Genomic DNA, 72,089 nt, shown 5'->3' on the forward strand with positions numbered 1-72,089 from the left:
TTAGATAGAGCAAATCATTTTAGCAGCTCTCTGCTCAGTGGAGTTCAGGGATGATCTGAGTTGCATATGTAGAGAATAAAATCAGGTTATTCACTGCCATATTTGTGCACGAATAGTCTCACTGAGACCAATAATTGTCTACCTCCACAATTAACTTTAGAATATACAAATGTTTTATGCAGTGACATTAGCACTGTTTCTCCTATGAGATGTTATTCCTGTGAAACTCCTTTTCTCCTCTGTGCACCTCTCCCATGTTTTGTCAGAAGAGGTTTGCCCTCCAGGGAAGTAAATCAACTCAAAACAGATCGACTGAAAACAGATGCATTGAAATGCTGCTGCTTGCTTCGCTGAAGGTCAGTGACAATCATAATGCCTGGGAGAGTAAATTCCCAGGCCAGCCATTGGGAGATATTTCTTCTGTGCATTTCTTTCCCACAGTTTATGGAGCTGATTCAAAGCTCATGGAATCGCTGGGAATCTGCAGCTATCTCCTCTGTGTCTTAGGTCAAGTCCCCCAGGTCTCCAAAGAAAACTACTTCTGACTAGTGCACTTTATTTCATTAGAACACTTGTCTCCTGTGCACTGGCAGCATGGTGTTATTGACTCATGCAGCATGATCGGGCAAACATCTGACAGCGGCAGCATGCCAGGAGGACTTTCAGAAGCACCTGCTGCTCCTGCCACTTCCCCTGCCTGCTGGTGACCTCAGCCGTGACAAGGAGACAGCTGCCCGCCTCTTGCTCTGTGTGATTCTGCCATCATGCTAGGTTGTTCTTAGCTGAGAAACATAAAATCTACTGTCTTCATCGCTTAGCATCTGCATCCATTCTGATTTTCCTGCAATTTTCCTGACATTTTTGTAGTACTGCAGCAATATCACTGGAACAATAGCCATATGGGGCAGATATCCTTTTTTGTTTGTCTGTATCTACAGTGTAAAATATTGGCAGAGCTGATAGGAGCAGTATTGGTCATCTGTAGGCACTTCCCTCTGCCTCTTCTTAGCGTTGACAGAGGTACTTAGGCAGAAGCAGGAGAATCCCAAAAAAACCCCTGCCGGGGATTTTTTATGTTTCTTTACTGTTGTCACATAAACCAGAAGGAGAAAAATAAAGCATCAGAACAGAAATCAAGGCAGGAGAATGTTCTCTTCTCTTTAATACAAATGAGTTTAATGCAGGTGCATGTAAGTACTGTTAGATTGCACTTAGCTCTTATGCTCCTTTAGAAAGAGAAGATTGAACTCTTCCTTGAACACAAATGGAATGAGAGGTTTGAATGATATCTCTTCAGTAAAACAGCTGTAGTAACTGTGATGCTGTAGAAATAGTAGGCAGGGTAAAATGGTTGGGGAAAGGTAGTATCTTTTGTCAGACCAGCTGGTAACTGCTGTTAGAAAATGTAGGAAAATCTCTGAGGCACAGAAGTCTTTGTATTTGCAACTGAAATCTTACTTGAACTCCTTACTGTGTGCAATGTTGAAGAACTGCCCTTTTTGCCACAGGTGTAGTATCTGAATTCTAGATTGGTTGTATTTCCCCTACCTCTGATGTTTAATTTCCATGTAACGTCTCTCAGTTTCTGCTGGAACAGAGTTCTTTCCTTCAGAGCACCAGATATGCTATGCTTTGGTTCTAGGAGAAAAGCAACGCTGATAACCCACTGATGTTTATAGATGCTGCTGAGCGGAGTTATACAGAGCTAAGGTCATTTGTAGCAAAGGGCCCAAGGAGCTGGGAGTGAATAGAATTAGGATAGCTGACTTAAACTTGCCAAATGGATATTCTGTATACCACATGACATCAAGTGGATGGAGTTTTGAAGGTGGTGGGAGCTCATCTCACTCTCTTCCATTTGTTGGGGAGGCTAACTGGGTATCAGTGAGGAGATAGAGAGCTATTCCTTGTGCATTACTTGTTACATACATTCATATATACATATACATTCTTAAATACATATATACATATATTTATCATAAGTATTATACTTTTCTTTTTATTTATCTTAGTAAATAGTTTTATCTGAACCAGAAGTTCTACTTTGTTGTTTTTGGTTTTTTTTTTGTGATTCTCTCTGCCATCCCTCTGGGAAGGAGAGGAGCGAATGAACGGCTATGTGGTGCTGAGCCAGCTGCCAGGTTAAACCACAACAGAATTACTGGTCCTGAAGCATTACATAAGTGGTTGTCTTCTTCTACTTCTTTTTCCCCCTGAAGGAGAATTTTTATTCTATAGCACAGTTGAATCAATGCCCAGAAATAGCATCATATAAACTACAGGGTATTCAGTTCAATTTTTGTCTGCTGAATTTCTTTCTCTTGTTAGATACGATTTCTTCTTGGGCGCTAGGTTGCTTTCAGTGGATTCAGGGAGAAAACTCTCAGCTCATCATTTTTAATATATTATGTAGATATTAATCTGAACATAAAATGCAGACTCTTGGAAAGGATAGACTGCTCAGCTCAAAATTGTGGGGTATTTAGATTGACCAATAATACAGACAAAAGGAATGGTCCCCTCATCCCCAGAATTAGGGGTTGGGTAATGCTCTTATTTTTTCCCTAAGAGTTTTATTTTGCTTGAGGTAGTATTTTTTGTCTTACACTTCTTTTGAGGCAAACAGTACTTGCACTTGCTCAAAATCTCAAGACAAACAATTATGCTGTAACAGTGACTAGTGTCACTCATCTGCAGTTGATCTAGAGGAGAGAACAGCTCGGGATACATGATGCACAAAAAGATTCCTGAGCATGCTATTCCTTGGGTTTTCTTTGAGTAAAAGAAATACTATGGCTCTGTTTTTTTTTGTTTGTTTGTTTGTTTGTTTTTGTTTTGTTTTTTTTTTGTTTTTAATGTCTTGTTCTTGTTTTTCCAATGTTTGTAGGAAGTCTCTCAGAGGAAAAGCGTGGGTTGTATCAACTGGAAGGAGAATATCAAACTCCATCTGCCCCAGCTGTGATAACTGTCTTGCAGCCATTTGTGGCACAGAACAAGAGTTAGGGACTAAAACTCCAAGGAATGTATTTGAAATGCTGCCAATTTAGCCAGTTGCCTCCTACTCCTGAATTAAGCTGCAAACTTGTCATTGAAGGAACTGGTTAGTAAGGAAGCACAGAAAATGTGAGCTGGAAAACAAGTGTTACCATGGTAAGAAGCTGATGAATCTCCATTAGAGGATTTTGCACAGGACTGCAATTTTTTTTTTGCTTACTTGATGTTGATGCTTTTATTTAGAAGCAGAGGACTAATGACAGCTATTGAGTCATCTCATCTGGTCCTAGAAAAAAGTAATTCTCAAAATCTGAAGAAAAGTAAAGGCAAGAAAGGAAAGGACTGAGTAGTAGAGGAGAGTTTTCTCTTGCATTGGAAAGACAGTAATGACTGCTGAAAACAGATGACACATGGCTCCTCCTTTCCGAACTTTTATTTTTTGGGGGGAAAAAATTGTATTGTATTCATTGTATTTATTACTGCAATCAGAGCTCTAGGAAGTATCCAATGCCTATTAATCTTGGCTTTGCAGATGTCATGTGGAGCTTCCAAAAAAAAAAGTTCTTATAAAAGTTTGAAGAACTCCACAGTTATTATGAAAGTCTTCATTATATCTGTTTCATGATACAGTAAAGGAACTAGATATGTAGATAAAACACTGTTGTTAAAGTAGTGGCAGTTATTTAGTGAATTGGTACAGAGAATAATGCCAGTGATGAGAAACGTGCTTGCTTTGTCCCCACTCTGGGGATGCAAGAGATGTAGCAATGGTAATAGTGTGACATGTGCTTTTAAGTTGTGAATACCCACTATGAGTAAGGGACAAACTTAACAAACTTGTCAATAACTCATCACTGAAATAGGCATTGAAATCAACATGTGGATTGTATTGTTATGTTTTGTTTCAATACAGTTGTCATGTAAGTAAAGAAGGCTGAACATAGGTTTCTTCTTTGGTTGTGGTAGGCTAGAGCATTACTGCATTTCTGCATAAACAGTGTGAATTTTGAATTTATATTTGCAGATGGTATAATTAAACAATGTAAACTCTGAAATCTTATATTCTAAGACCTGCTCTCACTATGTATCTAGGGGTAACTTAAGGAAGTTGTGAAGTGCAAATGCTAAAGTTAGGGTGTTAAAACACTGGAAAAAGTTTCCCAGTTCTATGGTGAGTGTTCAAGAGGCATTTGGATAATGCCCTTGATGACTTGCTCTTGCTCTTAATTATTCCTGAAGTTTTGAGGCAGTTGGATGTGATGATCTCTGAAGATCCCTTCAAACTGAACTATTATTTTCCCTATTAATTTTGTTGTTAGTTCTCATTTTATATCTGAAATTTGATACTTTGAGTTAGCAAAAGCTGTCAGTGCTTAGTGGAAACAGTTAACAATTTTGAGGCATTGACCGTAGTGTCAAAACCTCACTCAACTCTAATATAAGTGAGGCATGAGAAAAGTAGGTAAAAAAGAGCAGGCCTGAGATGAGAGTTATAAGGGCATGCAGGTCAAGGAAAATGTTAACTGGCTTTTGAACTAAAAACAACTCTAGGAAAGAACATAATGTTGGTTGTAAGGTAGCCACTAGGGATGTGTCATGGCCCGTGAAGACAATTAACTAATCCCAGTGACTTCAGTGGCATTTAAGCAAGTTCTTTAATAGTGGCAATTTTCTGAAGCAGGGGGACTTTTGTTCCTGTGGGGAGCAGACGGGAAAGAAGATAACAAAGACGATTTTGATGGAAAACATAAGCTTAAAAGAAAACAAAAAGCAGATTTCCCCCTGGCCTAAATAGCTTTTTCATTACTATTTGTTTCAAGAGTTCTGGGGTGCATTTTTTTAATGTTATCTTTGCCTTGAGAAGCAAAAACATTTGCTGCAGTCATAACTCCAAATACAAGGCCTGAGCAGTTTGCCTGCAGTGAGTAGACACAATGGCATTCAATGGAAAAGCTGATACAGTAAGAGGTATTCTAAGATGAAGAGAGAGCACAAAGACACTGTGCTTGTATCAAAGAACACAAACCATTGAAAAAAGAAATCTTTGATCAGCCTTTTGCATTGTAAAAATGCTTTTCTCAGTCAAAAATATCTATCTGAATATCTGAAAAAATATCTGTCTGTAGAGTACTTCTTTTAGCCAATCAGTCAAAAACCTTAGGATGAGCCTGACTACAGCTGAATATGATAAAGAAGTCCTGGTTGCTGCTGTGAAAGTAAGGAGTTGATTAATAAACTCTTAGTACATTACTGTCTCACTAGTCTTCTGAGTGAAGTTGAAGGCCCTGCAGATACCTATACACAGTACCTGACAAATACAGCACAAAATTGGACATAGGAAAAACAACTGTCTTATCAGAAAAAATATTTGTTCTTAGGATAAGAGTTCTCAAGAAATGCAGAGATTTAACTAAGGTCTGCTTGTCTAAACAATCCTGGGAACTGCTTTTCATATACGAATGAAAACGTCAAGTGGCAATATTTAACAGTATACAATCACAATTGCTCTTAATAGATATCTGGAAATGGTACTTTTCCAGATTATAAGTGAAAGTATACAAATAGCACAGCTGCTGATGCTACAGTGGAACCCTTAATCAAGGTGACAATCTGTTTTGTTTTGTTTTTATTGTTGGTTTTAATCAAGCTTTGTGTTAGCAAATTATAATTTTAAAGCAGAATATTTTAATACAATTATTCAGTAAACAACAATAAAAAAGTTATACAGTTGTTGAGACAACTAAACTGGAAGGTGATATTGCAGGCAAACTTTCCTGTTTGGTTATGGACAAATTGTTCAGAAGGAGCTGAATTACAAAATAAGAAGGTAATTGTAGGTGTGTTTTTTTCAGGCTTATCAGAGATCGAAGGGTAGGTCATGTTGATCTATCATGAAGGTCACTTAAGAGTACTTGCTTTCTTTCAGATGGGAAAAGGAGGCTTAAAAAAACTCAAACTCAAGTAAAATTGAATTTTAAAAACCATGAGAGAAAGTTGTTTCTTATACACATCAAAAATATTCTGTAACAAAATAAGACATGACTTGGCCTTTTCTGTAATTTTGTTATATGAGAGAAAAAAAAATCTTATTTTGGGTAGTTGTCTGTAGAAGGCTTTACTTACTTTTCCCTTGAAACAGAATAAAATATGCATTGATGAGTAGGCATGCCAAGGCAGTAAAAAATGGGAGAAGAGAAAATTAAAATTTTGGGTAAAAATATATAGATTTTTGGCTGACCTGTTATAAAATAAAAAAAGCTTCACTCTTTTTGGGCATCCTGTAAAATTATGGCATATGATGAAGTACAATTACGCGAGACCGCTTATGTTTTTAAATAACAGACAAAAGACATTAATTTGTCTTTGTTTCACGTCAGTATCCTAATGTCCAAAATTAGTACAGGAGCCTAAGTGTGTGGAAGAACAATTGGCAATTTTTTAACAATATTTTTTCTTTGTTTAAGGAAGATTAGGATAGGAAGTTCCAACCTCAGTGACTTATAGATAACATAATAGAAAGAAATTATGAAAAAGCCTGTCTGTTTGGATCTGGATACTGATATGCTTAACGTGGAGATTTAAAAACAAACAAAAACAAATAAGCAATCTCTCCACCCATACTTAAGCAAAGTTGTGAAGTTCTGTTTCATCTGTTTACACTGACATATCTTGTTAGAATTAAACCTCCAACAACACATTCTCTGAATATATGAAATTCTATACTTATTCATGTTTGCCCACAATAGCTGCACATTGTGAAGCAGGTGCATGACACATGGTTAAGATACCACACTTAACATAAGTTTTGTATATTATTATATAATATTATATGTAAATTAGATGTTATATTATGAAAAGAAATCTGAGAAAGAAAAAGGTGATAAGATAACGTGCCCTTTGCTGATTTCTTGTATAGCAGGACTTGGTCCATACAGCCACAGGTTTTTAAACAGTAAGACTTTCCCTTTTTTTTTAATTACTGAAGGAAAAATCTAAAGACAAAAATTGAACAGTATTTATGTTTTTTATTCTATAGCAATTATGCAATGAATGCATCCGTTTCAGATCTCACAGTAGAGGTCTGAAGACATTGTCAGTAAAATGATCATGGATCGATTAATGACATAAGTAGATACTGACATGAGCTGTACCGCACAACACCTGTTCACTACACTGCAGTAGTGTGCAGGGTATGTTGGTGTAGGTTTTTAGTTCTCTCTAAATGTATTCTTCTAATTAGCTTTGACTTTAAAAGTAAAAATGTTTCAGGATTAAACAGTATTGGTAGTGCTCCAGTTGTTTTTCCAGGCACCTGAGATCTGTTGCAGCCACTTTGCCCTTGCCTTGGCGAAGAGCTATCTCTGGACAACGGGCCTCTAGCTTTACATCTTAAAAACAGTGGAAACTATGCCTACAATTTTACCTTACTTTAGGTATGTATTTTCATATAATTCAAACTGCTTAATTGCACACATCGCGTGACCGTGATCGCAAAGGACTATCTTAAAGGTTTATTTATATCTCTAACTTGCTATCTCTTTTATCATCAGGCATGGGGTTTATACAAAACAAATAAGTATGTATACACCTAAACATAGATGTTTAGGCTACATATAAAGAGTAGTCATACAAGTGCATATTTATTGTAGATAGTATTTATATATTCTATTGTGATATCTCATATGGATGTTTGAAATTTAGACATGAACACACATATGTACATGGTATTTCAAGTGGCTGGAATTAATGCAGTTTTTATTTAAATGAAAATTGTTTTATCCTGAGCAGGAAGGGATTTTTTTCCCTGAGTGAAGGCTGCAGAATTTTGGAGTAGTGTGATCAATAAGTGTGAATGTTACGTGCAAGATACAGTGTGCTAAAAGCATCCATACTCTACAGTTCAAGGCAATACTGAATCACCAAAGCAGCAAGCACAAGACATTAATTCTGTCTGAAGATCCGGAGTTTTGGGCAGTGTTTATTTCTGAAATTCTTACACAGTCCAAAGGTTTATGAAGGGAATGGAAAGAATTCCTCAAAGAGATTGTGCAGAATTCTGAAAAGTGAAGTTCGTCTGGCTTCAAAATAATCAGGCATTAGGAGATAGTTTACAGGAGATTATTAACACAGGTTAAGAACAATTTTGATTATGATAATCTCTGAAAGCAGCTAGTCTGTTTATCATGCAAGGTGTTCTTCCTCCCAAAGTATGTTGATTTCTTTCTTAATAATGTGCTGGAAACTAAAAACACGGTACTTACATGTGCCTCAGATACAAAAGAAATATTTGTCTTTCTTTATTATTGTCTTCTTCCTTCAGTCCTGCAGCTTTGTTTAAATGTGTATGAGATCTAAATACAATCTTCCACTGTGAACTTTGTAGCATGGATGCTCTGTATTGCTTCTTTATGTCACGTTAGTGCAAAGTGACAGTCATCCATGACTGAACACTCTTGATGTGAATATACCCTAGAGTTTAAGGTTTTGTTTGTTTGTTTTTTGAACAATAGGGGGAGGCTAAGCCAACTCCAATATTTTAAAATAATTATTGTATTCTGGAGGAAGGAGAAAACAACTGACCTCCAGGGCAAATACTTTCACTTTTTACTAAATGAAGGCATACATATATATGCAGAAGAATACTAGTGATCTATAAACTGTTCTAATCTAATGTTTTCATCTGAAGGAGGAGAGGTCCTTTGTAAACTAATATCAGTTAAAAAAGTGATGCTCCCACTCTGTTGAATGCTATATTATTTGATAACAGTCTGATAGTTTCCTATTAGTTGCATTCTGCAGTCATCAGTGGAAATGTTAGTTCCCCATCTTTGGGTGAACGTACTTGTCCCTGTTGTGCTAAATAGCCCAGCTGAGAGAGAAATATTTATCTGTCCTCTCAAGGTTTAAACTGGGTGAAATATGAGCAGGTAGATAAATGGAAATGGAGATACAACTAGCAAAGCTCTTGATTCATAAACCAAGTCTCTGTGAGATGGATTAAAGAGAAATACTACTGACAGAAAAAATAAATCTACCTTTTAGATGTATTTTTCAGAGCAGAAATCACTAGTGAACAAAGAACCTCCTATGCTGTGACTATTAGTTAATCATGACATGAAAGTTGTTGTAGATTTCTTTAACCTGTGTATATAGATGAATGTGATTGGAACACTCATGTATGACTTCTGCATTTCTCATACCCTACAAATGCATAGGAGGAGGCAGGAACTCTGCCTTGTGGTCCTTGCATTTTCTACATCTAGGGTTTCCACAGCACTCTTTTCAGCTCTATGGAAATGTTCCTTATTCCATGGACAAATAGATGAAGCTATGATACCATGCCTCCTTTTCTCTTACATAGCTCTCAGGCATCAGGCTGCATCATGTGGTGAGCTACGCAAATAAAAAAAAAATCAGCAGTTCTTGCCTATGAGATCTACTTGGTTAGTTTAGTTCCATTCTGTTCTGCTTTCACTATCATCTGGATTTGTAATTTCCATCAGCTGACTCTAGCAAACATTACAGTTATATTCCTTCTTATACACACACCTGGGAACTTGGAGTGAAAATTGCAGAGATAGTTCAGTTACTAGCACAGGTTTAGATTATATAAAGGCATTTGTGTTTAGAATATGATGGCTTTCTTCAGCATTTTAGGTTCATCACTGTTGCTTTCTAATGTACCTGATATAGTCAATCTCAAATGTAGAGAGCAGTGATTCTGCTGGGAAACATGACTGTATGACAATTACTCATAATGAGATCTGTATTTTTTACAGTTTCGTCCAACTGAGTATATTTGTCATTACGCTTTTATTTGTATTTTCAACTAGAAAGACTCATGAAATAGGAGACAAAAGTTGCTGGTAAAATACTACCTCTTGTTCTGTGTGCAGCAATTTTATCTGATCTTCTAACTTATGCTTCATGAGCAATAGAGAGTAAATTATCAGATTTCTCTGCAGCTCTGTCTAGACCACACTGATTATGATCTCTTCTTGTAATGATAACTCTTCCAAAGCAGCTGCAATCCTTCACTGCGAAACTTACCGTATACTTTCCAATTACTTGATACATCTGTCTGATTAATAATCCTTGGTGCCTGGCTATGAATATTACATGTTGGTCATAAACCCTTCTTACAACCTTTTTTTTGCTTTAACGTCACTTGGACAGCGCTATCTAAAACCTTCGTTCCTTTTTTTACAGTCTCTGCTGTTATTTGCCTCATTACCTACTTAAAATCTTCCACTTCCTTTTCATTAATATTTTAGAAAAAAGGTATCTGTACATTTCTTTTCTGTTTTACCTTCTTTAAAAACCTGTCTGTACGAAAAGGATACACTTGATCTGCTTTAAGAAATTCCTTCTGTTACCGGGCCCTCCCTTATGTATACCTCAAATAATATTTCCTGTTATTATATATTCCTATTTCGTACAACTCTTGATGTCTTCTTGCTGATCCAGATAACCTTTCCAGTGGGTTCTCTGTTATCAACAAAATGCATGCACAGGAGTAGTCCAGTACAGCTGCTGATCTGTAAGGCCTGCCCTATGGGCCATTATCAGACAGCAGCAGGCAGTTGCTCAGAGGGGTTAAATCTGCACACTTCCACTTCGCACTCAGTGTTTCCACTGAAGTCCCACTTCCCTGGGGTTAAATGCCAAACAAAAATGCCAGCTTTCCTCTGATGTATGTATCTAGCTAGGTCATGGTTATGCAGGAAAATTCTGAAACACAAGTTGTTATAAAAGCACTCAAGTCGGAAAACAGCTATAATGCCTACATTTTTTTTGGTAACATCTTGAAGAACTCAGGGTTTTTTTAAGGTAAGAGACAATACTGTGTCCTTGGCAGAAATTTCTGGAGGTCAGTTTGGAGCCCAGTTCAGCAAATGATTATCTGTGGCTGTTCCTGCTACTGGTGCCTGTGGACTTCAAAGAAGAAAAATCAAGGTATGTAAATAAATCATGGGAGGCCAAGCTTTAGATTATAGAAAGAAAAGAAAAGGGACAAAAACCAACACTAAAGCCTTTCTGTTATGAGTGGCAGGGCCTTTTCACACTTCATCATCTTGAATGCTTGGCTAGAAGAGCAGCTGGGCTTCAGACACGTCATATACTTTCCTTCCCTTGTTCTTTCTTAATGAAAATATTTGGATAAAAAAGAATCCTTGTTTCCCAAGAGTTCATCCGCCTCTCCTGTTTATTCTCTACCTGGTGTCAGAGTCCTCCACGTTCTGGCAGTGTAATAATTTCCACAGCAGGCCTGCTGTGATGTCACAAAAAGGGGATTAGGATTTCACATTTTTAATAAGTAGAAAAAGAGAAATGAATACTTAAACAAAGGTTCTGTCTTCGAGAAAATATCCTTAGTAATGTACCATGAGGAAAGAAAAATAGAGGAAATCTCTAATGTAAAGCTGAATTGTATGAGAACAGTATGGCTTTTCCAAATTTTTCCACATTCCCTGATGAACTTCAGGAATGACACTGCTCTTGTCATTATCCTCCATTAAGAGGCTGGCTCTGTGTTTCCAGGCAGAAGAATGCCTTTGGCAAAATATCAGATTTAAGTGAATTATATTCTGATGACCTTTTTGAAATACTGAATGGCAGAATCCCACTTTACACCGGTTTGGATTCCCAAAAAAGTGTGGAAGGGTACCCTTCAGATGGACGTGTAGCAAAGTGGATGTGACATGGCCTGGGAAGAGCAAGATAGTGCTTCTATGAAGTATATTTTGGGCTTGGGGCAGTGAAAAAAAATGCAGTTACAGGGAGGCCATCATGTATATCTGTCTGAGGTTATTCTGACTTGTACTGTGGATTGCACATTTCCCTAAGATACACGGGTTTGTCAAATTGGGTGGGTTAGTCAAATGCATAAATAATTGAGCTTGTACAATTTTAATTAAAAGTACTATGAAGCAATTAGAGTTTGAGACAATGAATACAAATCTCTAGGTGTATCTTACATATCTCTGATGCAAGTTAAAATAATCAGAGACAGATTGTGTCATCAGTCTTCCCACAGAGTAGTTGCTTGTTCTCCAAGTAGTGCCTTTAAAATAGAGCGTGTGCAGAACAGCAGAATCTGTTCTACATGGCTGTCAGCAACTGACCAGGCGGCAAGTAAGGACCCTCTGAAAACTGCAGAGAATGCTTCCTTATTTTCTTCTGTCTTTTATCTATCTCCAAGACAGTATTTCAGTAGTAGCCATCCAAGACATGACATTTTTTGTTATTTCATAGATAGGATACCTGTAACCAACAACTGTAGGTACAGTGTTAGCTCTAGGGAAATCCGCTCTAGTTCCTCACGGAAGATGAAGCTTGCCTGACTCATAAACATACCGAAATAAGAAGATAAGTCTTAAGACCTGAAAAAAATTATGTGCTGCTTTTCATGGGGCATAACAATGACATGTTCAACTGTGTTCTTACAGGTAGAGACAGATTTTTAGTTTTCTGTAAAAGGAGTAGTGTACATCTAAAAAATACTGATATTTTATGTAATAATTTTAATTTCCCAAGATAATGTCTTGCATGAAATGCATCTCACCAAAGCATAGAATGGCTTACTCCACATATACATTTCATATGTTCTGAAATTTATTCTTCTCTAACTTACACTGAAGTAACAGAAATCTATAACGGATCTAATCTGAGGAAAAACATATCCTTGATACTTAGACTCTTGCTGTGCTCTGTGTATGGATATGTAGAATTTGTAGCATATACAGAATTATATGCCAGTTCAGCAGTCAGAGCAAGGTGTAAGGGCAGTAAGTTCTGCTAATCTCCATGGCTCTAGTCAGCCTGATGATAGAAGCAAACCAGAAGCATGCTGTGTTACAGTATGCTGCTCAGTGTTTCCAGGAGCTCCCTCATGCATCCCTCTGTTTCACTGGGCCAAGTTGTCTGCCTACCTGCATGGCTCCATTCTTATTTCCAGTTTGGAGAACAAGACATACGCACCTGACAACCTATCTGCTACTAAGGAAATGAATCCTAACTTTCTGAAAATAAACCACAATAACAGAAAGTAGCCCCTGAGTGGATTGTATAAATGAACTGTCACCATCTAGTTAAGCAGGTTCTTAGGATTGCATTTCCTGTATACATTTGTATTATGTGGACAAATTAGTAATACCATGATGTGTTTATTTATGCATGCCTGCAGCAAGTCATTGTGTAATATGTCCATGCAGTGGTTTCATCTGCATATACAACAACTACAATTACATTTGTAAAGTGTGTCTTCATACACACCTCAGGAATAACTGTATACACATTTCCATTACTCTGCCTATGCATTTTTTCCTGTGATATTTTGTCCTATTCATTTATCCACTGAATTTACATGAATCTACCTTCTGGTGAGACCTTTTGCAGCCTGCAAATTTGTTCTTATCTACACTGCAAGGTATGTTTGCTGGCAGCATATATTTGTTGTACATCTTTATCTATACATTGAGTTGTCCAATCTAGAAATGTCATGACACTCAAACCGTCTCTTCATTACAAGTTCTATCCCCAGCAGTCAGAGTGCTAAGCCCTTCTTATCTGAGATATTTCCTCCAAAAACTTAGCAATGTCAGCATGGGATAAGACAAACTTACAGAAAAGACAAACTACTCCAGCTTTTTTTTATTCTAGCTTTTGAGGGTACTTTTTTGATTTACATCAGATTGTGATGCTGCTGTAGCTAAATTAAAAATGGTTAACTCTATTAGTTCAATATTTGACCATTTTTCCCTACTGGAATTTTGATCGCTGAATCTCTGGCTAGTAGAGTAATGTACATAAAATGCAGTGCTGTAGTGTCAAATGTTGTGAGGCACATTAAAGAAACTGGAAAACTTGGGGCTCAGAATTCCCTTTGTGTGTGTGTGGTTGATAAGTATTCTGTTTTAATATATTGTATTTCCTTAATTATGTCTCTGCATTATTACACATATGTGGCACTATTGTATAATTAATTTTGAAATGTTTAATGTAGCAAATAGCTCAAATGCATGCACTGATTCATAACACACAGCTGTCCCCTACATACGCATGAAAAAAAGAATATTCAAAAAGCCAAACATCCTCATGTCTGTTCCATTACTTCTCTTAACTGTAGAAAGTTCCACACAAATGTATTCAGATTATGATATTCTAAGGCATTGGATGGTGTTTCTTTTATAGGTAAGCAACATGAAAGTAGTAATAACAAAAATTATGATTAGAATATTAGTGAACTTCAGTGAGTTACCCACATATCCAAATAGCATATAGTTAAGGAATTCATAATACGATCAGCAGAAAAAAAAAGCATAATGCCTTCAGTTACAAAGAATTTTTTAGTACGGAAATGAGTCATTTTATCTAAAGAAACCAGTAGAAATCCTAGACCACTAAGGCTAGCCTTACTTTTAAGTGTGTGTATCTCAGAGTTGCCTGTGGTAAAGGAGTTTTTAATGCGTTTGTGATATATTTGATTTGGAAAGGCTACAGAGATTATGCCTGAATTTTTCTAGAAGAAATGCAAATGACCTCTATGTGCAATCTAAACTTCCTTCTTGAGCAAGCAGTGATGGTAGATTGAACACTTGCTTAACACTGTCATAAACCTGAAACAAACAGAGCTCTGTTTGTGCACTTGCTACTAAGATAAGAAATGGCAGACAAATATTTTCTAGCAGAGTTTATTACTGACGCTGGCACTGACACTGGTTGCAAATGTAACTGTACAAAGATTTTTTTTCACCTAATATTAAAAATAACAAAGCATTAATGACCTATTATCTTAAATGACAAAATGAAAATTTCCATAAGCAAGCTCTAGAGATGAATACATGCAGAAATATAAAAGGAAAATGTCTGGTAGACTGGGAGAAACTGTATTTCCATAGAATGTCCTTGAAGATTTTGTGTCTTATTTCCATGTCACTATAGCCAGAGCCAGCAAATTGAAACAGGAGTTGCAATCCTGACTTTTTTATTTCTGCTTTGATTTCCTCCCTGAGTATTTATTTGCACTTCTGTTAAATCTGGGTGAGAGCTGTGACTACCAACTGTATAGCAGTCTTATGGACCTCCCAGTTCTGTGATCAAGCGTAATTTCACATTAAGCTGGGGGTCTGGCTGGAGATGATAAATGAAGCACTAACTAGTTCCACCACCATCACAGCACTCTTCTACCCAGCTACCAGCAAGAGGCTCTTGTAAAGAGCCGCAGAATCAGAATTTGTTTCTCCACTTTTCTCCAGGTAAGGAATAAGTGAAAGTGGTTTCAAATAATTAAAGAAGCAAAATTATGGAAATCCCAAGTCCGCAACAATAATAACTTGAAAAACACTCAAAACTTGCTATGATAACCCAAGGGGCTGTTTTCCCAGGTAATTTGGATGCCTCAGTGAAGGGAAGCAGACAAAAAATTGTGTTACTTGCACTAATTTAGCTGCTTACATCCCTTTAAAAATCTGGCCTTCAGTCGTGTATGCTGTACTGAGCTGTTGTAATACCTGCAGCCCTTCCATGTTTAGGGTATGTTGTTTTCAAGTTAACAGTATACAATAAACACACTAAGTAGGACTTTTTTGTTTTATATTGAAGATTAAATGTACTTGGAGAAAGCTCTGTCCTAACAAATAGCTTTGTTTCTTCAGGCTTGAACAGATCAGTTCTACCCTTTCTTCCCTAACAGAAACTAGAATAGGTTGTGACTAGTTTGGTAAAATTCCACTCTAAAACATAAATAATACTCAGTAACCTGACCCCAGATCCACATGTAATTCATACCAGAAATAGCATCTTATCAATCTACAGTGTTACAAGAAGCAGCAATTACAAGTGCTTTACTGAAAATGCTGCAGCAAAGCAGCAGTAGCCAGTAGACTATTAACTACTGCATTTTTGTTGTATCTATTTTGTCTTTTTTTCTCTCTTAACATTGGTTAAGAGAGTTAGAGTAGAATAGGAATGGTTTTAAAATCCATGACATAAGGAACTTTCCTGTCTTAAAATCTGCTTTTGTTTGACTCTGTGAGGATTTCAGAGATGCAAGTACTTTACGTCTACCATTTTTGGGCTTTTACTGTTGAATGCTCCTTTGTTTAACAAATGCTTCCTGGATTATGGCTGCTAACAATAAAAGCATGCTTCTCAGGTATGTTACATTTCAAGTTACTTTTTATTGTACAAAGCCTTAGCTTTACACTGCAGTTATACGATCTATTTATATGATCCACAGAAGATGCATTCTGGATGCACTTGTGTTCTTCATCTTCATTTGGAACTATAACTTTCAATATATTTTTTTTCCTCAAGTTCTGTAGTTGCTGCAGACACTTTACTTACTATGTCTCATATCCTTTCCTTCTCTTTGCTTTACCCCTTTTATTCTATATTTTTTTCAGAAACTGAGTAAATGGTATGGAAAAAACCTGGATATTGGATTGAAGATCTTAACAGTTGCTGCTCTTTGAGAAGCTAGTAAGTTATCAGATTGAATATCTGCATTCTACTGTAAGCCCCCAAGATTCTTCAATATCCATTCCAAATACTTCTTTGTCAGTATCACCATAATTGTTAGCTGCTTGCACTGGAGGCACCAACCTGTCTTCATACACTCGGTATAAAAATACTCAGTTGTAAAAAAAACAGGTAAAAAGGAATTAGAACCCTCAGATACAGGTGGTGTATGTTTAATTTCAGCATTTTTTCCAGCAGGAAGCTACACTTGTAGCACTGTTTGCAAGTCTTTAGCCTGATTTTTACCTTTCTAAGAATGTGAGTAACAAAGCAATGAGAGAAAAAGGAAATTTCTTATTTATGCCAAATCAGATTAGAGTTGAATTGATCTTTTATTTTAAAGGCTTGTTTTAAAGGAAAGTTACAGGAGAGCTCTGTAGCAACCTCAGATCAGTGGAGAATAGAGACAGTAGACTGTGTTTGATTCTGGTGTTGTCTACTCAAGTTTCATTGCAGCATGAGAAGATAAACCAACTGGAACAAACTTTAGAGCACAGTGAAAAGAAGATGCAGCAGCTGGTAGCAGATATTAAGTCCCAGACTATTCTAGTTGCTAGCAGCCCTTAAAAGTATTTACCAAAATTACCAAATGGCCATAGTGCCGTGATGAATTTCAGAGAAACTTCACAGAATTGGAATTTTCTTAATTGAAATTGCTGAGTTTAAAACATAACACAAAAGCAGCTGAAGTTCATACTGCTCTCAAAAGGAAAAGTTACAGCAGTATATTTTCCAGGACTAAACGGAACTTCTTTCTCCTTTGTGATATCATTCAGACCAATAAATTTCAAAGCCGAATCAAAAAATGGAGACTTAATGATAATTTTAATCATGAAATTAGCAAGGTATCAATAACCTTGAGTGAGAGAGACACAGTATCGGTTAAAATGGAAAGAATCTGGCAGTCACAGTCATTAAAGTGAGTGATGAAAAATAAACAATTGTGTTAGAGTTCAAAGTTACCAACCGACTGTATTTAAAGGAAGAAAATCAAACTCCATGTCTTTTGTTTGGGCGTTCCAGTTACTGAACTGGCTGCAGGACTATTGCTAAGACATGTTACCTGGGGCTTTTCTTTAGATATGTTCTCAATTTTGGTACCTTTGTTTTTAATTTAATTATGAAAGATATTTTATTGACATTAGGCAGAAAGCTCTGGCAAAAAAAAATGTGGCGACTCAGACAGAGCACCCACCTAAAGAGGTGCAGTGCAGTTCAAGTCTCTGTTTGCAGTGAGTGTCTGAGCCTGCTGCTGCCTCTGAAGGGCAGCAGATATTCCACATGCATGATATCTGAGCAGGTGGTTGATCTGCTCTGTGTGGTGGTGGAGCTCAGGGAGGAGGTGGAGAGATTAATGAGTATCAGAGAGTGCAAGAAGAGATAGATAGGTCAACAATCTCTGCCGAATTTGCAAGGAAGACCTGGGCGTGATACCCCACAAATGTTAGTGGGCCCCCTCCCCTGGCCATCATCGAGCAGAGGTAGGTGATTTAAAGGAGAGGAGTGGAAACAGGTGCCAGCTTGGTGTGATAGGAAAACCCATTGCCGACCCACCTCAGTTGCCCAGGTGCCCTACCTAGTAAGTTTGAGGTTCTGGAACTTGAGGCAGAGGTGAGGAAGGTCCACCCATGAGGTTTTTGAGGGAGAGGTGGTCAACCCCACACCTCCAGACGGTGTCTGCCAAGAAGGACAGAAGGGTGACTGTGGTGAGCAGCTCCTCCTGAGAGGAACAGAGGGCCCTACATGTCAGCCCAACCCTGCCTGCAGGGAAGCATGCTGCCTTCCTGGGGCCCTGGTCAGGGGTATTTCTAGGGAACTTCCCAGTCTGATTCATCTCTCTGATTGTTATCCTTTATTTACAGTTCAGGCCTTTATTGATAGTTCTTTCTCAGCAATAAAGTCACTGAAAGAAGCCTGATGATTATCAAAAAGGATTCCAGGGGACTGGGGCAGTTAGTGATCGGAGTGAGCACACAGGTCCTATTTTCCTTTATTCCTTCAGTTGTAAAGAAGGAAGGACGAGAGGAGCAGAAGAATCCATCTTGTAAGTCCATGGCTGAGAGACTGATGCAAATGCAGCAATTTCGTTTTTTTTAACCATGGGGTTGTTTACTCAGCACCTGACCTGAGGGCTGCAGGTGGGTCTCACCTGTGTCAAAAAGGTAAATGAACCCTAGCCCAGGAGCTGGCAGGGCTCCTTGAGAGGGCTTTAAACTAGATGTGAAGGAGGAAAGGGATAAAACCAGGCCTGCTAGAGATGAGCCTAGTGGAACAATGGTGGAATTTGGGGTGAGGCAGGGGGCTCAGCTGAAGTGCATCTACACCACTGCACGCAGAGTGGGCAACAAACAGCAGGAGCTGGAAGCCACTGTGAAGCAGGCAAACTATGACTTAGTTGCCATTACGGAAACATGTTACAGAAACATAGTGAGATTGCTCCCATGACTGGAGTGCTGCAATAGATGGCTGTGAGATCTTCAGAAGGGATAGGCAAGAAAGGAGGAGTGGTGATGTGGCCTTGATAGAGAATGCCTTGATTTTGTAGAGCTTGGGGCTGGGAATGATTGAGGTTGAGTCTCTCTGGGTAAGGATCAGGAAATGGGCCAACAAGACAGAAATCCCAGTGGGGGCCTGGGCTGGGAGGGACCTCAAGGATCATGAATCTCCAACCCCCCTGCCACATGCAGGGCCACCGACCTCCCCATTTAATACTAGACCAGGTTGCTTAGGGCCCCATCCAATCTGGCCTTGAACACCTCTGGGGACGGGGCATCCACCATCTCTCTGGGCAGCTGTTCCAGCACCTCACCACTGTCATCACACACTGACATCCAACCTCAATCTTCCCTCCTTCAACTTCAAACCATTTCCCTTTGTCCTGCTGTTATCTACCCTTTCAAAGAGTTGACTTCCCTCCTGTTTATAGGCTCCCTTCAGATACTGAAAGGCTGCAATGTCACCCCGCAGCCTTCTTTTCTCCATGCTGAACAAGCCCAGCTCCCTCAGCCTGTCTTGGTAGGGGAGGTGCTCCAGTCCCCTGATCATCTTTATGGCCCTCCTCTGGACCCTCTCCAACAGCTCTCTGTCTTCCTTGTACTGGGGACTCCAGACTTGGAAGCAGTACTCCAGGTGGGGCTTCACAAGAGCAGAGTAGAGAGGGACAATCACCTCCCTGTCCCTGCTGGCCACCTCTCTTCTGATGGAGCCCAGGATACCATTTGCTTTCTGAGCTGCAAGAGCACACTGCTGGCTCATGTTAAGTTTTTCATCCATCAGGACTCCCAGGTCCTTCTCTGCAGGGCTGCTCTCAAGGACTGATTCTTCATGTTTGTATGGGATTTCTCTGGTCCAAGTGCAAAACCTTGCACTTTCTGTATTGAATCTTATTAGGTTTACTAAGGCCCACCTTTCGAGTCTGTTCAGGTCCCTCTGGATGGCATTCCTTCCTTCCACCGTGTCAGTCGCACCACTCAGCTTGGTGTTGTCAGCAAACTCCCTGAGGCTGCACTTGATTCTGTCATCAATGTCATTGATGAGGATGTTAAAGAACACTAGTCCCAAGACAGACCCCTGAGGGAGCCACTCATTACCAGCCTCAACCTAGACACAGAACCATTAATTACCATCCTCTGTCTGTGACCTTTCAACAAATTTCTTATCCATCAGGTGGTCCACCCATCAAGTCCACATCCCTCCAATTTGGAGATAAGGGTGTGGTGGGGGACCATGTCAAGGGCCTTGCTCAAGCCCAGGTAAATGACATCGGTTGCCTTTCTCTTGTCCACCAATGCCATCACTCCATCAAAGGAGGCCACCAGATTTGTTAAGCATGACCTTCTCCTGATGAAGTCATGTGGCCATCTCGGATCACACATTCATTCCTCATGTGAACAAGCATGTTGTTCAGGAGGACCTGTTCCATGGTCTTCCCAGGTACAGAGGTGAGACTCACTGGCCTGTAGTTCTTCCCTCAAGATGGAAGTCTTAAAGCTGCAGAAGCAGACTGTCCCCATGTGCCACAAGATGAGCCAGCCAGAAGGATCAGCATGGATGAACAGGGAGTTTTCCTGAGGTTCCAGGAGAAAAAAAATAGTCTTTCTAAGGAATGGACCACTGGAGGAGAGCTTGAGAGAAGTTGTTAGGATGTGCAGGGAGAAAACTAGAAAGGCAAAAGCCCAGCTTGAACTCAACTTGGCCATTGAGTAAAAGAGAACAAAAAACATTTTTACAAATATATGAGCAGTAAGAGAAGGGCTAAGGAAAATCTCTATCCTTTACTGGATGTGGTAGGGAGTATTGCCACTGAGGATAAGGAAAAGGCTGAGGTTTTCAATACCTTCTTTATGTATGTCTTTAAAAGTCAGACCAGTTATTCTTGGGGTACTCTACCCTCTGACCTGGAAGTCTTGGATGGGGAGCAGAATAAACATCCCACGATTCAGGTGGAAACAGAGACCTTCTACTCCACCTGGACAAGTCCATGAGGCTAGATGGGATCCACATGAGGGTGCTGAGAAAGCTTGTGAAGGTGATAGGCAAGCCACTTTCCACCATCTATCAGTGTTTCAGGTTAACTGGAGAGGATCCAGATGATTGGAGACTTGCCAGTGTGACTCCCATCTACAGGACGGGTCCTAAAGAGAATTCAGGGAACTGCAGGCCTGTCAGCCTGACCTTGGTGTCAGGAAAGGTTATGAAGCAAATCATCCTGAAGGAGATCACACACCATGAGAGGGACAACCAGGGCATCAGGCTTAGTCAGCGTGGGTTCATAAAAGGCAGGTCCTGCTTGACCAACCTGATCTCCTTTAAGATCGAGTGACTCGCCCAGTGGGTGAGGGAAAGACTGTCTAGTGTACCTAGACTTCACAAAGCTTTTTACACAGTTTCCCACAGTATTCTCCTGGAGAAGCTGGCAGTCCGTGGCTTGGACAGGTACATTCTTTGCTGGGTAAAGAAATGGCTGGATGGCTGGGCTCAGCAAGTGATGGTGAATAGAATCGAATCCAGGTGGCATCTGGTCATGAGTGGTTCTCCCCAGGAGGCGGTACTGGGGCCTGTCCTGTTCAATATCTTTATTGGTGACCTAGAGGGGGGGTTATGGTAAGGTGGAGGTCAGCTCTTCTCCCATGTAACTAATGATAGGATTAGAGGGAATGGCTTTGAGTTGCACCAGAGTAGATTAAGGTTGGACAGTAGGAAATACTTCTTCTCTGAGAGAGTGGTCAGGAGCTGGAACAGGCTGCCCAGGGAGGTGGTGGGGTCACGGTCCACAGGGGTGTAAAAGAAAGGGTGTATTTAGAAGTTGTATTGAGTGGCATCTGATATATGGATGGTTGGACTGGATGATCTTAGAGGTCTTTTCCAACCTTGGTGATTCTACAATTCTGTGATTGTTTCACACGTGATAAATGTTTATAGCCATACAAATCACAGCCTGGATGAACTGTGAGTGCATCAATTCCTATTAGGTGGGCAAATTCCCTGGGAGTGTTAGATTGCCACTCTGTGGGAAAGCACAATCTCCTACATTATTTTCTGTTACATCAGTGGAAGACAGAAAAAAGAGAGGAGACACCAATCAATGTTCCACTTTGTTCAAAACACATGGTGGGATTAGTTCTTTGGGAAAAAGGATATTTGAAAGAGGAATTCTGGAGAATCTAAAACCACATGGTGTCTGACCTCTATACAGCATGCCAGTGAGCTGACCAACAGTCTTACAAATGCTGCATGTCAGTCAGAACTGCAGTCTAAGCACTTTCCTTCTTCTTCCTTCAATGATAAAATCCCTCAGGCTGAGCAAAGGTATGGCCTGAGCCACAACTCATCATCAGCTCAAGGAAAGAAGAGGCATGTTACTCCTTTTAGAGCAAGATCTTTACGTATGTGCTCAGGGAACAATTTTGACTTTTGTATGATTACTTATAATTTAAAACATTAAAATATGAAGCCATGTTCATACTCTGCTATCTGTATGGATAGGTTTCACCTTCACAGATAAGAGTCCCTCCTCACAGCAGTTTAAATGTAGTTCCTTTCCTAAAGGGATACCAGTTGATCCACTCCTATTTGAAAGTCTTTTTTTTAGGTCAATAGCTTCTTCAAGAACCATAACTTATTTTATTTAAGGGGCAGTTTAATCACAGTATGATAGAAAAGAATTAGGTAGACTTCGTATCATTTTAGGGCACACAAAGTGAGCTGTAGGAAGAAACACATAAGAGAACGTAAGAGAAATTCAACAGAGGAATGGCTCCTGTTTGCATGGCAGTTTAGTTCTGTCACACACCAACAAGATGATGTATTTTAGAATCATAGAATCACAAAGGTTGCAAAAGATCTCCAAGATCACCCAATCCAATCATCACCTACCACCAATATTTCTCTATTAACCCATGTCCCTTGGTACAACATTTAGTATCCATTGGCCCTCCAGACTTTAAGGCTGCTGATACTGTATAGAATCAAACTTAGGGTTATCAGTTTTCCTCCAGAGAAAACTGCTGTCACGAAGACTTCACTGTTGAATAAATTATAGAAATTTTTTATCTGAGTTTATTTAAAAAAAAAAAAAAAAAAAAAAGGAAGAGTTTAAAATATCCAAAGGCCCACTTTTACAATTTCTGTGTTTTTGAATAGTTTTTTCTTATTTCAAAATAATTACTTGTTTTGAATTTTATCTTACAGTGCTTCAAAGGAATTTTAAGTTCAGTTGAAATATTTCATGTTGGTTGAAGCAGAATACTTCAGTTGATCAACTGTGATCTTTCCAGACATGTAAATTTATTCATGAGTCAGAGAACTCAGTTTCTGACAAGCCGTAACTAAGCTTATTATGGAAAATAAGATTCATCAACTTGAATAATTAACAAGATCTATAATCTTGCAATTAGTAACTTCTGTTAGTCACAGAACAAGCAGCCTATAGTCATGTGAGAATTTCATAAATATACAGGAAAGTAAAAGCTATTACAGAGTCAGCAATTCTCCTTCTGGAATGATAAAGCATTTTTTCAAAGCCAGCATCATCACTATGCACTCATACTGATCGTAATGGAAGGCTTGAACCTGCAGCTCCATTTGACAGATCTTTCTATCAAATGGTTTCATTGAGAATCTGGAATAACAGCAGCCCAAAGTAAGCGAAGTGTACAGAACAAACAGATCTTCACTTCCCTGCATACTTTACAAAGATAAATAAGAAGTAAGATTCATACTTAGTAGATACCAAGGCTATGAGTTGTCTGATGCTACACAGGCAATCCGGCAGTTATAAAGATGGGGAAAGAGCCCAGTTCTGACCTGTTTTGAAAGCCCTATCTTCCATGTAATCCATCAGAAACTATCTGAGACCTGAGGATTTGTTCAGAACAGCTTCTGTCTGATTATTGTACAACATGCATATAAAAAGGGGAATTTAAAATTTTTAGATCTACTGAATAATTGCTATCATTTCAGTCCTGATGAATCACGGAGATTAAGGATCACTGTTAAACTCTTTGACTTCAATAATATTTGAGTCAGTTGCTTTTTTGCATGTTTACCCTTTATTGTAAGTGTTTTCTGATGCAAAATAGAGCCTAAGCTGGTAGCATTGCCTGCCTACATACTAAATTTTGTCTCTGTGTAAACTTTTTTTTTCCATTATGGTTAGTTACCAAATCCAGTGGCATGGGACTTGTTCAAAGGATCTAAAGCAGTTGGATCATATTGCACTGCTTATTAACTAACATCTCATGTAGACAACATAACATATGTGGGGATGTGATCCTGCAAGGAATTTGGTACTCTTGAATATCATTCCTTCTTTGGAGCTGATATAATGAAACCTCTTTGCAACAGATATATGAAAGAAACACCGTACCTGAAGAAATGCAAGAAGTCCTTGTGATGGTTTAGAAACAAAGTATGTGATCTTTAGACTGCAGTTGCTTCTGCAATTTTAAGCTAGCATATTCTTTTTTTTTTATTTGTCAAAGTTTCACAAGAATAAGCTAAATGCTTAGTTAACATTTACAGTTTAAAAAAGACAATTAAACAAAAACCAAATTCATCTATATATACAGTACAAAAACAGCAAAAAACAAAACAAACAAACAAAAAAAAACAACAACAAAACCTGCAGCAAAACAGAAACCAAGGAAGAAGTGTAGATAATATCTAAAAAAAGTATTCATGAAGAACTCAGACATCTTGAAAGTTAACCTTAGCGTTTCTGCGTGTCTCTTAGTATCTTGTTTCACATGCACAAATAGCTGAGCATATTACGTGTTTTCCTCTACTTAGGATAAGCAATTGTTCTGATTTCCCTCTTGTACTTATCATTTAGTTCCTTCTCTATATCTCTTTGCCTCAGAAATGTTTGTTGTTAGATGAGCTCATCCTATATGTACAGACATGCTAATGACTCGTTTCAACAGTTGAAGAAAGAAAATCTCAGATGAAAACATTGCATAAACACAAAAGGATTTGGCAGTAGGTCTTAACTAGAGCCATGTAGCTATGAATGTACTTGGGGACAGGAGGAGGACTGCTTTCCATCAATATTTGGCTTATAATTGGAATGTTCTTTACATCATTTTCTCTCCAAGTTGCTTGAAAAAAGCAAGTGTTTTATCAGTGACCTGGGAAATAAAGTAGAGCACTCATGACAACTGTTTCTCCTTAATTAAATGGAATAGACAACACCATTTCCCAAAGAGGTAACTGGATAAATGGTATGATGTGGGGGTATAGAGGAAAGGCAGTCAAGACACACAAATAAAAGAAATAGATATGGTGGGAGCTGCTGTCTGAACAACAACAAAAAAATAGTATTCACATTAACATTAGAATCGTATTAAGGTTTTCAGATATATGTGAGAGCTATGGGAAAAAAAATAGCATTTCCTAAGCCTGAATTAAAAATAATAGTAATAAAAAATGTTCATTTTAAAAGATTTTTCTCATTGGAAGGAGTTGTTTGTACAAGGATGCAGATAGTCTTGCACTTTACTATGTTTTAGTTTTCTAAAAAAATATAATAAATCATGAGTATATCTCAACTGTGAGAAAACAGAATAAAAGCAACACAGGAAGGAAGAAGGGACCCAAAAATTTATTTATTCTTCTCCATGACGTGTGTAAAATGAACTGTTTATATATAAAATAGCAGATTCATATTGGTGCACTTCCGAACACCACTGATGATATGTATTTTGCTACATTATTTATTCATATATATTTATTTCTATTAAAAGAAATATATCTTGACACTAAGAGTTCCAAAGCTGGTGCAAAATCATCCCTTTTTATTTTCTGTTCTCTGGACCCACGTCATAGAGAATAGGAAATATCGTATGTATATAACCTGGATAGAGCAACAGTACTTTTACTGGGTTATGTGTCTTTTTTTAGTGGGGTTCATCTTCCTGCTCCAGAAGAATTTCTCATAAGCCTCCCTAGAATAGAGGAAGACTCTGAAGACTTATCTATCCTGCCCAGCATCACTGGAGATCCAGCCTGCATACTCTGGCCTGTGAGATCCAGTTAAGCTCAGGGTCAGCTGCCCTGCACCTCACCTGAGCTAAATCTCGCCAGGCCTGTGCTCAGGCTTTTCCTGGACTTTATTACTTTGACTCATAACCTTTCTGTTGTCCAACCGTCAATCCATCACCACCCACTAACCATGTCCCTCAGGGCCGTATCCACACATTCCTTGAGCACCTCCAGGATTGGTGACTTAACTACCTCCTTGGACAGCCTGTGACAGTGCCTGACAACTCTTTTGGAGAAGAAATTTTTCTTAGCATCTAACATGAACCTCCCCAAAGCAACTAGAGGCCACTCCCTCTAGTCCTGTCACTGTTGCCTGAGAGATCAACACCCACCACCCCACAAACTCCCTTCAGGTGCTTGTAGAGAGCTACAAAGTCTCCCCCTGAGCCTCCTCTTCCCCAGACTGAACAATCCCAGTTCCCTCAGCTGCCCCTCATAAGACTTGTGCTGCAGACCCCTCTCCTGTTTCACTGCCCTTTTCTGGAAACACACCAGAGCCTCCATTTCTTTCTTGTAGTGAAGGGCCCAAAAAGAGTACTCAAGGTGCAGCCTCACTACAGCTGAGTACAGAGGGAGGATCACTTCCCTGATCCTGTTCAGTACATTGTTTCTGATACAAACCAGGATGCCATTGGCCTTCTTGGCCACCTGGGCACACTGCTGGCTCATGTTCAGCCAAGCATCAACTGAACGCACCACCCTCCATGCAGCTTTCTGGCCAACTGTATGTCATTCTGGTAGTTGCTGAGGGGAAACAAGGAGTAGCCTCAGAGACAGCAATCTAATTTGGAAAAAGTATGGGAAAAGAGACACATTTTTGTGTGACTGAATTCTTTGGTTAAGGGATTTGAATCTTAAGGTTTTAGCCTTCCTTAAGTAATGGGTGAGGAAAGAGGAGGAGGAGGTAGTAGCCACCTTAAGCAACAGAAACAACACATATTTCATCTCAAAGGAGGTAAATGTTAGCCAAGTCTAAAATAAAAGATACTCATACTGATATTCTAAAAAGCAAGAAACTGCAAAACATCATTTTAAAAAAGCTTTTTTTTCCTCTTCAAGTCTTGCTTGTCATTAAATCTAACTGGGCATATTGAAACAAAAGCTAGCATCTTATTTCCACAGCCTTGGTGGAAATGGTGGAATTGATGGAAATGAAAAAGAGCACCTCTGATACAAATTTACTGATGTATCTGAAATGTGGGAGGGCTGGTGTTCATGTGAATTTCAGGGACTTGTTTGAGAGCTGGCAAGATAAATTCTTGAATACAGGCTCTCTCCCACCCTATTTCCAACTTGTTTGAAGGAGCTGAATGCCCTTCTGCTTGTGTTTGCAATAATTTTCTGTAAGCATCCTCTCCTTGCTGTTCTGTGTTCAGTGTGGCACAATGTTCTGTGTTCTATGTGGTACTGCTTAAGTCATAGCTGATGCATAACCTAATGCATGCATACTTTAGGCAGATTTATAGCTCCTTTTCTTTCAAGGCAATTATCATCTGGGAAACTTACAGTTTTATTTCTGAGTCACTGAAATAACAGAAGATGTGGTTAGAAGCCTTATGGAGACCTCCATAAGCTTCTGACTTTAATTTTAAATGAATTAGTTGTACAGAGGATTTTGAAATTTCTGCACAGGCATCTAAGTGTTTAGGTACCCTAATACTTTTCAACATCAGTATCTTAATAATGCATACTTTCAAGGATACCTTCCCATTAAGAAATAAACCTCCTTTGTAGAACAAAACCATTTTTTTCTGCCATTTACTTACTGCACATACTTACTAATTTAAACAGCAAATCAGTCATTTCAAGCTACAGTGTAGGGAAAATAAGCTGTTTTAAGTGCTACAATCTCTGTCAGTTTTTGTAGTACATAAAAAGTATATTCCTCATAGGTAGTTTAACATCAAAGTATTTAAGTATACCTATCAAATGCAACTGACTAAAACTGATGTGTACTGGTCAGCAATGGTCTTGCAATTCACAGAATGTCTCATCTCCTTGTATACTTCCCTGGCATGAATTTTATGAAGTCTCACTTCTGGTGTATTTTGTATTTCAAACTTACAGACAGCAAAGGAATATTAACAGTACTTGGATTGTTTCCCAGTTCATACAAAACTGTAATTGAAGTTATTTTCAATTCCGTCATTAGTGCCATGCAGTTCAATTGCACACAGCAGAGTCAATTAAGAAAATCTTCTCTTGGCTACGTGTCTTACAAGCCAATGGTTCCCTCTTACTTCTTTGCCCAAAACATGAGAATTTCCATGCTGCTTTCCTCCTCAGAAGGCCACCCCATCCCACATGCTGATAACAGATAATACATATTCACTGTGTGAATATGTACTAACCCTATAGACAATTAGGCCAAATTCTTTGACCTTTCCTTTACCTTTCACAGCAGCTTTGTTCCACTGACTATGGATAGACCTGCCTCACTATGCTCTGCACAGCTTCCTGGGAAATCACTTTTAAAGGGCAGCATTTAGAAGTGCTTACTCACTCATTAACTTCTCAAACAGTCACAGTTCAGGAATCAAGTCTGCTAGCCATGACTTTAAGTAAAAACATTTGTGATTATTTCCCTACTCTCTGCCCTTCCCCCCATCATATCCCAGGCTTTTACAGAAAACATTTTGGTGGCACAATATGGTCAACAGCTGCCTCACACTGATATCTGCACATGGCTATAAACTGTCCATACTGAATAGGACATAGGAGGACTGGAAGAGGTTCATGAGAAGATAATCAGATGATCAGTGAGCAAGAGTGTTGTGGAAGAAGGGGGAATATGTGCACTGAATCTCTGCCTTTTGGAGAAGAATGAGGAGGATCAAGAGGGAGGTAAAAAAAATCATTAGTGACAGGGAAGAGGTATACAGTGAATGGCTGTTCACTGACTCTTCAAATATACGCTTTGGGAGACATGTACTAAAAAAAAATGTCTGGCATGTTCAGCTAAAACAAAAGGTTGCCTGAATTCTTGCCTCAGGAAGCGAGAAATTATGACATATGTCATCTACTCAAAAGGGACTGTGCAAATTCAGTGGAAGAAAAAAACAGCATAGACTGCTTTGACTCAGGTTGTTCTTGGAATGCCAGTTTCTAGAGACTGTAACTTTTCTGGGGAAGTATTATTAGGAAGTGATGTTAGTGTTCCCTGTTCTTATTTTCAGCATCCAGTCTTGGCACCTACTTATTGCACCCTCTTCCCTACTCTGGTTGTTTTCAGGCATCCCCGTACATTTTGAAAAGAGACCAGTGCATCACTCATTGCTGTCATTTTTTAAAGTTTTTGCAATCATCAGATATTGTCATGCTGGAGGCAGCGTTCCACCACTAAGAGTGTACTACATTGTACACTCCTTTCCAAACCAGGGGGGGTTACCAAAGCACAGGCTTGATTCATTCTGGCTTTTTTGGCATTGGCCACCCTTATCCCCCAGGATAATCAGGAAGTCTGTATTACTTTCCCCACTTTTCCCACACTGCAACTATACTCTCAACTGCTTTACGCTTATATAGCAAAGTAGGTGGGGTAAATCTCACAGACAAGACTTGCTAGTTGCATAAGAGCTTTCCTTTACAATAAAATAAAATGAATTTATTTAGCATTTCTTTTTCTAACACATTTCAGGGACATTTGAAGAATTCCATGCACGTTGTCATTTCTTTGAATGTAGTACACAAAGGTTAGCTCCTGTTTGCAGATAGGATGCAGCCAGAATGTGTTTTCTTATGTCTCCTTCACAGCTTCCCACTCAGTCCTATTAACTTGTCATTTATTGACCTATTATCCACAGTAATTTAATCTGCCAAGGAAGTATACTGAGTAGCATTACAGTGAACTAGGAGGGCTCTGTGACTGAACAGTTGTCAGCAGAAAGTTCTGCCTGTTGCTGGTAGTGTTTTCAGCTGAGTACTTAAGCACAGCCCTGGGCTTGAGGGCAGAGGAAAGGCTGGAGGGCTGAATCCAACAGAGCAGCAGCTGCAGAAACACAGGCCTGAGATATCTTACCATATGGAGACCTGAGCACTCGACACTGTACAAACTCATTAAGAGGCAGAGTGCAAACCCACAGTGGCAGTGCATTGATTCCTAGTGAATCTTCCCACAAAATGCTCAGACTGTGTTTGAGTGGCTGGATAGGTTGTAGGCAGCCTAACTACATACTAAAAAGGAAATACACTTACCTGAAGTTGATTTAGCATAGCAGTGAATCCTACTTTTAATGTTATGTAAGTTTTGTGCAACTCCTCCGTTGGTGCTTTCACATTTTGCAAACTTTATTTGCCATATACAAACACAGCAATCAAGCTGACCACTTTCATCTCCCAAAGATATGAGGAAAAAAGCACACCGACTAACTGACTTTAAAGGGCAAGCCAATAGCTTTACTTGCTGCTGGGAAGCCAGAAAAGCCTCCTCACAGTCTTTGTTTCTGTACAGGATGAGTTATTTTTTCATATTCCTGTGAGGTAATTAAAGAGTAGCAGCCCTCTTTTTATACATGTAATGAGAGGGGCACAAAGAAATTTCCTAAATCAAGTCAGACAGAAAACAAGCTCCAGAGTTCTGACTTTGCCCTGCTCAGGCTAGCAAGGAATGCTGAAAAACTTTCTCATATGCAGATTATTCTGTTCCTTTGAAACAGAAATCTAAATAAACACAGCAAAGCTGCACCACCATTTATAGGTGCCGTTTTGTGATTCTAAAAGTAGCTGCCAGCAGAGCCTCTAATGCAGGCGTACTCCCTACAGGACAGAAGCAGAATTCCTACGGTGTCCTCACAAATTATATCGTGCCTCTGAGTAACCTCCTCTGCTGCGGGAACTCTTTCTCAGCCTTGCTGTGCTGTTGAGACACCCAGTCATGGGAAACTGTGATTAAAACCCTCCTCCTAACACATTGTGGGAAGAGTCCTTTCAGGCGCTGCCATGGCTACGATACATAGGCCAAGGTCATTGTTTGTCACGATTGTAGCTGTGCGGAGCCTGTTTTTTTTTTCCAAACCAACAGCTGTTGCGTATCAGTGAAATTAAATTGTTTGAAGCAGATATATAGCATAGGATTATTCTAATTCAGGTGAATCATGCTGGAAAGCCGTATCTCAGTCCTGTGTGGAGATATTTTTGTCTTCTCTGTGGGCCAGTCTCCAATCTTCATTATCACGATCTTTGAAATACAGAGCAATGCCATTAATTATTTTGCACCATTAATGAGATCAGCTTGTGTCACTGTAGTTGACGTTTCATCTCCTTACTGGTATAGTACAATTTTATGTGGATAATTTGAAACAAGCTGCTTATTAGAGAAGTGATTTAATTGCACACAATTGCAAGTTTGCCATGTTTTAGTGATGCCTTTTCTAAAGCCAATGTCACTGCTGTCAATCTGTACATGTGCTTCATTTAAGTCGTATTATCCTCTGACTTAATCAGATTTATTCTGAGTGGATCTCGTATGAAGCATCCACAAGCAGTTTACAAAACAAGATCAACAAAGCATAAGAACGGTATAAGAAATAATAACTCTTTCTAACTCCAAGGCTGATTTAGCTATTTTTGTTGATATTTTCAATATAAATACTTTTCTTTAAAGTATCTGAACAACAAGAAAATCTATTATGTATGTCAAATGAGGCTTCTATACTAAGGACCAGTTACAGATATCTGGTTAAAGCAGAGCTTAAAATGTAAGGACTTTGTTCAGTGCTATTCTTCTTCTACTCAGTCTATAGTGGAGGTAAACACAATTCCTTGTGTACATTAATGCAGATTCTGCCTTGCTTTCTTGTAAGTGATGAGTGGCTTGCTTCTTGTACTAGCTCATGTTGATGCAGCAATCCACAAAGGTTTTAATAGAGGCAGAAACTCAGGCTGAATGGAGTAATACTGGGTGAGGTACAAATTTTGGGTTAGTTCTTCCTAAACATAAAACCAAGAACTGAAATATAAAAAACCCAGTCATGCAGTTTTTCTGTTATTTATTTACTTGCTGTTCCTGAAAGCTGCTTTTCATTTTTATCATTCTGAAATACATAATGATAGTTATGACAAGTATTTATCACAAATGAAGAATACTGCCAATGTGTCTATTTCTCTGCGAAGAGTTTTCAGTGTTTCTGCATTTGGCTTTGGAAATGGTTTATGACAACCTATTTTACATCTCTAGATCAAATATCATGAGACAACATGTGTATATATATATATATGCATGCATCTAATCAAAACTGTGCTTATTGTCCATTTAATGGGGACAGTCTTTAAATATGCATGTTCTCAAATGCATCTTGACCTTAATAAAACCTTACAGCTCAGGCACTTTGTTTTCCATTGTTTTCTTCCGAACATTGTTGGCAACACCAAGTGAACAGACAAAATCTCTATCTTGATGTGTGCTGGAAGTTTTATTAAGTACATCACTTTTCCAGGCTTGAATTAGTGCTTAGTCTCAAAAAAAAAAAAAAAAAAAAGAAGCATATGTAGTAGAACTCTTGAGAAAGAATCTCTGAAAATTAATTCTCCCTTTAGTCTTAAGTCTTAGCATATTACAGTATTTCTGAAGATTTATTAGGAGAGAGAAAACCAAGTGACAAATTCTCGGGTAAAATTATTTACAGGAAGATAGGAAATGAGTCAGGACCTCAGGAAAAAGTAGCTGTCTTACAGGCATCTGAAAAAATGTCCAAATCTTTTTTTTTTTTTTTTCTTCAGATGGACAGAGGAAGGGGAAATATATCAATAGGAGTTACAAATCACAAGTTCCCAGCTTCCTTCTTAGCTGCATACCAGCTTTGTCTTAAATTTTTTGTGCTAGGCACCAGCGGGTGAAACAGGCAAAGAGGAGAATTTATTTGGCTTTATTCTGTGTATTAACAAAAGCTTGATACAGATATCGAATAGAATTGGAATAAGATCTGCTGCTAAAATTCTTTAAAAATATCAATAGTACTATAAAAATGGTTTATGAAAGCTGCTGCAGAAATTTTTATGTTATGCAGAATGCATTTTCACATGCTAAGTAGAAAAAGAGAGTAGCAGTGAGTACAGTAGGAATCCAAGAAATTAATGAACAAAAATATTTTCTTATTTCTAGGTTTCCTTTTGCTAAATAAAATACAGAAAACACGGAGAATTATAAGACTGGGCTGAGTAGGAGTAAGTCTGAGATCTAGAGAAACTACAGCCATATAACTCTTCCTTTTCCTCTAAGGAAAGTATCAGCACAATCACAAGCAGTACAGTTTAACCTTAGACATCTATTTCAAAGAAGTGGCTTCCTAGCTGAGGGAACGAAGATTTCAATAGCATCATCCGGTACATTCTTTTGGGATGACTTGCCATTCACATGCGGCAGTGTATGAGATGGATGTCTTCCTGCAGTCTGAACCCTGTCTTTGGTGTCTGAGAGACACTGAAGAGTGTGTGAGACTCCAGCTAAGACCCAAGGGGAAAGGTAACTTTCTAGTCACGTTTCAGCTTAATCAAGGACAGGGCTGTGGTAGTTTCACATAGATGGGCTGCTGAGCTCCACAACACTGCTCACTCACAGAACCTCCTCAAAAGAAGAGGAGGCTAAAGTATGATTGAAAAGGTCTCAAGGGTCGGGATAATGTCAAGAAGATCATTCAGCAGTTACTGTCACTTGCAAAACAGACTTCTTGTCAGGAGATGATTGTAGCAGTGAGGACTTAAAAGCAAAGTTAGCCCACCTCACTACCTGCACTCTCTTCTCCCATGTTTGCAGGGAAACAGGGGATGGGTGCTGCAGTCAGTCCATAATGCTTTGCCTCTGCCACTCCTTCATGGTCCCTCTCTACCCCTTGCTCCATCTGGGTCTCTATCATAGATGCTGCCCTCCCCAACAGATCCTGTGTGGGTTTCCCGCAGGCTGCAGCTCTCCAAACACTGATCTAGCACACTGACACCACAGGGCCCACCCTTCAGGCACTGCTCCACATGGGTCGCAATGGGTGGCAGCTCCCCCAGCCCTCCAAGCCCACTACGATCTCCTCCCTTGGGCTGCAGCTCCGGCCCAGGGCTGCTCTGTGGGGGTACCCACGGGCTGTGCCTCCTCCTGGCCCCATTCACTGCTCCGCGGGCTCCTTCATGGCTGCTCGGGGAGATCAGCTCCACACAGTGCCCATGTGCTGCAGGGACAGCCTGCTCCTACCACATTTATTCATGCTTCCAATTTTTACTCTTGCAGTTGGAGTACGGCAGATATTGCAATATGGAAAAGTTGGTCAGTTTCCAAGTGGAGAAGCTTGCATGATGCAGAAAATAACTGCTTTTAAGGCCCTTTCCTACATTTGGAAGATAGAAAGGATTTTTATTTTTTTCAATTAAATTATTATAATTTGCCTGAATAGTTGTTCCTTTAACAATACTGTGTCCAGTCCAACATCTTTACTTCCTTTTTAGCGGGTCAACTTATTGCTCCACAGACCATAAATCTGTTCAGCTAAATCAGTGGAGAAATGTCTTTCTCTTAGCCCCAGGAGAGCACCCATATCTGCATCTCTAGGCCATTATTTTCTACAAAGCAAGCTTTTTGAAAAGCTGATGATTGACTGACCATTTCATTACTGGGTGAAATGGAGGAAGGCAGCTTTACTGAACAGACTGTAAGTTTGTTCACACAGATTGAGCATGGATTAAGATATATTTGGAATAAGAACAGCACATCAATCACATCTCTCTTAGAGAGGTCTTTTCCCCAGAGCGCCTATAACTTATTTTTATTGTAATCCTCACGTACACACATGTCAGCAAAAGCAGTTAGCTCAAAGGGCAGTCCAGGCTTTGAAGAACAGTACATACCTAACACACTAAGAAAAATATACACAGATGAGTAATTAATTCTTTTTTCCACACAGCTTTTCTTAGATTAAATTACTAAGAGCTTGTTTGCTCTCCAAAAGCAATACCAACTCAGTTATTGCACATTTAAATTCAGAGCTTCTCGTGCCTAAAATTCTCTGACTTTGACTGTGGCAGAATAACGCTCTTCTATTGTGTCATCATCCATGATCACAATTTTTCAAAACAAGCAGAAAATGACCTAAGTAGTCTTACTTTATGTAGTTGCAGTCTTTTCAAGCCTGCAGAAAAGTATTTTAGATATTCAGCTTGTACTTTGGACAGTCTCTGTCTCCTTAAAGATATTATTCATTGAAAATAAGTACTTGAACTTATGATGAACTCAAAACAGTTCATCAGTTTAATATATAATTTTCAGATTGGGTGGTGATGAAAAACTGAATAGCCATCTAGTATTGTTACAGTGCCACTTGGAGTGAGACTTTGTGCCCTTGTGCATAATTTGCTGCCTATGCTTGAAATGATATGGTGCGTGCAGAAAGATGAGTCTTCTTTTAAACGGTCCTCTAGTGGTCTTGTGATTTTAGGACTTTTTTAAAAGTGATTTAATCACTTTCCAAGGCGCTAATTGCTCTTGTGAGTTTTTACTATGACTATTTCTTTAATTACTATTAATGGACTTCCTGGTGGTTGTTTATAAATGTTGGTTACAGCTAAAATTCATTTGGAATTTTCAGCTTTATGAGATTAAAAATGTAAATTTTCAGCATGTTTAGCACATAGCTATGTCTAGATGAATGCTTATAATGTTTGTTACCTGTGAAGATCAAGACCTTCTACAGAAGTTATTTTCAAGTTTGCTGTGGATCAGACTTTTAAATTTAGTTCCCAGAACACAAGAAATGCAGAGTACCTGTTTGAGGAGAAATGACTTGGCCAGTACTGCATATCATTTTCACAAAAGAGGCAAAAATAAAACTTAACTATTCCAAATGATGGTTAGCTTTGAATTGAATTTAGAGAGTCCTGCTGTTTGGCAAGATATTCATTATAGGAATGTATTTGAAAATATTGACAAGTAAATTTACTGTCTAGGGATTATTGACAATGCATATTAGTTCGAAAATTTAGCTTGATTACATTTACTTAAGTCAACACCTCTACTTCTATGATGTATGATTCCCAAATACTGAAAATACTGGTTTTATTTGTACTTGTATGCAAATGTGATTGTATGAAGCCAAAGTCCTTGCCTCGACCTACCTATATCAATTGTTTTAGAAACTCTGCTCCTAAAACTGATGTAATGCATTACATTGTTCTTTCAGCTGTGCAGTTGAAACACCAGTATTCCCATTACTTCATAATTTAATTATTGTGAAGGAGAAAGAAATAAAAGAATCAGCTTATCAACAAATGCAGTCAAGAATTTGGCCATGCCAAGTTTTTCTTACCACCACTTGATCCTTCAGGCTTTCAGGCTACAAGATTGAGCAAAATGGGCACAGACTTCAATTTAAGGGTCAGTTACTGTTGAAATTTCTCTTCAACAGACATTACTTCATTCCCTGAATTCTCACCAAGTTGAAGCCCGTAAGCCAAATCAGGATCAAATCTCTGTTTTTCAAGTCCATTTGGTCTATTATATGTACCATTTATGATGTTCATTGTGATAACTTCTGCTTAGGTAGTCCTTCGAGATTGGACAGTTTCCACACATAAACGTATTTCAGCTAAAAGTGCTATGGATGCCAGACTCTTTCAGTCTTTGAATCCACAGCACATCCAGTTTTCCCACTGTCATTTTATTCTGGTTTCAGCTGGAACAAAGTTGTTTTTTTTCATCGAGTATGGTACGGTGCTGTGTTGTGGCTTCAGGAGAAGGATGGTGCTGACAGCACAGTGACGTTTCTTTCAGCTGTCACTGAGCAGTGCTGCACAGAGCCAAGGCCGTTCCGCTTTCTCGTACCGTCTGCAGAGAGGGGCTGAGGGGGCACAGGGAGCTGGGAGGAGACAGAAGCGGGACAGCCGGCCCAAATGGCCACAGGGAGGTTCCATGCCATATGGTGTCCTGTGGAAAAGCTGTAACACTGAGGGGAGTTGGCTGTGGGGGCGGCCACTGTGTGGGGACTGGCTGGGCATTGGTCAGTGCATAGTGAGAAATTACCAACCAAAATATTTATTGTATCATTATCACTAGTATTATTATTTTCCTTTTCCTTTTCTGCCATAGTAAACTGCTTCTTATCTCAACACGAACTCTATTTTGCTACTTTTCCAATTCACTCTCCCATCCCACAACACATTTAAAAGCTACAGAGCTGTGTAAACCAGCTAATGACTACCACAACTCTACACAGCATAAATGTGGTTCTGCGTTGGGAAGTGGGAAGTGGGCTATATACTATACTTGTTACTGACATCAAGAAGTACAAATGTAGCTTTTTGTTAGTTATTGCATTTTTTTAATGTGACAGTAGCATTCAAGGATTTCTGTTTGTGCACAGGAATTCTTATGGTTCAGCCTCAAACAATACACAGCAAGAGTGTAATTAGCAGAACCATTAAGAGAAGTTCAGAAAGTCATAGCAAAGATTTGATATCAAATTGTTTTATAGCCGGTTGCTGAATATATTAAGGTACTTACGTTGTTTCCAAATAGCTTAATTATTTTTTTCACTTCACATTTCGGTCAGTATATAACTATGTGTGTACAGACTTTGCTAATACAGTAGCATACACAGAAGCCCAGACTGCATCATCACTACACTACAGAGCTGTAAGAGGCCTTCTCTTGTCAGCAGTGGCTATCAAAGAAACTAAGCTGTTTGACAGATAAATAATAAAAAAATGCTTAACTACACTTGTTACTAAAATTTCCCAAAACACTAAAGGCAGGTTTAGAAGCTTGCTGCAGTAATGATAGTACTGTATGAGTTCTGCGATATGTGTGAGCAGATATCTCCCATGTGACTGTGTTAGGTTGGCTGGAGCATGACAGTTTCATTTCTCATGCAAGGTAAGCCAGGAAAATCTGTGCAGATGGTAAAAATATATATTAAAATAATTATAAAAATAATTATAAAAAAATCCCTAGAGCTTTTTTTGGCCTCCCGCCCATTTAAGGAGAAAGTAACTGGCAACATGAAGTTCCCACAAAATGAAAATACCAAATAAACAGACTCCGTGATTCACAAGAGATGTGGCTTTATGTTTTGTTACGTTTTCATCTTGTCTTAGGCCAACAAGCCATTGTGCTTTTGGAAATATGATGCTCTAGACTCAAAAAGGAAACATGTAACTCTTGACCTCTAATGTAGGAAGTGATTAGAGTGGCATTTGCTTTGCAACAAAGCACTGGGTTGAGCATGCCCTAGATTAATAATGCAAATCATCTGCTCCAGTTGGGAGAGTTACGCTTTAGTCTGCAAATAACTGAGCACATTTTCAACATAAAAGAGTCTTGGATTGCATTAATTAATTCGTGAGACCTCAGCTGAAGAGAATGTGTCGTGTTGATGATGTCTTGGATGGGAATCAGCAGCTTCCTTTCATGGACATATTAACTTCCCAAGTATCAGCACTGTGAGATTCATTACTGAGGACACAATAGATGGCACACAGCCGAGTGAGGTACACCCAGGCAGCCAGTCACTTGCAATTAATGTACAGTCCCCTGTGAATCGAGTTGTTCAGTTGGCCGTCTTCAGAAAGGGAGAGAAGGACATCCTCCAAGGTCCTGGTTCCAGCTAACATCCAATCTGACCTCTGTGGCACAGAACAAATATAGCAGGCTGTGGTTTTGTCCATTTCTAGGAAATATGCTATTGTGATAAATAGTTGCGCAAGATGTTTGAAAATTGGAAGGGGAAGTTTTAGTAGGTTTTCTCTTTTACTTTTTATTTGTAGTTTTATGGAAATCAAATTATTTGTTGAAAACATTTTTTCATTGGCAAATGAGACATTTTAGAAAGTAGTCTCAAAATTAGTTTACATATATACTTTCCTTTTCTGTTTTCTTCTTTTTGTCCAGTCCTGTTCTTTTCCGTAGAATAGAGACAATGTAATTTAATATTTATGTGTTTTTTTTCCTTTTTTCTATTTGTGTTCATCCGTGTGAAAGTTTTGAAAAGTTTTGTGAAAAAGAAAATGGATTATTTGAATGTTTTTCCTCTGATTTTCATAGTTTTATAGTTTGGGGCTTACCTATTTTGCCAGACTCAGTTGCAAAATGGGGAAAAAAAGAAAGGGGAAAAAAAAAAAAAAAAGAATAATAAAGAGAAAGTTTAATTTGAATGAAAATAACCATAGTACATGAAGTGTACTGTAAAGTATAGCATCATTTTGCTGGACCTCAAGACACTTGAGATAACGATTGCCCTAATTTGCAAAAAGGAGGGTTCTTCAGTGACATCCCTAGAGATGGTGACAACACTGATGGAGGTCCCTGTCAAACACACTGTTACTTTGGAGTTCCGCTGTGTTTGGGATGCTTCAAAACTGCAGTCTTAGTACACCACAGTATTTTGTTTTGTTCTATTGAGTTTCTTGGTTTTGATTTTCAGTTCCTATCTATTCTGTACTGAAGCCTTAAATGTTCAGGCTTTATGCCTATTTTCAGTGCTTTTTTTCTAAATTTTTGTTCTGTAAGTAGAAAAAAATATTTTTGAAATAAAAATGAAATTGGTAGATAAATGCATTCAGGAAATACTGCCAGCTTGCTATATAAATAATGGATGTAGTGGCTACTCCTGGCCTATTTGGTATATACGTATCTGTAGAAATGCCCTGTAGTTTATGGTGCCTTTTAGATTTCTGCGCTTTTTTCCAGGATGCCTTCTCTTGGTGCACCTGTGCCACAAAACACAGGCTCCCTCCAAGTTGAGCAGAAGCCCACCTCAGACTGCTCCTTCAACCCACATGGGTGTAGGAGCATCAGCAGAAGATAGTCTGCAAGTCCAATGCGCCATTTTTACTGTGTGTGTGTGTGTGTTGGGGTCTGTGTATGTGTGTGTATTAAAAACAGGCAGAGCAGGGATAACTCATACATTTCCTAAAGTGCTTCAAATTCCTCTCCAAAGATTATAATTTCTACAGCATCCTACAAAGATAGGAATGGTTTCCTTCACATTATTTGGTATGATGAAGTGAGCATCTAGCTAAAGGTATTTTTCTCTAAGTAGCAGGGAACATGGTCCTGGATGTTCATTATGGGCATAGTGTTGAAAAGACAGAAAGCACTTTTCTATTAGCATCTCCTCACCTGTCAGAAATCTCGTCTGATGCCTTAAACTCACATTTCATATGCGCTGAACAGTTACAAGTTTCTTTTTCTTTCCTTTAAAGTCCTTATACAAAAGGTAGAATTTTTTAGCCTCAAATATTAAGAGCTGTAGCCTGTCTGACTAAGCCTGCTAGTAACCGCTGATAGAAGGCATATCAGAGCAGGAAAGTGTCAGGCCTTTATCTTACAAGCCACCTGTTTCAGAAACTGTCAGCCACCAGCCTTTTGAACCTACTTCATTAAGTCATGGAACTGAGAAGGAAAAGGAGTTGGGGGAGGACAGATAGATTTCAAGGAAAAGTTCCAAAAACAAACTGCAGTTTCCTTCAAATCTGGGAAGTACCCCAGCACAGTCCCTGCCTGAAACAAAGGGCCTATCCTGGAGTGAGGAGGGAGGAAGGGTGAGGCTGAATATTGTGCTGCAAAGTGTATGTTAGTTCCACGTGAGAGTTTGTTATAGCACTGTCCTGAAACACAGTCAGTCCTGGCATCAATAGCAACAAGACCAGTTTGTTTCCAATGGGATATACTGCTTCCTAAAAGAGTTTTTAACTTTTATATGTTCACCTTCATACTGTCTTAATTAGCCAATTAACCTGTGAGAGTAATTACACAGGATCTCAGTTTTCAACCTAAGCCTCTTTGACAGCAATTTTGGTGATACGTTATAAGACAGAATGCAAACTGATTATGTATACACACACACACACACACACACACGTATAAAGTAACTACTGGAAAATTCTATCTCTACAACTTAATTTTAGGGTCTGAATTCCAAAATTTGTAACTCCACACTAACTATTAGAATTGTTCAATTAAGTGAGGTGAAGGCATCTAAGTTGTTCACAGTTGCTGTTCAGGTGGCATCATTACCACTGTTCTGTGATGTCAGTGTTTATCTCATACAGCAGAAAGCTAGGGACATTCTATGAAAAATGAGTCTAGTAGCATGAAATTATGGAACATGGAAATACTAATACTGTGGGCTAACATCTTTGTTCATAGAGCTTCTTGTGGGTCAGGCCTGAAAGCCACAAGCAATAGCATTATCTTACTCTCACTTTTTTTCTGGCACAAGTTAAGAAGTGTATGTGTATTAGAGTACTTCTTGTGCTTTTCGTTTTCTCATTCTGGTTACATGAATGGAAAAGCATTTGCTTTTCTGAAGTTTTTTGTTGTTGTTGTTGTTTTGTGGGTTTTTGTTTGTTTGTTTGTTTGTTTGTTTTAATCCTTATTAGCCTACAGTAATGTTTGCAGCTTCAAAAAGCTCAAAGAAGTATGGTATTTGGAATCAAGGACAAGAAATAGGATCAACCTATTTGCTTATATTGCTGTTGTTAATGTATAAGAAAGCTTGCTGACTTTAGATTTACCTCAGTAAGCAGTTTGATAAAGTAAGAAATAGCATCTTAAGGACATTTCTACTGTTTATGGGAGAATAAATGCTGTGAGGCACAGCGGAGACCTTAAAAAGCAGCACTGGCATGTTATGATTGTATTTCATGTTTGCATCACTTTGGTTGTCACAGACTCAGAAAAGCCAGACAAACTGAGTCATCCTGGATGATATCCAAAGCCTCCCACATACAACCTGGAAAAGACTGTCCTCTTTCAAACTACATATATATCTTAAAGATTCTGTCCATTTTCTGAAAAGTTACTTTTTGATATTCTTACATTTTCATGTTGCAAGAACCTGATTGTAGGTAGCAAATTGTGTACCGTTCTCTACTGTTTTTTTCTAGTAATAGTTTTAAATCCTTAAAATAGATAAAAGTATCTGTTCAAGAACATATGAATTACTAATAACAAGGAACACGTGACTGTTACATTGGCACATGAATTACATTTCTCTGAATTACAGGTTTCTGTAGATCGAAATTCAACTTCCATTGTAAGCCCTAGTGAGTGTGAATAAAATGTTCTCGAAGTACTTCGTACATCTAAGAGCTGCCTTGGAGGTACAGCTACAACTGCCTTGCAACTTCCGATCAGCAACTTTCCGTAAGTAGTGGGGAGAGTTACAAAGAAACAAGATGAACTTTGGAACTCAAGGGACATTCAGTATAAATGACCTACTACTGTAGCAGACGTTGTGTGACGCTAAAAAGGCATCGTTTGGGTTTTTAGATCAAATCTGCTGAATGCTATGACCTGTTGCATCTTTACTGTTCCTGGGAAAGTTGCTTCTGACCAACTTCCAGTAGATTTTCGTAAAATTAGGAACAGAGGCTTTATTTGTGTGTTTCCCTTGTACCACAGATGGCAAACCCTTCACGTGAAACCATCTGATGGGGAGCTGATCTGGATAGCACCTAAGAAGGCAAACTTTATAACTGTACACTTATTGTCCCCTTGATGGGAATTCTCAAATCTTAGACTATCTTGTCACTGAAGGAAATTGAGTCAAGTTTAAATGTCATGATGCTTGGTTTTGCTGTTTTGACATTCAGAAAATGTTCAAGAGAAATACTGGGACACACCAGACTTATCAGTACTGTACCAATGTTCACATGTTGTTTCCTGTGCTGCCCTCTAAATAAAAGGGGCTTTTATTCTATCTAGAAGACAGCGGAGCACCACAGCAGTTTATGAACTGCTGGATTCTTTAAAAATTATACTGGCAAATATTTAAGTGTGGAAAATGCTCATTTTAGAAACTTGTTTGCCCGCCTACCAGATTCTCATAATCTCTCTTTTAATTGCTGTGTATTTATTGCGTTCTGACAAAAAGTTGCCAAACATGCTTCTGATGATTGCAGACATTCAAACACATTTAGATAACACTTGCCTGAAGCAATCGGTGCTGTGAAAGCAATCCTTATGTAAAAGAGATGAAAACCCCTGTAAACCAAAAAAAAAAAAAAAAAGACAATGTTCAGTCATCTCCAGAAACAGTCTAACACTAATGCCAAGCATGCTAAAACAGTGGAAAAACCCCAAGCATTATACGTCAGCATTCCACTATCTTTCAGAAATGGTTCTTGTAGCTCCAGAATGGTGTGACAAGAAGACACAAGACATCAGTCTCTCCCTAACAATAAAGTCACGTGATGCTTGGAACGCATAACTTATTTTCTCAGTTTTTCAGTGCAGGATAAACATTTACTCATGACTTAAAATGCTCTGAATTGTATGTGGAGCATTGCTGCATAAATGAAAAATGTTACTGGGAGGTTTGTGAGAGGTAGGGTTAGTAATGCTAGGTTTATCTCTTGCAACTTTTTCAGCCAGCTGGAAAAAGGGTTGGACAGAATGTTCTACTGTGTGAATAGTTGATTTAATTGGCTTAAGAGGTCTGTCATCTCAATTTTTCTGCAAAAAGATCAGCATTCACCTATCACTTTGCTGTGATAACTACTACTGGGACCTGGCTAACAGCAGAAGGAACAGTAGTGCCAGTTCTGCCAAGAGGAAAAGACAGACGGACGGAGTATAACAGAAATGAGAATCTTAGGGGGAAGTGAGCAGAAGAGACTAACATGATTGGAATAAACAATTCCTCAAGAAAAGAAGGCTCAGCGACCTAATTCTGTTACTAATTTTAATTATAACAATAGTGTGTTTAAACAGACATGCCCTGTGCATAGCAGGTGACAGAATTCTGCTCACAAAATGCATCAAACATGCAAAACAATGTGTTGACTACCCAGAGGTCTGAACATATGACTTCTCCCCTCATACTGGCACTGCTTCTTCCTTTAGTAACCCAGAAGATTAAAGCCGTCAGTTGTATATAAGGGTTAAGAACTCCAAGGAGGATTTGTGATCTTTGTGCAGTCTCCAGGGAGAATAAGCAGACTGTTCTCTGCCAAAACACTCCTAAACTGCCCTGCAGTGAGGAGCGCTGCAGGAAAAGTACCAGAATTAGACAGGGGTAGGGGGACTGGTGTAGGAACAGGGTCAGCAGCTCACCTGCTCTGTTTATGCTCCACTCTTACTTCTGTATACTTCCTCTTTCAAGAAATGCATTGTAAAATTGACAGGGATTTAAAGTAAAGTAGTCTTAATTCAAGTTGCAGCTTAGTAGTATATTTACTGCTGCATGCAGAAACTTCCTTAGAATAACAAAACCAATCAGCTTTCCCGTGAAGATTTCTCCTCTTTCCATTTTCATGCTCATTGATAAGGATCTAAGCCTGAGCTAACTGTTACAGTTTACAAGACTACCGATACCTGAGACAGTATGTTTTCACGTCAGTGCTCTCCTGCAGAATAGTGCTTACTGACTGTAACTAAATATTGCTGTGTTTCAGTGTCTGAAAATATGGAGACAGTTTGCTTTCAGCTCATATCGTTTAGGAATTAACTAAAAAAAAAAAAAGTTTCTAGAGTTATCACAGTAAAACTTCTTGCCAAAGCACAATCACCTTCTCTGCCTCTGCCTGCACCCAAATAACCTTAGCACAACTTCAGCAATAGGATGAGGTCTATGAGAAATTAATTTCTCACAGGCTTTGTGAACAGGCTGTTTAAAGGAGAAAAAATCACAGCTGGGGAAAAAAGCCCTGTGATTTATTCCACAAATCTGCACCTGAGACAAACTGCTTATAAGCCCCAGCTGTTTGAAGCCTCCAGCTGGAAGAATATGTCTCTTTTTAGAAATGGAAATCAAGCTGCAGCCACAGTTCATTCATTTCATCGCCTGCTTTCCTACAGCTGTATTCAGACTGGGACAAGGGTGAGCAAGGCAATGCACAGGATCATAAGTTAACCCACACATGGATTCTGGTGACTAGCACTGTCTAGGTCAGCTCTTTAAAAACTATCCAGTTGGCTATTAAATCTCCAAATTAAAGTATGTGTTGCAGGGGTAAGTAGGGTCTTGTTGCTCATGGTAGAGCTCGTCCCCATCAGTGTTGAATTACCAGTGTTTTCTCAATTCCAGGAATGGAGAACAAGCCCAAAGGAGAGTCTCACTCTTAGTACCGGGGAAGGGACATGGCAGCATTACCAGAATAGCATTTTTTAAAATTACATTGCATGTCCTTACTTGTGTAGCAATTCATAGCTTGTTTGCGTAAGGTGTGTGAATAAGATGCATCCTTCCTGAGAAATGGGAGCATTTCTGAACAGTTATGTAATAAATGTATTAGTGTGCTTGTATGCATGCATAATGCTGAGGGGAGAGGAAGATAGTGTATGAAACTCGAAGCAGCAAAACTCATCTGAGCCTCCAAATCACATTTCTGTGCATCTTCTATCAGCACTGTTCCACTTTCGCTCTGGTGATTGGAAGTACAGCCTGCTGCAAGTTACCCATACAAAAAACAGGACAGTGGTTCTGAATATGCTCTGTGACTCTGAGTATTTCTATGCCTTGACACAGCAATTAAGTATTTTTCTTGTAATTTCATTGGGTAAAGGATTGTCCATGTGTAACAGTTTATAAACGGAGGGAAAAGAAACACAGAGGTTACCTAGAGATTCCATCCTACCTAAACCCAGTAATGTGGCACACTTTTGGTTAAAGTAGCTGACTCACTGAAACTGGATCATTACATTAGAAAAGCATTGTTCTGTAAGGAAATTAATGAACTGAAGGTATAATCTAACAAGACCCAGGAAGCCAATATCAGTTTCAAGCAAATAGGCAGCTTCTTTATCAAGCACATGTATTTTTGGATAGCCCTAAGACAGTGCCATAAGGCACTGTAGGAGGATAGCAGAGTATAAGCCAGGAACTCAAAGCAAGTCAGAGGCAGGAAACAAGCAGAAGAAATCATGGGGAGTCTGTCTACATCCAAAAGCCTCTTTGGAATTCATCTGAAGTTAGAAACAGAGAAGATGCAGAAGAGAGATGACAAGATTTTATATATATATTAATATATAAATTTAGTAATATGTATATATTTGTTTGTTTTGTTTTTTTCTTCTCCCCAGAGGTATGCTGCTTTTACTGTTATCTCCACCACTTCTCTGTCTGAAGTAACAGCTTTGTAGATTTCATGACTACTTTTTGCCTGGAAATGAACCGAGGCAATCTTGCTGTGTCCTCTTTTTCCTTCATCTCTGGTGCTGAGCTCCAGTGTCAGTCCTGCTGCCCTTTTGCACCTGACTTCGCTCCTTTTCCAGGCGATGCAGAACTTTTTAGCCTTGTCTAGACTTTTTTCCAGCATGGTTCCTTTCCACATAGGCCAGAAGTCCAAAGTAGATGGCTGATAGCTGTTGAGTAAGTTGTGTCTCTATCCACTGGCTGAATACATGCAGAAGTCAAATTAAGGATAATTACATGAAATACAGGAAAGCAACAGCAATGATGATGAATCACAGCTCCTTCAAACACTTTACTGTTAGGCACTGACATCATGGCATTTAGTAGAGAAAATTGGAAAAGAATTTTATTATTTCTTCTGTTCTCAAGGATAGTTTCAGGATTTGTGGTTTTGATTTATTGCTTCTGTTTTGTAGTCTAATAATCAGGCAATAATTAACCTGCATTCCTGCCAATTATTCTATGGCTTTCCTTTTCTGCGTACGTAGTTCCTTGGTATTTTTTTCAAATAATTTTACATGTTCAAAATTTAGATATCCTGTATGAATTCTTCACCTAGATTCCTTCAAGTAAATGGATATCTTCCACATATTTTAGGTTTCCATCTTAAGGCAGCATGAATCATATGTTGGAAGTGCATCTCTCTTTTCATTCTCACAGTGTGAGAATAAACACATCATTTAAAATGGATGTTTAAATTTAGATGGCTAAACTTCGGGGTGATAAATCCCACCCATACAGACCCTAACAGTAGCTTATATTACTCTTATTTTCAAAGGAGAATGCTATCTTTGTAACCATTAATATTTGTCAGTAATAAAAGACCAAACAAGCAGTAGTTTTGTTTTTTGTTTTGTTTTGTTTTTCCTAGGAGACATGGATGGCATTCTTGGGCAGGAAGGAAACTTGTTACTGATCTTGAGCAATTTTTACTAATAGAAAGATTTCTTAGTCTCCATTGACTTCATTCTACAGATGATGGATTCACTAAGAAAATTTAGCACACGTTTGCTGTGTTACAGAATAAGGAAGGTTTTCAAACAGCAAGTTGTGAAATGTGTAGTAGCTTAGTGTTGGAGAAGTGCATGGTTGGGACTTTGGTTTGAACTCAATACCAGCATTCTGGAAAATCACAGAAGGTACATGTATCAGCAGCACAGTTATTGTATTACTTATGTTATTTATTATTTACAATAGTTATACTTTTATATTTATATAAACTTACACAATCTTGCTCTATGTAGGACAAAAAAGGTTATGTGAGCTCACCCATACCTCTTTCTAGTTTCTTGACATTATTGCTGTTGCCTTGATGCAAAACACAAGCTGTTCCTAATACAATATAATCTGTTGACAAACGAACTTTTGCTTAGTAACTGAATTGATGAATTGTGAGGCTATTTAAATAAATCAATCTGCAATTCAATAGCTTCTGTGATCCTTCAAAAAGCCATTGTGACCAAGCACCGTTTCTTAAAAATATTAGTCATTAATTACATAAACAGATGTACAGAACACACTGACTTTGTAATTTTTATTTCTGCTCGGTATTAGAAAAATGTTGCATATATTGGCTAGAAAGATAAAATGGGGGATAGGATATATACATATATTTTTTCCAAAACTCTTTTTAATGGTAGTGCTTACTTTGAGATGCGTGGCGTTTCATTTTTCCTGTATTGAGTTCTTATACTCCTACCTCTGGAGTGCACAGGATTCTCCTATGATTCTTATCATGGGAAGATGAGCTCCTTACTACCTTTCACTGATTTTGCAGGATCAGATAATGTTTTTGAAAGCTTTGATGTAAGTGATTACTCGAGGTTATCTTCAAAGTCCATAGTAAATCTAAAAATAAAGCTAACAATCTGCTGGACAATTTTTTTTTTCCCTTGGTTTCTAAGTTTAGCTTTCTATCTCAGAATTGAGGTAATAACAATTACAAAATATTGTAAACATCTTATGACTAAAATGCACCATGTATCTTAAGGGAATCCTGGATGCATAGGTGAAATTCCCGTAGATATCCAGAAATCAGTGAAATACCTGGTAATGCATAACAAATGTAAAATATTTTCTTTGTTTTTATTCACAAATTATTAACTGAAAGAATTAATATCTTACCAATAAAGAAAAAAGCAAACATCCATTTGAATCCTGACGTTCATAAAGCAACAAAGCAAAAGCCTTGGGGTCTGACAGTAAGCCGTGCATGTGTAATCACAGAAAATAAAGTTACACAGAACCACCATGTCTCTTTAGAATATGGCTGACAGACAAATGAAGACGAGCCTCAGCAATGAGTTCAGCAGTAAAACCTTTCATCTCATCAAAAAGCATATGCTTGCCACAAGTTCCCCTTTTTTATTAAGGAAACAACCATAATAATAATAAAGTAATAGAACAGCTGAATAGAGTGCAGTATTTTTCTTCTTGCAATTGGAAGAACACTAGAATTACTTATCTCTGAAAGGGTGTTTATTGAGAAACATATGTGAAAGACATTTAGGAAATGTCTTTTTCTACAAGTTTTGATTGTTTGTATTACTTCAGAGTTATCTGCCATTTTGCTAAAAAGTGACTTCATCTGAGAAACTTGCAGCAAGTTGCAGCCAAGTGTCAAAGAACGCAAACAATAAGACAGAGAATGTAGAAGTTTAATATTTACTTAACTGTTTTAAAATAGAACATCTACTCCAACACAAGTAGGGTTTAGATGCCACAGAAGAGACAGAGCACCGAGAATCAGTGCACTGTGCAGCTATTCTTACCTTGCAGCTTTCTTCCTGCTTTGAACAATTATTGAGATTTCACATGCATTTTTTTTAAGTTAATTTACATGTTGTCTCACTTGTCCCAGTTATCTTTTTTCTAAGTCTTATTGAAATGAAAAGTAACAAGAGGATGTGTATAAAATCAAATACTTGCAGATTTGTGTAAAATTAGTTTCTTGCTTTTTTCCCATGCTGTACATACAGAACTTGGAAACAGGCCCAAATGAATACAATTTATATATAAATCATATACACATGGTCACATCCCAAGAAGAACTATTAAGTGGAAGGGACTTTAGAGGGACATTAGAGTGGGTTTTTTTTTACTGATCTTTTGTACATCATAACATCCTTAAAAAAGGAAACATAAATTATCACACCTTCAGGCATTTTTATGTTTTTCAGAAGTTGGAACAATAGCATCTAGAGGGTTGCTATTTGAGTGTAAGTTTAAACATTTACTTTAGACTCATATTATTGAAAGAATAAAAAAGGCCATAGATACTCAGATGCTTTTCTAAATCCACACTTTGACATACTAGACTGTAGCTCAAAATAATTCATGTCTGCCCACTAACTCTAGGCAATCCCACAGATGGTATCTTTAGCATTTCACATGAGGTTTCATGAGAGAGTTGGTTTTCTAAGGAATGGACTTTCAGAAGATAAAGTGAGCACGAGCTCAAAAGAAAAGCTTAATAGAGGAGCTTATGACTAATCTGATTCAGCCAGCTGATAGGCCTGTGTCCCAAGATTATCAGCTTTGGATCCTTTCCTGTTAGTGGTAATCGTTCAAGTAGATTAGTTTGAACCTGCTTAAAAACCCTACCTACCTATCATTAGCTCATGCTAGTTCCAATGTTTTTTTGCATGATTCCTTTTCTGTCTCTCACATACTACAGACCTGTCTTCTCTCATGATACTGTTAAGTAGTAGTTGATCAGTCATGTGCCAATGATAAGGGAAGTGTGCCTGGGGCTCATGTACAGCTTGAGAATAGTTCAACTCTGTCTCCCATAAAAAACTATCTCATGTGGCTATATATCAGACTGAAAATTCCTGAGCAATCCTAATCCTTTACTCTGTCAGGAACTACGTTATCATGAGACTCAGCTGTACGGTCAACCACATCCTATCCAGCCAACATCCACAATAAGTCCACTGGAAATTATTGCCATCTGCCTTTAAACTCTCAAACCTCACTCTTCCGGCCCTCTTCTATTTTGAGCATGTGTTTTCTAGGATCTAACCTTCATGAACATTTTGGTGTGTGGTTCATAACATCAGGAAGAGTGTCTGAAGGCATTGTACATCTTGAGTCTAATTAAATAATCAATTTCAGGGACCTTCTGAAGTTCTGTTAAAAGAAGTTTTTGAGCTTGGGGGCATTAGTGTTATCTAAGTATGTAAAGGCAGAAAATCAAATGAAATCTGACAATCATGTGAGTAATTCTCCAGTGTTGTTCTGGATCAAGATGAGAACAAAACTTGAAATTGCTATTGTAACTTACATGTCAACCTCTCTTCATCTAACTACCAATTGTGTTTTACTGTAATGACTAAAGTTAAGCATGAACAGGGCCTCACACATCATTTCACAAAGTTAAATATGTAGAAGTTTGTATTGTTACCTTTATAGTGCCTTATATCAGTAGTTCTTTTGGAGGCTCTCTGAAATGCACGTTGTCCTGTTAGCAGCATGTAGGGTGAAAAAGGATTGCATGATATTAAAAAATGCTCTAATAACATTGCACTTCCTATACATTGAGCTAAAAGCAATTTGTCAGTATACATATCTCATTATGCTGAAATCAGGAATATTTTGTGATTTGAAATTAAAATAATACAAAGAACAGGACAAACTCAAAAGTTGGAATCACTCCATGCATACAGGGATAATGTCAGCATAATCCAAGTAAGCTAGAAGTTTAAAAATGCTTGGCAGCTACTTGTGTGAAGTAGTTTTGCAAATCTGCCTTTTTCATATTAGTGCTAGACTGATCTGCCTGGGAAGAGTCTATGCAATAGGAAAAAAGAAAAAAATCACTACACTTGCTTCTACAGTGGGATTGAATACACTCTCAGCAAGTCTGTAGATGACACGAAGCTGAGTGGTGTATTGATATGACAGTAGGAAGGGATGCCATCCAGAAAGACTTAGAGAAGCTTGAGAAGTGAGACCACATGAGCCTAACAAGGTCCAACAAGGCCAAGTTTAAGGTCAAGGCAATCCCAATGTCTGTACAGATTGGGAGAAGGTGCAGCCCAGAAGGCCAACAGTACCCTGGGCTGCACCAACAAAGGGTTGGCAGCAGGACAAGGGAGAGGATTGTCCCCACGTACTCTGTCCTCATGAGGCCCCACCTGCAGTACTGCATCCAGGCCTGGGGCCTCCAGAACATGAAAGATGTTGGAGTGGGTCCAGAGGAGGCTGCAAATATAGATCACAAGGAGGGGGGAGCACCTCTCCTGTAAAGAAAACCTGGGGGAAATGGGCTTGTTCAGTATAGAGAAAAGAAGGCTCTGAGGAGACTTTTTGTGGCCTTCCAATAAATAAATGTCCTCAAAATCAAGAGGGAGAGTGACTTTTTACACAGTCTGATAGCGATAGAACACGGGAGAATGGCTTTTAACTAATGGAGAAGAGATTTAGGTTAGAAGTGAGGGGGAAATTTTTCACTGAGAGAGTGATGAGGTGCTGGTACAGACTGCTCGGAGAACGTGTGGATGCCCCATCCTGGAGGTGTTCAAGGCCAGGTTGGATATGGCCATTGGGTGGCCTGATCTGAGGCCCTGCCTATGGCAAGAGGTTGGAACTTTACGATCTTTGAAGTCACTTTGAACCTAAGACCTTCTATGATTCTAGGATTCTATTTCTGCTTCAACTATCTGTGTGGTTGTCATAAGCATTTGGGTGGTCCTGCCCATGCATATGTAGTGAGTCGTGGTACTTGAAAAGACAGGTGTACAGGTATAGAAATATTGATACAGGCAAGTGACTTCAAGGGAACTTTTCAAGCGTGTAAAGCTCTAAGGCTTTTGACAGGAACAATGCATTGGCTGCCTTGAAGTAGCACTATTTTATTGTCAATTGTGCTATGTATGGGTGTTGTTTCTAAATTCATCACTGTTGGAATTTTTCTGAACGGTTCAATACCCTTGTTATTACTACACATACAACTTCAAAGATCTCAGGTACATTCTTTTGTATCCTTCTGTAAATGTTTAATTACTGGCTCACAGCATAATGTTCAGTTGACATACGTGAGTACAAATCCTGGAATAGCCCTTGGTATCTGCATTTCCATTACCTTACAGTCACACACTACTTTATGTATGTAAATGCTGTGTTAGAAGAGATTTGAACACTTTATATCACAGAAAAATTCCTGCACAGCAGATAAGATGTTTTCCCAATGATATGCAAAGACCTTCACAATTATTATGATTTTTGTAGTGTCTCATAATTAAAATGTAATTTCCTAATGCTATAAACATAGTATTGACATGTGTAAGAAAAATATAAAAAATTAAAGCTTCGAAACTCAGTGATCCGTTTTATAAAAGTTGGGCATACAAAACACATATCTCTGCTTTGTAAATTATACCAGCTCAGGAAACTACATATACTACATTTCTCTTTGATAATGTAACTCTAAACTCTGCTGAAGTATATCAGTCTCCATCACAATATGTGAAACAAATTGTTAACATTTAAATCATAACAATGAAGCAAATCTAACCCAATGTTCAAAGATCCACAGCATGCGTATAAAGCCTTAACAACCTTGCCTGAGAGATATTTGTAAATGGTTTGTTTGGCTGTGTGATAGCTTTTCCTTTTTAACATTTTTAGTGGAGAGCAAGTGAACTCAGCGGGTGAAAAGAAATGTGGCAGTACTTGTCAGTTCATGAAAGTGCAGGAAAGATGGCATTGCATCTGGCTTTGTTATTGAATTCTTTCTGTAGATAGCGACTTAGCCTCCTGTGCAACAAAATGCTTTAAATACGTCAAGATTTCAGCACCAAATAATTCTATTCCTGGTCTCCAAAAAAACTAATTAATTTTAGCAGAATTTAAAAACATACAAAAATTATAACTTTCGACGTTTTGCTCAAAACAACTCTTCTTCTGACATAGAATCTTACTTCGCCCAAATAGGAATGCCATAAATTTAACAGAACAGTGTTGTTTTTTTCACCCTGAAGATTTTATGGACAGATTATTTTTAAAATTAACTTAACTGTACTCATTCAGTACTTAATTTGGTGTTTCTCTAATGAAGTTAATCGATTTTGCACCAGTGACTCATGAGAATTTGATTGATTTTAAATTAAAAAATAATTAAAATCATATTTTATTCCATATTAAGAGGTACACTGAAATATTTTTTCTCATACAGATTTCTAGCTTTTGGCAATATAGATTATGATGTTCTAATCTAATTTCCACTGAAACTTAATAAGCAGCACATTTCAAACTCTGAGCTAAATCTTTTATACCCTAAGGTGCAAGTTATCAAAGTACTTTGTAGCTGTATCAGTAGTCTTTTGGCTTTAATAGCCTAAAACACAAATGACATCCGCTGGCTATTTGTCAATTATGTTTTTGACTTGCTTATGGCTATACCAGAGGATATATTCCAGGCTTTGATTTCTATTAATAGATGAGTGCTTTGGACATAAAATAAATGAAAAGAGGATAAAAAACCCTCTGCCCTATTTAGCCTCTTTATACCTAAGACAGTAAGTCTCCTTGTTGGATTTTCTGTTCTCAGTAAAATAGCACAAACTGCTACTCTTCCATAACAGATAAGGAATACCAATGTGGATGTACAATGCATTTTGAGAAGTCATTTGTGAGTGTTCAAAAAATCTGGAAAAGTAATTACGTCATAATTTGAGGTGGAAGTTGTATTTAATGCCACATAGACTTCAGTATTCCATAAACCTTCAAAAATACGTTAGTTCCAGTTCAAAGGGATATTTATCATAACTATCAAAATGTCTTGAGATTAAACCAGAATGCAGATAACACAAAAAGAACTTCTGGCATCTGTTAATTTCTGTTCTGATCTTTTGGAAATGATTCAAACTCAATCATGGTCCAAGCCAAAATCTGGTACTGTAGCTATAACAGTGCACAATGTTTTGATAAGGACTGCTGAATTTCAGAAAGTTCTGACAGAAGTTCAGGTCTGCTTTTATTTTACATCTTCAGCTTTACTGAATTAGCTGAAGCAAAAGAAGAACAATAGATATGTAAAATTTACCCACAGCTTCAACATAGGTTACCAATTAAAGATATAAATCTTGAAAAGTAAGAAGATGCAAATGACGAAAATAATTTTATCATGAAAAAGCTCTAGAATGGTCTCTTCAAAGAATGCAACATTGCTATGATAGCAGTAGCCAGCTTAAAAATTGTAATACTTAATTCATAAACCATTATGATTTAGGACATGTTATTAAATTTATTGCTGTATCCTGTTGTAATCAGGAGATAACCTCTTAAAAAGTCTTATCCTGTTTTTAAAAAATGTCCTTGAACAGTACATACTGCAGACACAAACATTTACATGTTACAACTCGTGGTACAGATTGAAAAAAAATACACAAAAACATATTACGTACATATTGACGACTTGGATAAGAATGTAAAGACTGATCCAGGAACATGTATCTGCTAATTTTGGCGCTGAACAAAGCCCAGCATTACACCTGCCCTGGCTAGGTGAAAGATTGTCTAGATACGAAAAGCCAGAACAAACACTAACAATGAAACTTCCATGGGAGGAGCTATAGAACTATGTATTGTAAGCAGATAGAAATGTCTGCTCAAATGAGCTCTCCAAGGGCATAGCATCAAAACTAGTTAAACACCAAAAGAAAGGAGACTGGTGAGAAGTATTCATTGCAGATTTTATTAATAGGGTTAACAAATACATGTCATGAATGTCATTGGTGCAGTCAATTTTTCTTGCTACAAGGCAGTGACTATAGGACTTCTCAAAATCTGTTCTTCCTCCCCACCCTGCTCCAGTTACCATTCCTATTGTCTCTGTCCACTGATCTTTTTCATGATCGAATTTGTTTATCTAGGTCCTCTGCAGCCTCTGGAAGTTGGAGCTATAATTCTAGTGCTTTCTTTGAAGTGAGCAGAACTCACTGTATGTATTTAAACAGATCTGTATGTAGCATGTATGTTTAAACACACTACTGTGGAAATTAAAAATGGTAACAGAAATAGGTTGCTGAACTTATTTTTCCTAGGGAATTGTTTGTTCCAAACATGTTAGTCACTTCTGCTCACTTTCTCCTAAAATTCTCATTTCTTCTTTTGAAATGAGAAAAACAATTAATAGAAATCCATACATTGAATCAACATGAAAAGTTTTTATTCTCCTGTGGTAGCTCTGAACCTGCTTTTTCGCCACAACCCTTGCAACATAAAACTGCCCTCTCCTACACACAGACTCTGAAAGGCAGTCTTCATGCAGGCAATATTCCTAGCATTAATACATCTTGGGTTTGTACACCTTCTGCCTAATTATGTGTAATTTACCGAAGCCTAAATAAAGAATTGAGATACCCTATCTTCTCTCTATAGCTAGTAGAAGGAGCAAAGACTCTCCAGCGGCCCTCAAGAAGGGCAGAGTTCTCTCCACAGATTTCAAGTGGGCTCTGGGAAGCCAAGGAACCTCAGCTGAACAGACTCATTCACTACATTTGAACTGAAGCTTCTCTTCAGGAAAATAAAAGAAATTTCCTCAGGGAATGGGATTGCAAAACCAAAGGATCTCAGAGTTAGTTTTTAACTCAAATAGTTAGTCCTAAATTTTGACTGTGTAGCACGGACAGACTCCTAGTGTTTCAATTAGGAGAGAAGGAGAAGGTGCTTCAGCAAAGTTAAGATGTAGGGTGTTGACATCAGGAGGAAGTTCAAGATGAAGTTCTGGAAGAATTGTTTTGTTGCTGCCTTTGGCTAATTCCCTCTCAGACTAGGCCTGCAGTGTATAGCATACTGCCCATAGAATCATAGAATAGGATCATGGAACTACTCAGGTTGGAAAAGACCTTAAAGATCATCAAGACCAACCGCAGCCTAGCCATACTACCCTAAATCTAAGGAATACAAGAAGGAAATTTATACACAGAGAATGGCTCTGATAGAAGCGATTTCTATGCTGGCGACCTTGTAAGTGCAGTGGTAAGGAGCAAAAGCGACTGTGTTTCACTGACTGGCATGGAGGGAGGAAACAAAGGAAGAGATGGAAAAGATCTAAGCCTGATGGGAAAAAGGTGGGAGGGAGGGAATGGGAAAGAATTTCCTCTGCATCTTTTCCCAAGCCAAAACAACTCTGAGGATGTTTCTGCTTGATTTAGTTTTCTGAAAATAACTTGGACTCTGGAATTTTGGCAGTAATTCGATGTGGAAGGTACTTAGAAATTTATTTATTTGCCAAGGATGAAAAATCTAGGCCCAATATTTCTTATGTGAAAATAAGATAATAAAGAACTGACAGCTTAAGCACACTGCTTATAACATTTCGATCAAATATACATATATATATGCACACATTATTTTTCAATACTCCACTGCCTTAAACAGAGCAGCTGTCATAATTAAGACAGATTTAACTACAGAATCCTTACTTCTGGAATAATAATACACAACTGAGTTTTCAGTGCCCATTTTCTAGGCAAAGTTTTAATGCAAAAATGCTGTTGTTTCCTTGTTCTTATTTACTCATAGTACCTATGATTTGCCCATGGGTTTTGATGGATGTGTTGTGATGAACATCTCCAGCTATTTTTGAAAAGTTACAATTTTACTGTTTATTCAGATAATAAGTCTTAGTAAATTAAGGCTGTCATAATACCAGTTAAGAAATCTACTAACTGGATTCAGAACAAGACAAAAGAATATGTACTGCAAACATAGAATGAAAATAATTTAAATATAAGTCATTACATTATCACAGAGAAGGCAAGATTGACATAAGCTTATATAAAAAAAATAAATTTTTAAAATAACTAATTAATTAAGGAATTCAATTATACTTTTATTGTTTAGATAGTTAGATAAAAAAGCAGCACAAGGTAAATGTATGTTAGAGCTGAATTGATCTCACAACAGAATAATGGAAAATTAGCCAATAGAATCTGTTTTATCTCAGTACTTCATTCTTCTGAATATCTACAGTATGACTCCACTGGTAAAAAACAGTTCTGAAGTTTGACCCACATCCAAAACAAAATTCAGGTGAAGAAATCAAGAGTGTAATCAACTTTGTTTGTGAAATGCTTTTTAATATGATGTTTGCCAGATTAAAAATGTGGGTTTAGGTACATCTGGTAGTGTGGAAAGAGAGACAGCAACAGCTGCAAAAATTTGAAATGTTTTATGAACTTTTTGTCCTGGATTTCTGAGCTTTTTGCCTTTTGCCCTGACCTTTCCTTCCTGTGTATATTTAGTAAACAAAAAAATAAATTTCATACTGTAGAACTCATGGTGAATCATATTTGTATCAAAAGTCAGCTATCTTAAAGGAATCTTCATTAATTCACCAAAGGAATGTTATTTACTAACAGAGTAATTTTACCCAAAAATGTAAGGATCACATTATGCAAAGTATTCATAGATTATACAACATTGTTCTCTGAATTCATTATATTCAGTGATAAAATCATTGTCTTATATAGTATTTCAAAGTCAAACTGGTATCTTTGATAAAAGTCATCTCTTTTCTTTGAGAACAAATTGATACATGCTATTTTTGCTGTGAAAAAAAATAATGAAATATCATCAAAATCTGAGTAATGCAACAGGTTGGTTAAATAGAATATATTAATGCTTGCAAAATCTTCAGATTACAAAATTAAAGTTGTAGCTTCCTCAATGCATGGTAAAGTTTTCAGATAATCATACTAGGGAACACCTTTCCAATGTCTTCTGTATGTTTAATAATGCCTAGACTTCAGTACGAAGATATAATAGTAATCTTTCATTAATTGACAAGATCATTTATTTGCATATAGTTACCAAATGCCAGAGATGTCTACACTTCATCAAGCTACTGACAGCAAGCCAAAAGAATGAGTGGAGCAACAAGCACCACTTTTCAAAATGCCATATTTGGCATTTACGTATTTGACTTGGTATAAGAAGAAAACACCTGTTCTTCTGTTGGAAGAATAAGAATGGTGCATTAGTAATGTACCTAAATAGAATAATTGCCAAATCAGCAAAGTAGTGGTGGAACACATTCTTTAATATATGTAGACCTTTTGGGGGAAAAAAAAATTATACATTTCTTGTATAATATTATATCTGTGAAGTTTATATTCCCCTTCACACAAAATATATTGTGTGTAATTTCCTGAAGTAGTTGTAATTATGATTTAAAATGTACCAGGAGTTCCTCTCAAATAACACATGGAATATTTAATATGGTCTTTCAGTTCTCAAGGGGAGCTTATAAACAGGAGGGAGACAGAGTTTTTACATGATCTTTTAGTGATAGAACGAGGGGAAATGGTTTTAAACTAAAGGAGGGGATTTTTAGGTTAGATGTTAGGTGGACATTTTTTACTTGGAGGGTGGTGAGGCCCTGGCACAGCTGCCCAGAGAAGCTGTGGTGCCCCATCCCTGGAGGCGCTCAAGGCCAGGTTGGATGGGGCCCTGGGCAGCTGAGCTGGGATGGGCAGCCCTGCCCACAGCATGTGATGGGGCTGTGGGATTTTGAGATTCCTTCCAATACAAGCCATACTATTGTTCTATTATTCTATTTTCTTGTATTTAATACTAGAACAAGGTACAGTGTCCGAGTTCTGTTGTATGTGATGGTATAAATGTTTGAAGAGCAGAAGCAGAATTAGGATTAAATACAGAAGCCTTGTATGAATCAGAAAAGAGTCTTGTATGGAGTCCACTGACTGTGGCTGACACTTAGGCTCTGATGCTAGAAAAATAAATCCAGGGAATTTCAATATAAGTGTTGTTACTCAATTCTATTTCCAGTTTCTATTAAATATGTTTTCTTACAAAAAAGAGCAAGAAAAGTAACTTCATTAAAAATATTTAAATACATCTAGTGAGAACTAAAATATTTCACTTCAGAACTCTGAAACTCCTCATTAGCTTCCATTGTTCTAACTTATTTTTCCATGTACTAAAATGCAAAATAAAGTTTTAACAGGGATTTCTTGTAGCAATGCACCTCTGTTTGGTTTAGCACTTAGACATGCTGCTTGACCACAGTGAATCTGTACAGTTTAATTCTGTGTATACCATTAAGTATTTTACAGAAAGTAGTACTGAACAGAAAAAGAGATAAACACATACTTAAGTGATTTGCTAAATTGTTAGTCTAGCTGTGTAAATCATATGCATATAGCATTTGTGTTTATTTCAGTATGGTATAAGTCATGAAGTAATTCATAAAATGAAGATGCCTAAAGCACTAATGAAAATTATAATCTCAGATCTGAGACCCTTCAAGACACAAGCTGTATCATTGGATTTAGATGATCTTACAAATAATAACATTGACATTTGCCATTATGGGATGTAGCACAAGGAAAAAGCAATGAAGATTCAATTATCATTTCAATTGTAAATAAATACATAAATAGATAAAAGGTAGATAGATAAACATATATCTATATTTATTGTGCCATATGAGGAAAAACGGCTATGTACCAATAGAATAAAGAGCTAAAGAGAAACACTCATTAATGCCATCTAGAGATTTTTGCATTTTGACTTTCTAAATGAAAAGGATAACGAGATCTCACAATTAGAGGAAATGCAGGGACAGCTGCTGGGAAGTATTTCTAACTGCAATTCCTTACAGCCCATTCTGAAAGATTAAGGAGTGCCTATGATATTAATTACCTTTGACATAAATGAGTGATGACAATAGGCTGCAGTGTGTGGGGGTGATGCTTGCCATATGTTTTTTTGACACAGTTGAAGTAGCTATTTTTGAAACTGGATAAAACAGAAGTTTTACAGCATGACATGTGGGATAGAAATGAGCTATCAGTTATAGTAGTAGTTCTCCCCCTTCATCAAAATGAACTGTTAACAGGATGTCTTGAAAATATGAATTAGTTTAGTGAGCAAAGTAATGCTCAAGTTTTGTGTAACTTTCATCAAGAAGTAAGAAAATCAACAGAACAGATTCTCTTTAGAACACTCCTATCATAATCTTGAGCTGTCATTGTAATTTTCCAGAAGATACCTGACAGACATTTCTGCGTTCCCAGTGGTGATATGAAAGTGCAGTCAACTTGCATCTCTGGCCTTTATTCATTGAGAAATGATTGGTTTGTGGTCCCGATGGCTCATTTGAGCAAGGTCAGGCGTAGTTGTGCCTCTTTTGCTAACAACCTTTTCGCAGGTAGGCAGCCACGGTCTGCCTCTGAATAGAGATGCTTTCCTAGGACCAAAAGCATTATACAGAGTGAGATACTGCAGACAACTACTAGAAACCTGGCCTCTAAAAGTGGTGCCAGGAACAAGCATGAGGAAGTTCTGAGTAGCAGTTAATAAACTGACCTGAAGAAAAATTCTAATTGCTTATGCTTTGACAGAAATATATTTAGATCCTTTTAACATTATTTTGCATGAAAATCACTGATGTTTATATTGAGCATCTGAATGACTGGTCTTTTCTTACCACCTACCTATGCGTATCACAATTGCATCAACAATTGTGCTACCTCTCATTATTTTTTAATTGCATTGATTGTTCTTATTCTAATAGGAAGGCAGTTAGTAGCTCTCAATTTTCTCGCTAGCATGGCCCTTCCTCATTTTGCACACATCTACCAAGTCCCTTCCTATATGATCTCTCTCAGGAACCACAAGATATTCAGTCTCTTATTTCTGTAACTTTTTTCGTTCTAAAAATGGAATCTTCATCTAAACTTTGTTTATCACTGTTCTTTTTCTTAAGCAGACTCATAGCAGGCTGTCTATAGTATTCCAAATTGACATGAATGACTGCTTGAATATTATAATATTTTACTATGTTTTTATCTCTTTTTTCTTGCTGCAAAAGGATGCAGGTTTTCATTTTGTTAGCAACATTTGGATTGTTTTTCTTTGAACTGTTACATGCTGTCTTTTTCAGTGAATTATCATAAACACTAAATTGCCCAGGAGCCGCACATTCAAGTCACTCTAAACTGAATGGGGAAAAAAAGAAAAAAAAAAAGACTATACTTTTTTTTAATGCATTGATATAAGGATTTTCATGGGCCACTGCTAAACTTATTGAATGGATGCAGGTGAGTCAGTACCTTAGCATTTAAAGAGAACAAACAAAAATACTGCAAGAAAAAAAAGAACACTAAGACCTCGTTATTTAACATTGTTCAGGAATACAATAAATTATACAGCAATTTATACCGCCAATACACCTTAAAAAGCTACACAAAGGACCTAAACTAATATGTTATGCAATCTGTAGTTCTAAGATAGACTGAAAGCAAGGAGAAAACAAGTACATTACTAGAAACCTGGCTTTAGCTGCTGCTGCTTATAAGATTGTAATGGATTTGACTGCCACTGGTATTACTAATTTCCCAGGCGAATTTGGGAGTGGAACAAAAATGTGGAAATGAAGATGGAGAGGTTATGGTGTGTTAAAAATATCCACCTCCACTTACACACAGTACATTTGATTCACACTGTTGTCTTTCCTTGTCTCAGTTTACCTATCTGTGAAATGCTTCAGATCCACTAATAAGGCAGTAATATACTTCTCCCACTTAATAGTTCCCTTGTCTTCCCACATCCATACCCTCTTCTGAAGATGAAGGGAAAGAAATAATTATTAAAACTGCTTACTAGGATGTTTACTCAATTCTCTCTCATTGCTTGCAAAGTAGGTCTAAAGAATTTATGCACTCTAGGACACAAGTTCTCTTATGTGCCTATCCTCAGCAGTGCAGTAAAGGCCTGTCTTCTTTGACCAGCCACCTAGCATCTCAGCTCCTGATATTTACCAAACCTCATAAGCAATATAATTACATACATATCTCTCCAGGCTCCCATTCTCTTAAACTTAACTCCCATTTGGATGGGAGTTAAGGTTAAGAGAAATTATCCATGAGGTATGATAGAAATAATATAATCTTTCTTTTCCATATAATTAATTTCCAGAAAGCTTATTTTTAAGCTCCTTAAAATGTAACTCATGAAGAAACATGAAAAAATGCATATCAAACAGATAAATAATACTTCTTTCTGTTGTTACATGGGAGACTTTTAGGTTTTCCTTTTAGAGGAGAGTATAAAGATTTCCATTCAAACAGTTAGACATCTCTTTCCAGAATGACCTACTCAGTTTTAAGTGGCTATTTTACTCTATTTTGTGAAATATGTTTCTGGCATCTAACAGTGAGGACCTGGAGCACAACTGTGCTTTTCTAACCATCTTCAATAGCATCATAGAATTACTAAGTATCTATCTTCTTGGCATAAATTTGGAAGTAGAAGGAATGAAAAATTCTCATTGTGCAGAAGCATGTAGGACATGTGAATCTCCTTGGCAGTGCCTAGTCATTTCCCATTCTTGTTAAAAAGTGTGTTAGAATATCTGTTGAATGGTGATAAATCTCATATCTAACTGAATTTGACTTAATTTTTGTAAGATCCACATACAAGACTTTGCAAGTTTAAGCTGTTGAAGTGCTACAGATAAGAAGTCCACCGATTGCATAGGAATGTAAGGTGAGGAAATTATGATTGAGATATGACTAGAATCAAGTAACAGCAGACAGCAGCAACAAATAACTTAAGAAAAAATTTGTAGTCACATTTTACAGTTAAGTCATGAAAAGGTGGTAAAATCATCTTAACAGCCATGGTAAAACAACAGTAAAATAAATCTATATGAAACTGTCAACTTTGCTTTGGTTAGAGAGGCTGTGAATGTGAAATATCACACAATTCTTGAACGCTCTGCTAGTTGTGGGTTGTAGGATTTTTTTGTTTTCCTGTTTTTGAGAAAACAAGATGCAATCATCCAGATGTTCTTCATCTAAACAGTTGATCAGAAATTAAATAAATATTTGCTTCATTTTTTCATCTGACAATATTCTTACTAAAGGAAATACAGAAATAGATAGAAAGGAGTATGGGTCCCAGGGGTCAGTCATTTATCTATTTGTTGAGGCAGAAAACAGCATTGGTACAGACCTGTGAAGGAGAAGAAATTATAAAAATGCTTAACAAAGAAGAAAAAGGCATACACACACACACAAAAAGGCACTGTTTATTTATTTAACACTTTTTTTTTTTTTTTTTTTTTTTTTTTTACCTCTGATTTTGCCAACAACAGTAAAGTACGAACAGTGTCATGATACTTCTTGGAAATGTTAGATGGTTTACAAAGACAATAACTTCTAAATATGTTATGATAAGGCAGAGGGAACTGTGTTCCCTGAACAGTGAACAAAGTAGGCAAAGTGAAAAAAGCAAATTGGATAACTGTAGCATAAATGATTGGTAACTTACACTTCGTTTTGGTAATAAGGTCTTATTGAACATAAATTAATAGACTGTGATAATACCAAATGAAAATTAATTGTATGAATAGAATGTGGTTAGCTGGCCTGAGCTTCTGGAAGTACATGCATTTTGTCCATGGGCCCTGATGGGCGGCTGGCCAAACCAGTCCCTCAGGCTTTTCTACATAGTGGATGCCTACTCCAGAGGATGTCCATTTCAGAAGCTAATGAATGGAATACAAGGATAGAGAAGTTACTTAGCTTCAGGAAGACAAAATAGCCAAGAAAAGAAAAAAACACTTTGAAAATGGGATTCAACAATCACTTAGATACACTCCTATAGGAGTGTATCACTCATTCTTGTTTTCTGGCTATCTCATCTATATGCTGAGAGTCATTTCCAGTTTGATGTTTGAGATGTGTGTAGGAACTGCTGCGTCATAGTCTGAATTTTTGACTTAGTTTGACATAGTTTGAATTTTTGAATTCATAGTCTGAATTCATTGAGCACCTGGGGAAAGGATGCAGTCAGCCCTGGGAGCACAGGTGAAGGCAATTCACCTGTGCAATTAGAAGGGGTGGAGCCTGGCTGCACCTCTCTCTGGCCTCATTTAAGGGCTGACTGGCACTGGGGAAGGACCTCTGGTTGGAGTTCCCTCTTTGGTGAAGCTTTCCCCTGCAAACCTAGGATCTTCTGATATGGGCGGGCAACCTCCTTCCCTTCCTTTATAACAGCTGTTTATTGTGCCAGTCCTTTTGTCATCACACCTTTGTTTTAACACCTTTCCCATGTGATCGTATGAAATAGACTTAGCTCGTGCAGGAGTGTCAGGAAGAAAATATCAAAGCGCAGGATCCTGGCTCAGGGAGGAATGAAAAAAGAAGGATTTCTCGTGAGAAAGACTGTGTGAGGTCTATCCTGAGCTACTTCACAGCAATCTGCAGGCATGGTTTGGACTTAAAATTAGTACCCTAGGGACTGGAGTGAGCAGTTACTGAGTACTCAGGCCGTGCATGTTTCAGCAGACATTCGGTGTTTCCTTGCATCTTTGCCTATTACCAGTTTCCTTAGAGACTCACACAAGTAGAAATGACTAAAAGTAGACACAAAATAAAAAAAGATAAATGAAGAGTACTATGCTGAAGGTACAACAGCCTGAATGTGGCAGCCTCTCTGCTTGCTTATATATTTACATTTTTAGAGTTGTTGCAATATGCTCATCTGTATTCTCTCGTTACTCTGAGACTGAACTTCCTATAACCACAGCAACTTAATATAATAATCTCTATTTCCAGTCTGAAAAATTTCTTTTTCCAAATGCATAGACACACTGTAAATATACAACAAAATTTTCAAAAGCCAGGCAAAAAATAATGAGTTAAGCATTTCATGCTGTGGATAATTAAAGCCAACATATTTAATCTCACTTTTTCAAATGTGAACCTTGGCAGCAGTTTCTAGAGGCTGTGGGTCTCTGATGGTCTTGACCAAACTGATACGGGCATGGGAAGAAATGCAGTCTCTTAGATAAAGAGACAACCAGAACTCTAAACTAGTGTACTAAAGCTAGTTGTGAAAGTTCACAAACTCAGGACAGGGAGCAAGTTCTGAACTCCGTTCTCCAGTTACTGAAAAAATGCAGCATCTTATAAAAATTTTCATTTCTGGATGGACATTGGACAAGGGGAAACGGCTGGAAACTGCAGCACAGGAAGTTCCACACAAATGTGCACAAGAACTTCTTTACAGTGAGGTGACGGAGCACTGGAACAGGCTGCCCAGGGAGGTGGTGGAGTCTCCTTCTCTGGAGATGTTCAAGACCTGCCTGGATGCCGACCTGTGCGACCTGCTGTAGGGAACCTGCTTTGGCAGGGGGTTGGACTCGATGATCTCTGGAGGTCCCTTCCAACCCCTACAATTCTGTGATTCTGTGATTCTGTGACATGAAGTACGTGCACCACCTCACTCCTAAGCAAATGCACTGTTAATATTAAAAATTGAAGTCCGTTGAAGAAGCCATTCAAAATCTCTCTTGCATGTCAGACTTATGCATTAGAAATAGATAGGATATTGGTTGTCAAATTGCTTTCCATCATATTTGAAAAATCACAGCTGTCCATTGAAGTCACCAGAGACTGGAAAAAGGGAAACATTACTCCTATTTTTAAGAAAGGAAGATCTGGGAAACTACAGGTCATTTGCCTTCACCTCTGTGCCTGGGAAGATCATAGAGTAGATCATCCCAGAAGCTATGTTAAGGCACGTACAATACAAAGAGGTGATTTGAGACAGCCAACATGGCTTCATCAAGAGCAGATTGTGCCTGACCAATCCTGTGGCCTTCTATGATAGAGTGACAGCTTTGGTGGATGGGGCAGGGGTGATGGATGCCATCTACCTGGATGTCTGCAAAGCCTTTGACGTGGATCCTCACCACATCCATCTCTCTACATTGGAGAGGCATGGATTTGAAGGATGGACTGTTCGATGGATTAGGAGTTGGTTGGCTGGTTGCAGCCAAAGGGTTGTGATCAATGGTTCTGTGTCAGGGTGGAGGCCAGTCACAAGAAGTATCCCACAGGGGTTAGTCTTGGGACCAGTGCTCTTCAACATCTTCGCCAATGACAGAGATGACGGTATTGAGTGCACCATCAACAAGTTTGGACATGACGCCAAACTGAGTGGTGCAGTCAACACATTGGAAGGAAGGGAAGCCTTCCAGAGGAGCCTGGACAGGCTGGAGAAGCTGGCTCATGAAAACCTCATGAGGTTCAATAAGGCCAAGTGCAGGGTGCTGCACTTGGGTTGGGACTGTTGCAGGTATTTATACAAACTGGGGGAAGATCTCCATGAGAGCAGACCTGTGGAGAAGGATTTGGGGATCCTGGTGGACGAGAAACTGGACATGAGCCAGCAGTGTGTGCTTGCAGCCCGGAAGGCCAACTGTGTTCTTGTGTTCTAGGCTGCGTTAAAAGAGGAGTGGCCAGCAGGGAGAGGGAGGAGATTGTCCCCCTCTACTCGGCTCTTGTCTGGCCCCATCTGCAGTACCGCACCCAGGCCTGGGGCCCCCAGTACAGGAAGGACATGGAGCTCTTGGAGCGGGTCCAGAGGAGGGCACTGAGATGAGCAGAGGACTGGAGCATCTCTCCTATGAGGAAAGGTTGAGGGAACTGGGATTGTTCAGCTTGGAGAAGAGAAGGCTCCAGGGAGACCTCATTGTGGCCTTTGAAGGGAGCATATAAACAGGAGGGGCAATGGCTGTTTATGAGGGTGCGTAGTGACAAGGGGGAGCTGTGTTAAACTAAGACAGGGGAGGTTTAGGTTAGATATTAAGAGGAAATTTTTCACACTCTGGAACAGGTTGCCCAAGGAGGCTATGGATGCCCCATCCCTGGAGGCATTCAAGGCCAGGCTGGATGTGGTTCTGGGCTGCCTGGTCTGGTGGTTGATGACCCTGCACATAGTAGGGGGGTGGAAACTAGATGATCATTGTGGTCCTTTTCAACCCAGGCCACTCTGTGATTCTATTAAATGCATGGATAGAACAAGAAGGGTGTCTGAAACAGACTGTTCCGCTGCCACATCTGGCTAGCATACAAGGGTTTTATTTCTTAGCATCTTAATCATAGGATTTGTCTGGCAGCTTTTCAGAAGTGTTACTGCAATTTCCTTCTTTTCTTGTAAGCTAGGATTAATATAATACAAAAACAGGTAAGTTGCCACACGACACTGTAGGATTTTATTCAGATTTCTGAGAAATTACTTAAAACACTCATTTGGTTTAAAGCAAACACCATGTTGATACAATATCAATATTAAGTGTGCCTCTACTTGTGATGGAAGCAAAAAGAAGGAAGAGAAGAAGATACAAGAAACAGAGAACAAAAAGAAGAATCAGACCATACATTTACTGGGAAAATGTAACAAAATCATGATGAAGAAACATTTTTAAATGCTATCAATGAGTGTATCAAGGAGCAATTAAATTGGTAGTACAAAAGAGGGGAAGCAACACATTTCAAGAAGCACACAGAATATGTTTCAGAGTTTTAATGTTCAAGTAACTAATCCAGGTTGCCTTGAATTTATATCTTTGAGAAAACAAAAACCTAAAAGTATGCACCAAGTCCCCATATTCTCAGCTCCGTTACTCAACAGAAAATACATATGATAAGGAAGCACGTAAAAGACCAGGCTGGAGAGGAGACCTAAATGTGCTATGTTCTTATAGTTGGTGATTGCTGAAATACACTGAATTGGAGAGATGGAGGAAATCTATACCACTGATCAATAATTACATGAGAAATGTAGAATGGAGACAGGCACTAGACAGCTGAAAAAAGGCAAGTCACTAGAAGTCATTCTCTGAAAAGCTGAAGATGTGTCCAAATATACTGAGAAAGAGAGAGACAAAACAAAAACAAAACATCATGAGCTTGAGATAATAACCCAAACAGAATTTGCTGAAAAATAGAACAGTAAGATACCATCTCACACAATTAGAACAGCAGGTCTGTTTAGAGTCTAAGACTTGATGATTAAAAAGAGTACTCAAAGATAGAGCTGAATGAATGGTCTGTTTGTACTGTGGAAGAGGTGAGAGAAGTTCCCCTACTAGAACCCTTCTGTGCAAGGCATGAAGGAGGGATCTGCCTAAACAGCAGGGAGGCACTGGGTCCAAACAGCATTCAGCCCTCAGCTCTGGAGAAGCTCAGGGATGGAACTGCTGAACTTGTAAGCCTGATAGTATCTTTTACCAGACAAATAATGAGAAACTATAACAAAGCACTGGAATCAGTGGCTAAGCAGGTAAATACGATTTTCGAGATGTCCTATATCTTCTCCTTTGTAATGCCACTTGTAGGAGTTTTGGAGCCTGCTAAGGAACTCAAAACTCGTACTTCAGGAGAATACTGCTGACGTTCACAAGCATCTAAGTGAAGCTTATTCAAGTCTATTCATTGTGGTTTTCCGGTACATTTTCAAGAAGATTTCTGGTGAAGGGCTCTTAAAGAAACTAAGGAATCTTGAAATAAGAGGGATGGTAAATGTTTTGATAAATAGCTAGTTCAAGGTAATAAAGAGAATAGGACTAAGTGGTCTGTTTGCAAAATGAAAAGATGTCCACAGTGGACTCACAAATTGGAACACTGTGCATCTCAGAAAGGAGCTGGTAGAACCACAGAGTAACAGTGATGTGTAGAACAGTATCCATAGGTGGAAGGAATTAATTACAGTTCTGCTGGGAAAAGAGGCAAGTGGGAGAGAGATCTCGTCAAGGTCTAACTAACTAATAATCATAATGCCACAAAGAGGCTGCATTTTCCAGTGTTTCATACTGAATATCAGGAAAACAATACAGAGTACACAGTGAAGTTAGCAAATGGCAGATCCCAGGCCAAAAAAGGGTCATTTACACTTAGAAAACAACGTCACAAGAAGTTGCAAAAGCTTAACACTGTTTAGCATCAAGCGGAGAACAGACAGCTCCATGGAAGAGAAGGCACCTCTGGCTTGTCTAGTCCCTTAGCCACAGCATCTTTGAGTCTGGGAAAGTACCTGCTCGCCTTGCCCTCAGACAGCCTTTCCTTTGTGGCCAACTGCTTCTGGCTAGTTACTGGACTAAATGAGCTCTTTGCCAACCCAGCACAGCTGTTCAGCTTTGATTTTCTAATGTTCAGGTTCATGTAGATGTTAGATTACTTTTAGTAATGCTGATGGCCATGCTGACAAGCACTTCTAATGTCCTTCAGTGTCAAAAGAGTATATTTGTTGAAGAAAGGTATCTTTGCCACTGAGCCAACTGCATATGGTACTTCCTCCCATGTGTATGTGCATTTATGAGTATGTACTATATATCCACATGCAGGTTGTAATCTAATGCTTCTTAAGTAGCCAGAACTGAACGTGCTTTTGCATCTTTGACAGGATGCTGAAGCCCTTACCATTTCTAAGTAATAATGTGTGGTAAATAATCTTAGCTGGTATTGGAGTAATTTCTTCTCTTTATTTACTGCATTGTTTTTGTTTTATTCACCAATGACACCCAGGTTCCATTATATTTTTAGTATTTTAAGTACTGCTATGCCAAGAGGTTAAAGTGAATATGCTTTTTTTTTTCAAAATGCTTTTTTTTAATTTTTTTTTTAAATCAATGATATTTTACATAGCAGTCCAATTAGGATGTTTGTGCACCTTCTATTCCCATTTACTGTTACAGATTCTGTCACCTTTCTCACTTTTTGGGTATATGAAGCCCCAAGACCTTTATGAAGACTCAGTCTCTTTACTTGTCTGTTTTCCATACAGGGGTATTTCTTAATCTCTTTCATGCTTTCAATTCTGAGTAGCCTGTATTTTACTTTATAGATCTCCCTCCTATTCTTGGGTCTCCTATTTCCCTGTATGCTATGTGGACTACAATAGTGTCCCCAGGTCTGCTCTCACACCTGAGATGGGATGCCATAGAGACAGACCCAGACAGGCTTGAGCAGTGGGCCTGGGAGAACTTCATGAGGTTCAACAGAGCAAAGTGCAAGGTCTTGCACCAGGACTGTGGCAACACCCACAATCAGTACAAGCTGAGGGATGAAAGGATTGAGCTCTTTTGGGGGACCGGTAGATAGCAGCTGTACATGAGCTAGCAATGTGCCCTCACCACCCAGAAAGCCAACCATATCCTGGGCTGCAGCAAAAGAAGCACGGCCAGAAGGACGAGGGAGGTAATCCTGTTCCTCTAATTGGTACTGGTGAGACCTCACCTGGAATACTGGGTCCAGATGTGGAGTCCTCTGCAGAGGAGGAACATGGACCTGTTGAATCATGTCCAGAAAAGGGCCATAAAAAATGATCCTAGGGAGGAAATGCCTCTCCTATGAGGACAGGCTGAGAGAGCTGGGGCTGTTCAGCCTGCAGAAGGCTTCAGGTGACTTGATAGAGGCCTCTCGGTACCTAAAGGAAAGAAGAATAAGAAAGAAGGGGACAGACAGCAGGGTCTGTTGTGATAGGAGAAGGGGAAATGGTTTAAACTAAAGGAGAGGAGATTTAGAATGGATACAAAGAAGTTTTTTTACAGTAGAAGTAGTGAGGCATAGGAACAGATTGCCCAGAGAGGTGGTGGATGTCCTGTCCCTGGAGACGTTCAAGGTCAGGCTGGATGTGGCTCTGAGCACCCTTATGGAGCTGTAGGTGTCCCTGTTCATTGCAAGGGAGTTGGATTAGATGGCCTTCAATGACTTCTTCCAATTCAAACAATTCTGTGGTTCTGTTCATCATCTCATATCACAAGATGAATGCACACACACTTCACTTGCTAAGAGCTCTACACCCTGTCATTTCCTGTTATTCCCATGAGGATCTCCCCGATCTGGATTCACATGCTCCTAGTATTCTACTACTAGAAAGTCCTCAGGACTTTTCAGTGCCCCACTTCCCACCAGAGTACTCCTTTCACCCAATAACCTCTTCCTGCTTCTAAGAAGAACACCATTCTCCAAGCTTGCTTTACCAGGGTTCCATCTGCCTCCACCCACTACTCTCAGGCAGGGCTGTGGCTTCCCTCAGTACAACTAGGGCCTGCACTGACTCTGGGAATGCAGAACTGCAGGGCAGGCAAAATGTTTGAGCACTGCAGTACAAACATAAGGACAAAATGAGAACTGACATTAAACAGGTGGTAGGCCTTGCAAGTGTAATCAGTACCCATCTAGCAATACACATGAATATTGCTTGAATTAAAATAGCAAACTATCATGATATAAGCTCTCCATTCTCCTTTGCATACAGCAGTTCAGGAGATGTTTCCCTCCTCTTTCCTATTGTTATTTATTAGTACAGAGAAGTGACAGAAATTTGTTAACTATTTCCAAATCGCTTCCAAACCCCTGACAACAGGGCAATTTTTTCACAGGTAGGATCATCTGATCTTTATGCCTGCTTATGGAAAATGTTGGGTTTTATTTGCATATCACCAGTTATTAAAGCGGTGTTTCAATCACAGAATCATAGTTTGCTTCCAGTTTTGAGCTGAAGACCTTTATTCTAACATCATCCACTCCTTTCAAAGACCTTACTGCCCGGCAGAAGCCAAACTTTACTACGGTTTCACCTTTTTACTTTCCAGCTCACTCGCTGATTTTCACAATTATACTTCATATAGTGTGAACATTTCCTGAATCCTGTCTTTTGTAATCTGTCACACTCCGAAGTTCTGGAGCATACCAGGAATTTCTCAAAAAGAAACAAACAAAGTGATTTTTGTTCTCTTGTAGAAGTGTTTGAAAAGGTAACACTGAGAATAAGATCAATGCCCCCATCTCCTTTATTCACTCATTCCTAATATCAAATTATTTTTTTGAGAAGTGGGAGGTGGGGGGAAACTGTTGCCTGAGTTTCCTCCCATTCTGTGAGCTATGATTTGCACATGTATAAAACAGATAGCAATGAATAATGACAGTGTATGCGCTGACCTGATACTGTAGAGCAGAAGGTTTTCACATCACTCCAAGGTTCCCCTTCAAGCCTCAGAACTACCTTCGCATGTCCTAATGGGTTGTGCAGGCATCTTTATTGATACAGAAGGATTGGTTACTTGCAGCACAGGACAGAGGAAGGAGACATCACTGG

At 38.5% G+C, this 72,089-nt stretch overlaps 1 long non-coding RNA gene across 1 annotated transcript; it reads left to right on the forward strand.

Moving 5' to 3' along the window:
* Window positions 1-10,819: 10,819 nt before the first annotated feature.
* Window positions 10,820-42,096, forward strand: LOC122162606. Its single transcript, XR_006169606.1, has 3 exons — window positions 10,820-10,950; window positions 16,401-16,476; window positions 42,033-42,096. It is a non-coding gene; the product is annotated as an uncharacterized LOC122162606 (long non-coding RNA).
* Window positions 42,097-72,089: the final 29,993 nt, after the last annotated feature.

The sequence above is a fragment of the Centrocercus urophasianus genome, unplaced genomic scaffold (genome assembly GCF_019232065.1).
Source record: "Centrocercus urophasianus isolate 14NV4802_14NV808 unplaced genomic scaffold, USGS_Curo_1.0 seq_21, whole genome shotgun sequence".
Classification (NCBI taxonomy): domain Eukaryota; kingdom Metazoa; phylum Chordata; class Aves; order Galliformes; family Phasianidae; genus Centrocercus; species Centrocercus urophasianus.